The sequence below is a fragment of the Gossypium raimondii genome, chromosome 2 (genome assembly GCF_025698545.1).
Source record: "Gossypium raimondii isolate GPD5lz chromosome 2, ASM2569854v1, whole genome shotgun sequence".
NCBI lineage: Eukaryota > Viridiplantae > Streptophyta > Magnoliopsida > Malvales > Malvaceae > Gossypium > Gossypium raimondii.
In genome coordinates this window covers 34,985,248-35,057,336 of record NC_068566.1, presented here as the reverse complement: position 1 = coordinate 35,057,336, position 72,089 = coordinate 34,985,248, and the positions used below count along the sequence as shown (strand labels likewise).

The 72,089-nt window shown below is 35.6% G+C and overlaps 3 protein-coding genes across 3 annotated transcripts; 1 reads left to right on the top strand and 2 right to left on the bottom strand.

The window, feature by feature from the left end:
* Positions 1-21,434: 21,434 nt before the first annotated feature.
* Positions 21,435-22,478, bottom strand: LOC105789640 (uncharacterized). Its single transcript, XM_012617010.1, has 2 exons — positions 21,998-22,478; positions 21,435-21,790 (listed from the first exon to the last, which is right to left on the bottom strand). The coding sequence occupies exons 1-2, from the start codon at positions 22,476-22,478 to the stop codon at positions 21,435-21,437; spliced, it is 837 nt and encodes a 278-aa protein (XP_012472464.1).
* A 174-nt stretch (positions 22,479-22,652) lies between these two features.
* Positions 22,653-23,920, bottom strand: LOC128034109 (uncharacterized mitochondrial protein AtMg00860-like). The gene is made up of 2 exons (XM_052622858.1): positions 23,746-23,920; positions 22,653-22,882 (listed from the first exon to the last, which is right to left on the bottom strand). Exons 1-2 carry the CDS (start codon positions 23,918-23,920, stop codon positions 22,653-22,655), a joined length of 405 nt encoding a protein of 134 aa, XP_052478818.1.
* Positions 23,921-41,127: 17,207 nt separating this feature from the next.
* On the top strand, positions 41,128-43,842 carry LOC105788510 (uncharacterized). The gene is made up of 5 exons (XM_012615436.2): positions 41,128-41,266; positions 41,373-41,404; positions 41,521-41,762; positions 43,301-43,537; positions 43,638-43,842. The coding sequence occupies exons 1-5, from the start codon at positions 41,214-41,216 to the stop codon at positions 43,644-43,646; spliced, it is 573 nt and encodes a 190-aa protein (XP_012470890.1). The 5' UTR covers positions 41,128-41,213; the 3' UTR covers positions 43,647-43,842.
* Positions 43,843-72,089: the final 28,247 nt, after the last annotated feature.

Sequence of the window (72,089 nt, the reverse complement as noted above, 5' to 3'; positions counted from 1 at the left end):
ATTTCTAAAACGCTGGTTGGTGCTATATCTATTGTTTTGGTGAAATGATGAGTAGTTAAGAGATTCATTCCTGTAAATTTGTGGTGTAGGTGAAGGTGGTGAATGGTGAAGGTTTACTCCGATAGTCTAAATCGCACTAGGGTCTGTTCATGTCATCGTTTCGAAGGCCTCGGGAGTATTTTTACATCAAAATCGTACCAATTATGTACCCAAAACACAAAAAATTGAGCTTCGATAAAAGCCAAAAAACCACACTATCGACGCCACACGGACGTATGCCTAGCCATGTGGTTGGCCATGAGCGAGACACGGCCGTGTGGTTGACGAAGGCATGGCCGTGCACAAGACATGATCTTGTGATGGTGTGAGTGTGGCCATGTGGGCTACACAGGCTACAAGTTGGGTGTGTGGGTCACACGAGCGTGTGGGCCACACAGGCGTTTGGGCCAACATTAGCATGTGGGCACATAATTCTAAAATTTTTCTTAAGGTTGATCCAATCGACTGTAGGCCTACTGTAGGGTTGGTAAGGGCTAACCAAACCCTAACACTGTGAGATTTGATAGTTTGATATTCTGCTCTAAGTATGACACTATTATGCATGTCTGATTGTTCTAATTTATATTTATTTGATATCTGTATATGAGCATATGAACATGTAATTCTGAATATACAAATCTGATTTAGGTGGGATTTGAATATGTTGAGGAAGTGTTCTGTATGGCGATCATCGCCGATATTCTGATAGCTTGGCTACACATTATCTGACATGTGTTGTAATGACATGATATGGTGTGTAGGGTTGGGTGGGTATTTTTGAACCCCACATGGTGTGATGGGACGGTCAGAGTTAGTGTGTAGAGGATGGGGGTAGGATTCTGTACATTTGTTCTGCATATTTGTTTCTATTTTCTGAATCTGACTGTGTATGTGATTTCTGTATGTGTAGCATGTCTACTCACTTCTGTTTGTCTGTTCTGTTCAGGTAATTCATAAACTTAGGCGGATAAGTGCAGCAAAGTCTCGCGGTGACCACTAGTCTATGAACTGACTTTAAATAAATGTTTTATTTATTTAAGGATTAATTCTGAGAGTTTTGTATCAAGTGGATTCTCTGAACTATTTGATTTAATTTTTAGGACTTGGATTTTTCATTTAATACTTTATTTGCGACGAATATCTAAAAAACATAGTTTTTACTAAAGCAAAGGTTTCCAAATTTATGAATGGGATTTTAAGAAAATCACGTTTACTATGACTTCCATTGTAAGTTATGTTATGGCAAACAAACCAATTAAACAACATTTTTGATAATAGATGTAAAACGAATTTGAGTTTTTAAGCTGGGATGATTTATCGAAATGACTCTGTTTTCAAAATCTCTCTTTGTGACCTCTCTGGATTTAGCCGTAACATCTAGGCCAGGTTTTAGGTGTTACATTTAGTGGTATCAGAGCTAGTTTTTAAAACTCGGGTTGTAAATTTTAGGAACCAAAATTGTGTTTCAAAAATAACTAGTTTTCAAATAATTTGGATGATTTTTAGAAAGTATGTGGTACACAAAGTCTCCGGCGCCGATCCTATAAGTATTTATGAACTTAGATAGAATATTCTGAAAACACTTTAGTTAGTACTTTCTAAAACTATACTGAAATAGTTAGAGACTGAACCCTTTGAAAACATTTTTGAAATTTTGATAATTTACGCATAAATATCTGCTAATAAATACTGGAACTGATATATAAAATTTTATAATGTAGATAAAATTTAAAATACATAGTGGAACTCGTGGACGTGGTATTCATGGCCCTGGTATATGCCGTAGGGGGCTCGAGCTGAGTCTTTCTCTCTGGAAAGTATGTCAAATTTAAACACGAGTGAGACACCAATTTCGCCTACTGTTGAGACTGGGTCTCTAAGCCGTTCGGCTAGGGATGACGCATTATCCCAAGAAATGTTACGGGTATTGGAAAGGGTTGCTGGGCCCTATTCTAGATTTAGGGGTCGTGGGTCGGTAACTGAACGACTCCAGTCCAATGGTGCTGAGCTGTTTAGGGGTGTCACTAGAGTCGCCCCTACTGTGGCTGAGTATTGGTTGGAGGCCATCGAGAGGACTATGAATGATATAGACTGTGCTCCCGAGCAGAAACTTAAGGGTGCGGTCTATTTGCTTCGCGACGAGGCGTATCAGTGGTGGTTATTGGTTGAAGAGGGTGCTCAGCGGGATCGTCTGAACTAGGATTTCTTTAAAACTGCTTTTCAGGGGAAATATGTGGTGCGAGCTATGTAGATGTTGTTAGGTGTGAGTTTGTGAATCTCACACAAGGTGATAGATCTGTGGCCTAGTATGAGGTCGAGTTTTTAAGGTTGAGCCGCTACGCTCGAGGCATGGTGGCATCTGAATATGAGAAATACTCCCGCTTTGAGGATGGTTTGAGGGATAATTTGAGGGTACTGATTGCTCCACAAAGGGAGCGAAAGTTCACGGTTCTGGTAGATAAGGCGAAGATCGCCAAAGAGGTTAAGCGTGTAGAGCGCCAGAATAGGGACACAGAGATAGACAAGAATAAGAGGGATTCAGAGCCCTCTATTTTTGTTTACAATCCCAAGAAACAGGCCAGAACTGATGGGCTAATTAGAGTAGGGGTTCCTGTTGCCCCTAATGAGATTCAGCCTTGTGGGGATTGTGGTAGGCACCATCCGGGCGAGTGTTGGAGCAGGTTAAGGGCTTGTTTGAGGTGTGGGTTTTTAGAGCATCAGATTAGAGAGTGTCCACAGCGGGCTGATCAAATGCAAGCTTCAAGACCGGGTTTTGTACAGCTTCATAGGGCAGTTCAGCAGCCACCTAGGGGTTGTGGACTGGCTAGGGGTGGTAATGGTTTGGACCTAGGATAGAGAGCACCGAGTAGAGGTACTAATGAGACTGAAGCGAAGCAACCTGCACTGGTTTATGCTACTCGACGCTGAGAGGATAGAGATACTCCTAATGTTATCATGGGTACGTTCTTTATTTTTGATGTACCTTATACTGCTCTGGTAGACATAGGTTCTACACACTCCTATGTAGCTACTTCTGTTTCTGAAAACCTGGGGATTTCGATTGAGAGCACTTCTAGTGAGATAACTATACTGAGTCTATTGAGACAGCCTGTTCGGGTTAGTAAACTTTATAGAAATGTTCCATTAGAGGTGCAAGGGGATGTATTTTTGACAAGTCTGATGGAGTTACCATTTGGGGAGTTTGACTTGATTCTAGATATGGATTGGTTGGTTGAGGATCGAGTTAGTTTGGATTGCACGACTAAGAGGGTCGTTCTGAGGACTGAGGATGATAAGGAGGTGGTTGTGATCAGTGATCGTCAAGATTATCTGTCCAATGCGATCTTCGCTTTTGTGGCTGAGAAATTGGTTTGGAAAGGGTGTGAGGCGTATATGGCCTACGTAAGTGTTTCTATTTCTAGGGACTCTTCTGTCGGGGATATTAGAACAGTGAGGGAATTTCTGGATTTCTTTTCTGAGGAGTTACCAAGTTTACCTCCGAGTTGAGAAGTTGAGTTCGACATTGAGCTTCTATCAGGTACACCTCTGGTGTCCATCGCTCCCTACAAAATGGCACCGAAGTAACTTACAGAGCTTAAGTCTCGCGGTGACCACTAGTCTATGAAATGACTTTAAATAAAGGTTTTATTTATTTAAGGATTATTTCTGAGAGTTTTGTATCAATTGGATTCTTCGAACTATTTGGTTTAATTTTTGGGACTTGGATTTTTCGTTTAATTCTTTATTTGCGACGGATATCTAAAAACATGGTTTTTACTAAAGTAAGGGTTTTCCAAATTTATGAATGGGATTTTAAGAAAATCAAGTTTACTATGACTTCCGCTGTAAGTTATGTTTTTGCAAAAAAAATCAATTAAACAACATTTTCGACAATAGATATAAAATGAATTTGAGTTATTAAGCTGGGATGATTTATCAAAACGACTCCGTTTTGAAAATCCCACTTTGTGACATCTCTAGATTCGACCATAACCTCTAGGCCGGGTTTGGGGTGTTTCAAATAACAACAACAATCCTCAAACTCATGTGGGAGGCAAGGAGATGTTGTTCCAGTTTGGTGACAACATCACCCCAACAATGGCCACTAAACCAAAAAAAATTTTCCTTTGGGAGAAATGAGAGATCATTTGAGTTATCTGTTTAATTTTATTACGGCCTTTGATCCAAAGGTATTTTATCAGGTTATGTTATGATGGTGTTGTGTTTTTAAAGTTTGCTCATAGATCACAATATTTTCCCTTGAACTAAAGCACCTATATCATGTTCCCTTTTAGCATTCAAACATTATATTTGTTGTTTCAATTGAGAGTTATGTTATTTAACTAATTTAGAGAGTTTTATTTTATCTTTTAAAATTTTTATGCTTGAATCTTATTTACTTCTATGAAAAAATATTAAGTTTATAAGTTAGATTAGATCTTATTTGATAATTTTTAGAATGAGATTTTCAGTAAAAATACATAAAAGCTATCTCTAATGCATGCTATAATTAAATATAGGAATACACTTTATTATTTTTAGAAAGTCAATGAAGGGATTAAAAAAATGAGAGACAATTAGGGAATGGTAAAACTAGAGTTGTTGTGACTTTTTTTAAAAAATTGTTGCATCAAAACTATATATTTGATGTGTGTTTGGTTGGTATTCATATTATTTTTCTATTCAACATATAAATTTGTATTAGTACATTTTAGGAATTCATTTTACAGATTAATATATGTTTTCAATCATATGTTTGTATTATGTTTTTTTCATCATGTTGGAAAGTTTATAAATATATATTCACAACTTGTATAAATATTAAAAATAGGATAAGAAATTGTATATCATTGGACAAGTCTAATTTGTTTTAATTGGGTTAATTTGGATTGATTAATTCATGTTGCAAAACATTTTTTTTCCAATTGGTTTTAAGAGTTGGGATTGGATCATTAGGTGTTTGAATTATTTCAGATTTAGATAAGTATGTTTACCTATTTAGTCATTTCAAGTTCATGTCAATTTAAGTTACGATTGGACGAGTTTGGATTCTCACTTTTTGGGGTAACATCAAGTGAAGTCCTATTTAGATTCAGATTGACCAGGTTGGGTTTCGATTTTAGATTAGAATTTATAAGCATATATGAAATAATATGAATATATGATTAATTTAAAACTTATATAATAAACATTATTAAAATTATAAAATAATTTAAAATAAATTACAAAATTACACATGAGGCTTCATTCAATTTACATTGAAATGTGAATTTTATGCAATTGTAAAGATGAATTCTTCGTTTTAATATATTGTACAAACCACTAGCATTGTGATAGATATAAAACTAATTTACATTTACTTACTACATAAAATAGTTTTATTTATTACAATATACAATTATATTAAAATCAAAGTTACATTTATACAATTAAATCAATATTAAACTTTGTTGTGTATAATTAAACTAAATTACTTTTAATAAACTAATTAAAAATTAAGGGATTAAAATTAAATACTCAATTTTTACTTTAAAATTAAATGTGTTGAATTTGAATTGTAAAAGATGGTTTGGTATTTACCAAAAGTTTAGTCTTGAATATAAATATATTGTTTAATAACTATAAATTTTAAAAATATAAATAACTAAACAAGTTAAATTTTAATTAAAAAGTAGACAAATAAAATATATTTTATAATAATTCCTTGAAAAAACCATAACAAAGTAGCTATTTTAAATTCTTATCATTTTATTTAAAAGATATTATATTGTTCAAGTAAATGTATTCTTTACAAACTTATAAATTTTTTGTTCATGCTTGCAATTAAATAAATTAGTTAAATATTTTTCAACTTTTATTATCAAACCCATAAAAATTAATTTATTTAAAACTTAATTTTGAATTAAAATTTTAGAATCAAATTTTTAGAATGCAAAAACAAGAAGGAAATATATAAATTAAGGGCAAACAAAAGATACGTTAGTTATAGATGTTGTAGATACTCAATTTTCGATATTAATGCTTTATCTTTTCCTTGAAAAAATATTAAATTTCAAGAATTTTGTTACTAAGTGTATCTCTTAGAGAGCAACAACTCTTGTTTAGAATAGTTGTTGCTCAGAACAGTTGTTGTTCAGAAAACAACTATGTCCAGAATAGCTATGTACAAAATAAGGCTTTAGTTATAACAATTGTTATCTAATGTTGTTGTTATTTTAGAATAACTTATGTTAAGAACAACTAAAGTTTAGAACAACTATTATTTAGAATAATGGCATTTCAAGAATACTTATATTTAGAACAACCATTATTTGGAACAACTTGTATCTAGAACAATTGTGTTTTTTCAGAAGAGCTTTTATTCGGAACAAGTTTTACGAAGAAAAGCATCACTACGAAACAACTATTATTCGAAACAATCTCTACATTAAGAACAAATATGGCGAGAACAACTCAGGTTTGGAACAATGAACAATAATCATTATTCAGGAACAACTCATCCAAGAACAACCATCGCCTTGTGTTTCAAGAGATGTTCCGTGAAAAATGTTTCACATGGTATTGCTTCCGTAGAAGAAGTGGGAATAACCCCGGAATATGGCAAGGTTTTTAGGTTGTCTTAACTCTTGGGTTGTTCCAGAGAGCTTGGCTTGGTGGATCAAATATAGAGGTACTTAAGAGTTCTCTTCTTAATATTTTCCTATAATACTAAGTTATTTTCCTCCCTTTCAGAAACATATTGAATTTTTCTTCACTATTCACCATCACCAACAAAACCTTTGATTTTGTCATCTCTTAAGTTTGTGGGTTTTTCAGATTTTTGACTAAACCTCTATTTTTCTTCCATCAAAGGTAAAAATTTGTCTTTCTATTAGTTTTAAATGTTATCTGGTCCTTTAAAATTGAGTTTTTAGCCATTAAATCATAAGTTCTAAATAAAAAGCCTAAAATTGGGTTGTTAATGGTAGATTTTGAGATTTTGAATAAAAATGAGGTTTCAAAGTGTTTTTCCATTAATTTTGATGTGACTAGAAGGTTTCTAAACATTCCTTAAAGTTTCGCTAAAGAATTCCAACATTTTAATGAATTTTCATGAAAATTGCCATTGTATGTCAAAATATCGAATCCATGAATCAGTATAGTTTTGAGTAGCTTGAAGGTTGGAAATTGTTCCTAGATGAATAATTAGATTATTGGAATCTATTATAGGCAATGAGAATGAGTAAAGATTAAGATATTTAAATTTCAAGTTTGCTAGTCAAAATTTCAGTTTCATGAGGAATATAGATTACGCTTGCGTTTTTGGTTGGTTTAGATGAGTCTTTGGCTACTAATTGATTTTGTATATTGTGTAGTTATTATGTGTGAAACATTGGAACCGTTGAAGCCTTCTACGAGCAAGGCGAAAGGCAAGGAAAAGCTAGTTTAAGCTTTAGGCAATTAGGTGAAAGCATGATCGATGAGTGCTTGAAATCATTGTTTATAAACATGATTAATAATGTTAACTGGAAGCATAGGAGTAACCTAAACCCCTATACTAAGTTCTAAGCGTAAGCTTTTTATTTCTCTTGTTTTATTTTGTCAAATTATGTGATTATGTGAAAAATTGTAGATTGATTATTATGATGCGATATTGTGGCATGAGTTATGTGTGATGACTATTGTGAATTTTGTTGCATTGTAGGCATGATATACATGCCAAATCAATGTGATAATGATATGATACTATGCAAATATGCAACAAAAGTGACCGAAATTTCGGTAAGTACATATGTCTTGAATTGTGGAATGTGATATTACTATGACAGGTAATATGTGAGAATCTTGCGTGTGATATATGATGTACTAATTTTAATGAACACATATGTGGTTAGATATGTGATGGCTCAATGAGCATTATTGTGGCACTTAAGGTGCACTAAAATGTGAATTCGATAAGCATGCAATGTGTACAAGTTTATGATGTAAATTGATTAATATAAATAGAAATGATGTGCATTAAATCAATAATTAAAATTTTTTGATTGTGGATATTTTAGCCTTGTGATCTCTTGAAACCGTTGGATATAGTTGGCATGCCATAAGATTGTGAGTACTCACCCTTGTGTTTTGTGATTTGGGTATTGAGGCCCTAGGACAATTTGGAGAGATAAGAGAATTTGAGCCAAGCTCCATTCACCAAGATCTGTTGGTGTGTAAGAGAGTGTTAGTAAAATGCTATGCTTTTGGGATATGTTCGACTGTACGAGTCATTTGGTGTGTTGGAGATATGTGTATCCGATGTGTGGTGATAGAGCTCAGTTTTATGTTTCATAGCCTCAAGTGTCAAATTATTGTTTAAATGTGATCTTATTTATTGTGATAATACAATGTGAGATGGATGCATAAACATGTAAAAAATATGCTAAATGAGTCAATTTAAGTTTCGTGAAAATGTTAGTATGTTATCATAGTAAATTGTGTATGTACTTGTGGTTTGGGTCGTTTTCATTTAACTTGTGAATTCATGTGAATATATTAGCTAGACTTGTGAGTTATTAAAGCATATATACGTTCTTAGTCTTGATGAATTATTGAAAAATGAATTATTTGAATATGAGTTTAGTGTAGTTATACATGAGAGTAAATGCTATTTTTATGATTTAATAAAGCTGGATATGTTTTTTTGACTTGTTTAGAATATTGTTGTGAATGTGTTGTAGCATGCTTTTGTTTAACCTTTGATATTGTGTATACACTATGGTTTTTTCGACATTCACTGAGCTTGATTAAGAGCACCCACTCCTTTTAAAACCTTTGCAGTCTGTTAACATTGCGGTGTGAGCGGTGCGAGGATACCAAGGAAGTGATCCAAGTTAGGCTTTAGTTTTTGTGTAGGTTATATTATTATTATTTGAACTATGGGAATGAGGCAATGTGGTAGACTTTTAGTTGATTGATGTCATGATGTTTTGGATGCTTATATGACTTTATTGCTCTTAGGATTTATGGATATCAAGCCTGACATGTTGATTCTTGCTCGGGCATATTTTGATGTTTGAACTATTATTATAGTCGTTTTGAAAATTATTTGATGTCATAAAAGTTGCATGTTGAATAGAATTAAGTTAGGTTGGAATAATTACTTTAATATGTTGTATTTTTATTGTTTGGAGTAGAGGTATCGATATTTGGGTTTTTAAAATGATACCTCCGTGATATTTTGAAAGTGTAGGAAGTCAGTAACTCAATTTGGTATTAATACCATATCATAAGTATCAATACTCAAGGTAATAAAAGTGATACTTTATGAAAGGTACCGATAATTTTTGAGATTTTGATTTTAAACGAGAAACAGAATGTTGTTTTAGTATCAATTTTCCAAGCAGTATTAATACCAATTGAGAGAAATAACAGTACCTTTGATTTAGTATCGATACCTACGTGAATAATTCAAAATTTTTGTTTAGTGGTCTAAAAGCATGTCTAATTCTAGTTTTAAGTTCACTTGATGAATGTTTAGCATGTTTTAACGAGTATGATGTGTGACGGTGGTTTGGCATCCTAATATTTAGGCTCCACCATTAAGCCAGGTATAGGGTGTAAAAAACTCAAGTACCCATTGTAATTCAGCCCAACTCTAGCAAAGAGTTCGTTGTGTATAGTGATGCGTCCTATACTGGTTTGGGTTATTTTCTAATGTAGGAGGATAAGGTGGTAACATATGCATCTAGACAACTTAAGCAGCATGAGGGTAATTATTCGACACATGACCTTGAGCTTGTCGCGATTGTCTTTGCTCTTAAGATTTGGAGACATTATCTGTACAGTGAGAGGTGTATCCTCTACACTGATCACAAGAGCCTCAAGTATCTCCTTACTCAGAAAGAGTAGAATCTTAGGCAACATCGTTGGATCAAGTTGCTTAAGCACTATGATTGCACGATAAAGTATCATCCTAGTAAGGCCAATATGGTGGTTGATGCTCTTAGTAGAAGATCTATGTCTGAGTAGAGGGCGATGTTTTCTCGCCTAAGTTTATTTGATGATGGTGGGATTCTAGCCAAGTTGCAAGTTAAGCCAACTTGGTTAACTGGGGTTCAGAATAAGTAGCTTCTAGATGAGTCTCTAATTAGTCGAGTTCAGTAGATTGATGGGGGTAAGACTTCAAATTTCAGGTTTAATAGTGATGGTATTTTGTGTTTTTTAGGTCGGATCCGCATGCCTAGTGATGTGGATTTAAGGCAATCTATTCTACGGGAAGCACATAGTAGCCCTTATGTTATGCATCCTAGTGGTAATAAGATGTATTGTGACCTCCAGGAGTTGTATTTTGTCCCATGGTTTGACGTGCTAGCAAGTTAAGGTTGAGCACCAACTTTTTCTGGTTTGTTGCAACCCGTTAAGATTCCATTGTGGAAATGGGAATGCATAACTATGGACTTTGTTATGGGTTACCCTTAACACCTACTAAGAAGAATTCTTTTTGGGTTATTGTATATTGGTTGACTAAGTCTACTCACTTCATTCCAGTCAGGACTGATTACTCTTTTTGGGTTCTGGTACTTATTATCTTAAATCGAGATCCTCGTTTCACTTCTCATTTTTGGAAGAAATTCCATGAGGCTCTGAGTACTTGATTGGACTTCAGTACAATATTTCATCTGCAGACTGATGGTCAGCCGAAAGAGTAATTTAGATTTTAGAGGAAATGCTTAAGAGTTGTGTTATTAACTTCTGAGGTATTGGGAGGAGTTTCTGTCGCTAGCTGAATTTGCTTACAATAATATTTTTTAGTCTATCATTTAGATGGCACCTTACGAGGCATTGTATAGTCAAAAATGTTTTAGTCCGCTTTGTTGGATCGAGTTAGGTGAGAGGAAGGTTTTAGGTCCTGAGTTGGTGGCTGAGACTGTGGATAAGGTTTGTTTGATTCAAGATCGACTTAAAGTCACTCGTGATAGACAAAAGTCTTATACAAACCTTAAGAGGAAGGATATTGAGTTTGAAGTGGGGGACCGTGGTTTCCTTAAGGTATCTTCATAGAAGAAGTTTCTCAGATTTGGTCATAAGGGAAAGTTAAGCCCTCGATTCATCAGGTTGTATCAGATTCTGAGGCGTGTTGGGTTGGTTTCTTATCAATTACAGCTACCTCTAGAGTTGGATCGCATCCATGACGTCTTTCACATGTCCATGTTGAGGCGTTATGGATCTGGTCTTTCTCATGTGGTTCCAGTAGAGGAAATTGAGTTAAGATCGGATTTGTCTTTTGAAAAGGAGTCAGTACAAATTTTGGATCATGAGGTTAAGGTCTTGAGGAGAAACACCATTTCGTTAGTTAAGGTCCTATGGTGGAACCATGGTTCAAAAAGAGGTCACTTAAGAGCTTAAGGACTCGATTAGTCAGCAGTATCCCCTTCAGCGGGGTAGCGACTATTTTTTGGCATTGTGTCTGTAAAATAAGTGTTCAAATGTCATTTAGGGTTTGATTTTTAGTTTATAAGTGTTAATCTTGTGAAATCTTGAGTAATTCGTGTTTGTTAATCGATGCGTTTTGGATGTTGTATGTAGGATCCATAGTGTGTTGTCATGTGATTTAACAGAAATATCACTAGTTGTGTAAACTAACCCGAGAAACTTGACTGAAAATAGGAAAAACTTGAAATAGGGGTTGTTTTCAAAACTGTCAAGCGTCACACGGCTGTGTGGCAGGCCATGTAACAGACCCTGTGCACCACAGGTTCGTGTATATTAACATGATTATGCATATGCATTAGGGTGGGTACTGATATGATGGAGGAAGTGTAATCTGGCAGTTCTACTCCAACTCTGGCAGTTAAATCGTAATTTCGGTCTAGCAGCTCAGCTGCACATTTATGAGTAGCATACCACCATGTAACAGTTTGATTGGATTGATAGACTCATGTAGTCCTAATTGGTGTGATTGTTTGGACGGAGAAGGTGTGTAGCAAATGGGGGTACGATTTACTCTGATATGCTATACGTTCTGAAAATATGAAAATGATATATGTTATGAAAATATGAAAATTTTGATCTGATATTTGCATATGAGAATTCTATAAGTAAATTTTTGCATGTGAGCCAAGTCACACATTGGGCGTCTAACTCACTCGTTGTTTTGTTTCAGTCCAGGTGATCTTCAGACTTAGGGTTGGGCGGCAATTTTGAAGCTCGGTCTAAACATTTTGGTTTAAAGTATTTTTTGGGTCAAATTACGGACTTTTGGACTTTTAATTTTGTTTTGGAACTTTTATTTTTATTTTGGTATTTATTTTGTAAACGTGCTATTTATAATCGGGAATTTTAATCAAGACAACATAATGAACAAGATACTATGGTTTTATAAGAAAAATTTTCAATATGTTTTGGCTATTCAGGATAGCAAAAAAGATATTATACTTATTCTTGCTAGCATACCTATGATCTCTCTGTCATTATTGTCATAAAATTAAAATATTCACCAAATTTATAATAATAAAAAGTACTACACATTATTACATTTCTTAGTTAACAATTTACACTACTTAAATACCAAACACTCTAATATGATAATTATATAACTTCTACATATCACTTATGAATTATAATATGATTTTCTACCTTTTTAATTTTCCAAAATAATATTATTCATCTTTTTTTGAACAAATAATTTTTTTATATATTTGATTACCATCAATAACTAAACATTGCCATGGTGCACATGCATGTATGGTATGTGTGAACATTTGCCTTTTATATACTTATATATACGTTATTTTTATCCGAAATTACCGTTTATAAATTAATATAGAAAATGCATATGATTCTTTTAAATATGGATAAAATATATTATTATTCCTTCAAATTCTTTCGATTTAATGATTTAGCCCTCGTACTTGAAAAGCTAAAAACTCAATCCTTGTTCTTTTTCAATTTAAAAATCCTATCCCCGTCAATATCATTTTTCGTAGTTTTCGTTAAATTTTATAAACTTAACATGATTATTTTCTGTCAATCATATACCACGCCACATGAGGACGGCTTAATCAACCTGCCAAATTGATAAATTTTGATGGAAAATACTTGCGATTTTAATTATTAGACGGATGTTTTTAAATAAAAGAGTTGAAGGACTTAATTATTAACTTGATAAGTACAAAGGCTAAATCTCAAATTTTGTTTGTACAAAGGACTAGCAACATATTTTTTATTTTACCAAATTGATAAATTTTGTATTTCATTATAGTGTTATATTCTATATTCTAAAATTATTGGCTATTATTGTCATTTAATTTGAGAAGATTTTCACTCCCTTCACCTCTATATAAAGCATCCATATTTGGGTAAGTAATACATATGAAAAAGAAAAAAAAAACCATTGAAATCTCCCTCTTTGATTTGCAGGCCATGATAAGGAAGAAGGTTCAGCTTGCTTATATCACCAATGATTCATTAAGGAAAGCCACTTATAAGAAAAGAAATAAGGGTTTGATGAAAAAGATGAGTGAGTTGAGTAACCTTTGTGGGATCAACGCTTGTGCTATCATGTATAGTCCTTATGAATCCCAACTCGAGGTCTGGCCATCCCCCATAGAAGGCCAACAAGTGCTTTCCAAGTCCAGGATGATCCTTGAGATGGAACAAAGAAAGAATATGGTGAACCAAGAGAGTTTCCTCTCCCAAAGTATTGTCAAAGTAGTGGAACAACTCAAGAAGCATTGCAAGGACAACCAAGAAAAAGAGATGACTCTAGTCATGTTCAATAACATTTGTGGTAAATGGGTCATCCATGGTTTCAACTTTAGGGACATAAATGATCTCAATGAAAAAATTAGTAATATTGACAAGAGGATGGATGCATTTGCTATGACACCCCTTTATACTCAAAGGGCGTCGTCATCATCGTCCTCATCCATGGTTGCACTTCCACTGATGACGATGGTAATGCCCAAAGCAATGTCGAGGACAGATACAAAGGATATTGTGCAATCGGATGTGAATAACATGGATCCAATGAAGAGGCAACAATGGATCATGGACTTGATGAACAAAAACAACAACAACAATCCTCAAACTCATGTGGGAGGCGATTGGATGAGGTTCCAGTTTGGTGACGACATCCACCCCAACAATGGCCATTAAACCAATACGTTTTTCCCTTAGGAGAAATGAAAGATCATTTGAGCTAACTGTTTAATTTTATTATGGTCTTTGATCCAAAGGTATTTTATCAGTTTATGTTACGATGGTGTTGTGTTTTTTAACTTTGCTCACAAATCACAGTCTTTCCCTTGAACTAAAGCACCAATATCATGTTCCGTTGTAGCATTCAAACATTATGTTTGTTGTTTGAATTAAGAGTTATGTTATTCGCCTAATTTAGAGAGTTTTTATTTTTATCTTTTAAATTTTTTATGCTTGAATCTTATTTTCTTCAATGAAAAAAATTAATAAGTTCTTAAGTTGGATTAGATCTTACTTGATAATTTGGTTTTGAGAGTTGGGATTGGATTATTAGGTGTTTGAATTATTTCAAATTTAGATAAGTATGGTTACTTATTTTGTCATTTCAAGTTCATGTCAATTTAAGTTACCATTGAATGAGTTTGGATTCTTGACTTTTGGGTTTAAATCAAGTTATACCTATTTAGATTGATTGACCAAGTTGGGTTTTGAGTTTAGATTAGAATTTATAAGCATATATAAAATAATATGAATACATGAATAATTTAAAACATATATAAAAAATATTAAAATTATAACGTAATTTAAAATAAATTACACATGAGCCTTCATTCAATGTACATTGATATGTGAATTTTATGGAATTGTAAATATGGATTTTCATTTTAATATATTGCACAAACCACTAGCATCGTGATAGATGTAAAATTAATTTACATTTACTTACAACATAAAAATAGTCTTATTTATCACAATATAAAATTAAATTAAAATCAAAGTTACATTTACACAATTAAATCAATATTAAACTTTGTTGTGTATAATTGAACTAAGTTGTTTTAATAAACTAATTGAAAAAAAATTAAGGGATTAAAAATTAAATACTTATTTTTTACTATATAATTCAATACTTAATTATAAAAGATGGTTTAATAAATATAAATTTTAAAAATAAAAATAACTAAACAAGTTAAATTTTAATTAAAATTAGAAAAATAAAATATATTTTTGATAATAATTCTTTAGAAAAAAACCATAATAAAACAGTTAATTTAAATTATTATCTTTTTATTTAAAAGATAATATATTGTTAAGATAAAACAATAAATTAATTGTTCAAGAAATGTACTCTTTACAAAGTGATATGTAATTTATAATTTTTGGTTCATGCTTGCAATTAAATAAATTAGTTAAATATTTTCAACTTTTATTATGAAACCCATAAAATTTTAAATTATTTAAACTTAAGTCCTAATTGAAATTTTGGAATCAATTTTTTACAATGCAAAAACAAGAAGGAAATAAATAAATTAAGGAAAACAAAAAGATATGTTAGCTATAGATGTTGTAGATACTCAATTTTGGTTACTAATGTTTTATCTTCTCTTTGAAGTAAAAAAATTATATTTCAGGAATTTTGTTACCAAGCGTATCTCTTTCGGAGCAACAACTCTTGTTCAGAATAGTTGTTGCTCAGAGAATAACTATGTCCATAATAGCTATGTTCAAAATAGGGCTTTAGTTAGAACAATTGTCATTAAGTGTTGTTATTTGAGAACAAATCCTATTGAGAATAACCAAAGTTCAGAACAACTATTATTTAGAATAATGGCGTTGCAAGAATACTTTTGTTTAGAAAAACCATTGTCTGGAACAACTTGTATCTAGAACAATTGTGTTTTTCCGGAACCAAGAAAAGCATCACTATAGAATCACTCGTTTCCAAATTAGGCACATTTCCCATAGTGAAGGACTCAATTTGAGCCACCCGACGACAACCACCAAACCTTTGCGTACCATGACCAAGTGAACCGCCTGAACTTATTTTACTTATCTACAGTTCAGAAGTCTAAGGTTTAGCTTAGGTTATTAAAAATCCTAGGTCTAATTTTTAGCAAAAGTGCATAGTTATCTTAAAGCAAGAATGTTTTATTTTATAATTTCTTAAGTTTATCAGTATAACTAAAGTAGCTAAAGTGTAAGTAACAAGAGTATAAGTAACTTACTTGGATCAACATCGGAGACTCGGATTCTTTTCTTTATAAGTTCAAGTATCAAAGTTAAATCAGAATTCCAAAATCCAAATTAAAACAATTTTGAACCCAAAAATCACAGCTCGAGTTTTGAACCTAGGCTCTTATACCACTAAATATAACACTCCAAACTCGGCCTAGATGTTATGATCGAATCTAGAGAAATTACATTAGTTTGTTTAAAAACCCAGAATTTGAAATCTAGCTATAGAAATCATGTAATTCAAAAATACTACTTTTCACAATACGCTCACATGTTATTGAGAAAATCACATGTGAATAACTTATTTATTTTACGAAAAAACACTTAATTTGACATTTAATTTGCAACGGAAATTTCAAAGTTTATATCATGTTTTCAATAAGTGAAAACGTATAATTTTGTCGATTAAGCATATTCAAAAACTTTCGTTTTTAAGCTTTGTAAAACTCATATCAAATTTGTAGCGGAAAAACCATAGCTCACTAATTTTGAAAATCAATCGTTTATTTAAATTGGAAGAAATTGTGCATAAAAGAACTAAATAACAAAATCCAAAATTAAACCCGAAACTTTATCCAAAAATTCAAAAGTCCGAAAAAGTTCAATTATTAATAAATCAAGCCATCTTATGCGAGAAAACCAGTCCAAGTTTCCAGACGTTGCCCACTCCTAATTCTGTTGATTACCTAAAAAGTCAGATAATTGGGTGAGCTTACAAGCTCAGTGTGTAACTCAACCCAAACAAACAAAATAAAATCAAATACAGTACTAGTTACAGAAATAGGTGAAATTTAGATACAAATACAATCTTAGTTTCAGATACGGATACAATTTTATACACAGAACCCGATGCAGATACAATTACAAATGCAAATGCTGAAATAGAAACATATCCTAGCCCCATCCGCTACACATCATCTTTGTCCCACCAATCACACGAAATAAGGTAATGAGTACCCATCCAACCCCACACACCTATAAGTGAGCGTATGTCACTTTTTAGAATAGCGTAGTCAAGCTGTTAGAATCAAACAGTCTGGACAAGCCACCGAATTAGATATGTGGTTATACCACGAATTAAGTCATCCCGGGTTGCCTGGCATGTAACACCCTATACTTGCCCCGATAGCCAAGCTTGAGTAACAGGAAGCTACACCAACATCACACCATCACACGTTACGCCACGCCTCATTAGCATACGAACATCATCACAATTAATCAATTATAGGAGCTTTAAGTTTAAAATACCCTATGCGATGTTTAAATTATTAAACATAAATTAAAAGACCTTATTAAAAGTTAGAAGCATGCTTAAAGACCATTTAACAAAAATTGCCAAACAAATTACGTAGGTATCGATACACACTCTCAGGTATAGATATTTCTCATTCTGGTATCAATATCGTTTAGAAAATCAGTACCTTTTTAGTATTTTGTTTCTCTGCAAAAATTAAAACCTAGTAATTTATCGATACAATTCAAAAAGTATCTATATTTTTACCCTGAATATTGATACGTGAGAATTGGTATCGATACCAAATTAATCTATTGACTTCCTGCACATACGAATTAATGTGGAGGTATTGATACTAAATACCCGATTATCGATACCTCTGCAAAAAAATACTAAAATTCACAGCAAAACAAGGCATTTAACACAACCATACATATATCAATTCAACATGCATCCATAACCTCAAAATTCAACATAAAAAATATCTCAATTTGTAGCTCAAAGCATCATCAATATTTCCAAATCAAGATAACCCAATAACATAATATCAAATCCGAAAATCTAATAGCATATCAACTTTTTAAGACATAATAGAAATCAACCAAAAATGTCTACCACATTGCCTTATTCCCACAATTTAAAGAATAATAAGAGTTCACCTACCCAATCACTAAGCCTAACTTGGATCACTTCATTGGAATTTTTGCACCGCTCACACCGTAACGCTAACTATCTGTAAGGTTTAAGAATAATGGGTGAGCTTAAACAAGCTTAGTGAATGATCAGAAAAAACCACCAAATAAACGATCAAAGCATTGTTACTTATATAATTTGCTACAATGACATACTAAATACTCATACAATGTCTACCAATTCATCTAGCTCTACAATCACATATTTAAGCATACATCACATTTTATTAATTCACATTTGATGATAATTTGGCACTTGGGGCTATAAAACATAAAAGTAGGCTTTATCACCACACATCAGATACACGGATCTCCATCACACTATTGACTCAATGAGTCGAACATATCCCAAAAGTGTAGCATTTAGCTAACATTATTAAACACCCCAACATATCCCGATGAATGAAGCCAAGCTCGCATTCCCTTATCTCTCCAAATCTGTCTTGGGCCTTAATGCCCCAAAAACAAATGTAACACCCTTAACCTAGCCTAGATGTTATTGCCAAATCTGGGTGTGTTACGAAGAAGGGTTAAATTATATCTTTTAAGTTAAAACACATCGTTTTATTAGTTTACCAATCGGAGTCTTAATATCCGAAAAACATTGAGTTTATAATCTTATTTGAAACCATTTTAAGTTATCAAGAATTTGCAGTGGAAGTTTGAAAATCGTTTTATTTGGAACCAAGCTCGTGTTTCCAAAAACCATTTGTTAAAACTATTTTTTAACATTGGGAAAAGAAAGCAAAGCAAAATCCAAATCCAAAAGTTAAAACCATACAGTTCTGAGAGTCCCAAAAATTACAAACTTTCAAGAAAAACCAGATTTTAAAATAAAATCGATATTACTAAAAAAGGGTTCTCTGTCGAGTGGTCATCGCTGAGCCTCCGTCACACCAACCCGCCTAAGTTTGTAGATTACCTGAACATAGTAGACAAACAAATGTGAGTTTTCGTAAACTCAATGTGTAACCCAACAGAAATATTCATAGAACATACACAAAATTTCATATACAGTTAGATACAAATTCGGACCTAAGTCCGTAACAGATACAGATATCAGAATCAGATAAACAAAACAGATATTCAAAATCCTACCCCCATCCTCTACACACCATCTTCGACCATCCCATCACACCACGTGGGGTTAAAAACACCCACTCATCCCAACACACCATATAGTGTCGATGCAGAACATAACTAAATAATATTCAGTTAAGTTGCCAGAATATAGGTGAAAGGTCGCCTTACAGATCACTTCTTCAACATATGCAGATCCCACCCCAAACACAGATCCAGAATACAGAACTAACAGAATTAACATGCTTAACATGCTCGTACACAGATAACATATATACTCAAACAGAACAGTCAGACATACCTGTCAGTGTCCTACTCAGATTAGACTATCAAAATATCAGATCTCATGAATTAGGGCTTGGTTAGGCCTTAACAACCATATGGTAGGCCCACAATCGATCGCAACGACTCGTGTGACCCTAGGGAAAATTTTAGAATCCTGGCCCACATGTCTGTGTGGGCCCATACGCCCAGATTGGCCTTGCCTGTGTAGCCCACATTCCTAATCTGGCTAGCCCATGTGGGCCACACGGCCACACTTACATCGTCACAAGGCCACACCTCGCGCACGACCACATCTACGACATTCAAACGGTTGGGCACACGCTTGTGTGGCATCGACAATGCCTTTTTTGGCTTTTGTTGAACATCAAATTTTCGTGTTTAGGGTACACACCTGGTACATTTTTTATGCTACTACAATCCAAAGCCCACCAGAACCTAAAAATCGACATCACATGCTCCCTAAAATTAGTTTTAATCCATAATAAACTGAACCAATGAAACCGACAACAGTAAAATTCAAGTGTTCGATACTTACCCAACTTCTCGAACAAACCTGACTACGATTCTGCAAGAGGAGAATTTTGTTCCTCACGATTTGCTGCCAACAGCCCAAAACCATATTATCGAAAAGAAAAGGATAGAATCAATTTAAAACAGCTAAAGAAGAAAATAAATAATTCCCTAGCCTACACAAAAATTCACCCATTACATTTTCCAAGCCGCACAACAACACCGAAGGATAGGAATATCGAGATTGAATAACAAAATTGTAACAGAAAATTGAGAGCAAGGAAAAAGAAATTTGTCAATTGACAGGAAATATGCAAAGAAAGGGAAAACTAACGTAAGAATTTTCTAGGGAAGAGGGAGAGAAAAGAGAAAAACAAACAAATTAAAATTAAAATTAAAATAGATTCATATCGTACTAAATCTCAACCACCTCAAAATTCTAACCCCACCCAAACTCTCTCAAATAACAGGAGCAAAAATTAACACTCACACGCTCGCACAAGGATTCGAACACAGGACCTCCGAGACACTAACTCTTTACCACTCGAACCAGTAGGCTCATTCTGATATAAGTTTACCACCAATATTTCATAAGCCCACCCCAACAGGGATAAGGCTAGGACAAAAAAAAAGAATTTGCTAAAAGTGGGACTTACCCAAGACCTCATACACACACCCAAATCACTTAACCACTAAAGTAGATACATGTTTTATTGCAAGATTTACAGAAATAGAAATAAATTATTCAAGGCGTTACAACTCTACCACCCTAAAAGAAATTTCAGCCTCGAAATTTACCTGACCCGAACAGATGAGGATACTGCTGACGCATCGAGTCCTCAGGTTCCCATGTGGCTTCCTATGTGCCATGATTCTGCTATAGAACCTTAACCAATGGTATGGAATTCCTCTTCCGAACCTTAATATCTGCATCCAAAATTTGAACCGGGTCCTCATCAAACGTCAAGGCCGATCTAACCTCGATCTCCTCAATAGAGACAACGTGAGATGGATCAGACCGATACCGACTCAACATCGAGATGTGAAACACATCATGGATACGGTCCAATGAACCTAGGGCTTAACTTGTCCTTACGACCCAACAGTAAAACTTTCTCCCACAGAGATACCTTAAGGAATACGAAGTCACCCACAACATACTCGATATCCCTTATTTTCAGATCCGCATAAGATATTTTTATATCAGAAGCCGCCTTTAGACTATCCCGAATCAGTCTAACCTTATCTTCAGTATCGAAAACCAACTCAAGACCCAAAACCCGACGCTCACCCAACTCAATCCAACATAGCTAAGTACGACACTTATGACCATACAGAGCCTTGTAAGTTGCCATTTGGATGCTAGACTGGAAACTATTATTGTAGTCGAACTCAGCTAACGACAAAAAATCCTCTCAACTATCTCGGAAGTCAATCACACAGCTTTGAAGCATATTCTTTAGTATTTGAATCACCCTATCGGATTGACCATTGGTCTGAGGATGGAACACAATACTGAAGTCCAATCTCAAACCCAAAGCTTCATGAAGTTTCTTCCAGAACCGAGAAGTGAAGCGAGGATCCCTATAAGAGATTATCGAAACTGAAACCCTATGCAGTCTTACAATCTTAGAAATGTAGAGCTTCGCTAACTTTTGCAGAAAGTAGTCCGTCCGAACTGGAATAAAATGGGCAGACTTGGTCAATCGATCCACAATAACCCAAATAGAATCCTTCTTTGTGGGTGCCAAAGGCAACCCACTAAAGAAGTCTATCGTCACTCGTTCTCATTTCCATAAGGGAATCTTAACAGGTTGAACCAAACCCGAAGGAAACTGGTGCTCGGCCTTAACTTGCTGGCACGTCAGACAACGGGCAATAAAATTCGTTACCTCTCATTTCAAACTCGGCCACCAGTACAGCTCACGAAGCTCCCTATACATTTTATTACCATCGGGATGCATAGCATAAGGGCTACTATGCGCTTCCCTCAGAATCGACTGTCTCAGATAAGAATCACTCGATACACAAACTCGTCTTCGGAAACACAAAACTCCATCATTACTCTGTCCAAAATCAGAAGTACTGCCACTTTCAACCTGACGAAACCGCAGACCTAGAGACTCATCCCTTAAATGCTTTTCCCGAATCTGCCCAATCCAATGGAGCTTAACTTGAAACTCAGCTAACAGATCTCCATCATCAAACAAATTGAGATAAGGGAACATCGCCCTCAAATTATTCATTGCTCTACAACTGAGAGCATTAGCCACCACATTGGCTTTATCGGGATGATACTCTATTGTACAGTCACAATCCTTGAGGAACACAATCCAATGATGCTGCCTAAGATTCAACTCCTTTTGAGTAAGGAGGTACCTGAGCCTCTTGTGATATGTGTACATAATACACCTCTTACCATACAGATAGTGCCTCCACATCTTTAACGTAAACACCATAGCTGCTAACTTGAGATTGTGTGTCGGATAATTTCCCTCGTGTGACTTAAGCTATCGGGACGCATAAGCCACAACCTTGCCGTCTTGCATAATAACACATCCCAAATTAACGTACGATGCATCACTATACAGCACAAACTCCTTACCAGATTCAGGTTGTATCAGAATAGGAGCCTAAGTCAAAACAAACTTGAACTTCTCAAAGCTCGACTGTTGCGCTTCAGTCCAGACGAAAGGAACAGTCTTATGTAGAAGCTTAGTCAGAGGAGCTACAATCAATGAGAACCCCTCAACAAACCTTCGATAATAACCCGCAAGACCCAAAAAACTGCAGATCTCAGAGACGTTCCTAGGTTGTTTCCAATCAAGCACAGCCTCAATTTTTCTAGGATCAACTCGGATCCCTTAAGTAGAAACCACAGCCCCAGAAATGTTACCTCTCGCAATCAGAATTCACATTTAATCAACCTAGCATAGAGTTGTTTCTCTTGGAGTATCTAAAGCACTACTCTAAGATGCTCATCATGCTCATCTTCAATCTTAAAGTACACCAGAATATTGTCGATGAAGACTATCACGAACTGATCCAGATACGACTGAAAAAATTGGTTCATTAGATCCATGAATGTAGTTAGAGCATTTGTCAATCCAAAGGGCATAACTAGGAACTCGGAGCTTCTGTAACTCTAAGTTGATGATACCCAGAATAGAAATCTATTTTTGAGAATATCGTATCCCCACGAAACTGATCAAACAAATCATCAGTCCTCGGAAATGGGTATTTATTCTTCATAGTCAGTTTATTCAAATCTCAGTAGTCGATGCACATCCTCATGGTAACATCATTTTTCTTCACAAACAGAACCGGTGCCCCCTACAAAGACCAGTGCAGGCTACCTCATTTTAGTCTGATTAGCACCTCTACCCGTGCTCAGTGTACTTGGCCCATACCATTACCACCCCTAGGCAGTCCACGGCCCTTAGGTAGCTGTTATATTTCCTTTTAAGGCTAAACAAAACCCAGTCTCGAAGCTTGCATCTAATTAGGATGATCTAGACACTCTTTAATTCGGCGCTCCAATGACCCACACCACAAACAAGCCCCTAATCTCTTTCAACACTCCCCCGGATGACGCCTACCACAATCATCACAAGGCTAAATCCCAATAGGAGCAACAAGGTCCCACTCCAACAAGCCCATCATGTCTGACCCATTTTTTAGGCCTCTGAATAGAACTAGAGGGCTCCGAATCCCTCTTATTCTTACCTCTCTCATGGTCTCTATTCTGGCGCTCTGCGCACTTAACCTCCTCAGCGATCTTCGCCTTATCCACAAGAACTACAAACTCTCGCTCCCTCTGTGGAGCAATCAATACCCTCAGACCATCCCTCAAGCTGTCCTCAAAATAGATACATTTCTTATACTCGAAACTCGGCCTCATACTCGGCCACAGATTTATCACCTTACGTAAGATTCATGAACTCACTCCTACGAGCATAGACATAGCTTGCCCCACATACTTTCCCTAGAAGGCAGTCTTAAAATAATCCCAATTCAGATGATCCGGTTGAGTACCCTCCTCAGCTGACAACCACCACTGATATGCCTTATCGCGAAACAAAGAAACTGCAACATTCAATTTCTGCTTAAGAGTTCAGTCGATATCATTCATTATTCCCTCAGTGTCCTCTAACCAGCACTCAGCCATAGTAGGGGTGACTCCAGTGATGCCCCTAAACAACTTAACTCCATTGGACTGGAGTTATTTAATTACTGACCCACGACCTCTAGATTCAGAATGGAGTCCAACGACCCTCTCTAAAACCCTTAACATAGCTTGGGACAGTGTGTCGTCCCTAGTCGATCGGCTTTGAGACCTAGTCTCAATAGTAGGTGAAATCAGTGTCTTACTCGTGTCCAAATTTGGCATACTGCCTAAAGAGAAAGACTCAACTCGAGCCCTCTACAGTGCCCACCGTGCCCACGAATACCACGGCCACAAGTTCCACAAGTGCTCATCGTATTTTCATGTTTATCTACATTATAAAATTTTATGCATCTGTTTCAGTTTTATTAGTAGATATTTTATGCTTAAATTATCAGAAGTTCAAAAGTATTTCAGAGGTTTTAGTCGCTAACTAACTTAGTACAATTTCAAAAAGTACTAACTACAATATGTTCTAAATTCAGAGATACTTACAAGATCGGCACCGGAGACTCGGTGAACCACATAATTACTCAAAATTATCCAAATTATTTGAAAACCAATTCTTTTTCAAAACACAATTTTGGAACCCAAAATTCACGGCCTGAGTTTTGCAACTTGGCTTTGACACCAATAAATGTAACACCCCTGACCTGGCTTAGACGTTATCGCCGAATCTGGGTATGTTACACAGAAGGGTTAAATTATATCTTTTAAGTTAAAATCTATCGTTTTATTAGTTTACCAATCAAAGTCTTAATATCCAAAAAAATTGAGTTTATAATATTATTTGAAACCAAGCTCATGTTTCCAAAAAGCATTTGTTAATACTGCAGAAAAGAAAGCAAAACAAAATCTGAATCCAAAAGTTAAAACCCTATAGTCCTAAGAGTCCCAAAAAGTACAAACTGTCAAGAAAAACTAGATTTTAAAATAAAATTGATATTACTAAAAAAATTTCTCTGTCGAGTGGTCACCGCTGAGCCTTCGTCGTACTGACCCGCCTAAGTCTGTGAATTACCTAAACAGAACAGACAAACAGATGTGAGTTTTCATAAAATCAGTGCGTAACCCAACAAAAATAGTCATGCAACATAAACAGAATTTCATATATACTCAAATACATTTTCAGACCTAAATTCATAACAAATACAGATATCAGAATTAGATAAACAAAACAAATATTTAAAATGCTACCCTCGTCCTCTACACACCATCTTCGACCATCGCATCACACCATGTAGGGTTAAAAACACCCACTTATCCTAACACACCATATAGTGTCGATGCGACACATAATAGAATAATATGCAATCAAGCTGCCAGAATATAGGCGAAAGGTCACCGTACAGATCACTTCCTCCACATATCCAGATCCCACCCCATACACAGATACATAATAAAGAATTAACAGAATTAACATGCTTAACATGCTCATATATAGATAACATATATACTCAAATAGAACAGTCAGACATACCTATCAGTGCCTACTTAGATTAGACTATCAGAATATCAGATCTCATGAATTAGGGTTTGGTTGGCCCTTACCGACCCTACTGTAGGCCCACAGTAGACCGAAACAACTCGTGCGACCCTAGGGAAAATTTTAGAATCCTGGGTTAGCCCTTCCCGTGTCGTCCATACGACCTAGCCCAAAACCCACACGGCCAATCTGGCCTAGCCCATGTGGCCCACACGACCACACTCACACCGTCGCACAGAAGTGTCTCGCGTACGGTCGTGTCTCGTGCATGGCCACACTTACAACATTCACACAGCCAGCCACACGGTCAAGCACATGCCCGTGTGGCATCAACAGTGCCCTTTTTTTTACTTTCATCGAACCTCAATTTTTTGTGTTTGGGGTACACACCTTGTACGGTTTTGATACTACTGTAAACTCAACCTGACCAGAACCTAAAAACTGACATCGCATGCTTTCTAAAATTAGTTTTAATCCATAACTAAATCAAACCAATAAAACCGACAACAGTAAAATTCAAGTGTTCGATACTTACCCAACTTCTCAAACAAACCCGACTACGATTCTGCAAGAGGAAAATTCCATTCCTCACGATTCATAACCAACAGCCCAAAACCACATTTCCAAAAAAGGAAGGATAGAATTGATTTAGAATAGCTAAAGAAGAAAAAAATGATTCCGTAGCCTACACGAAAAATCACCCCTTACACTTGCCAAATCGTACAAAAACACCGAAGGAGTGGAATACCGAGATTGAATAACAAAATTGTGATAGAAAATAGAAGGCAAGGAAAAAGGAATTTTTCAATTGACAGGAAATATGCTTCGAAAGGGAAAACTAACGTCAGAATTTTCTTGGGAAGAGATTGAGAAAAGAGAAAAATAAAAAAAATTAAAATTAAAATAGGTTCTATCCTAATAAATCTCAACCCTCATTATCCCACTAAGTAACCCACTAACTCTCAACTTGTAACGCCCTAAAAATTTAAGAGTTTAGTTGTGAGAATCTACAATAATTAACTTTTGTATCTGTGGTTCTGTGCTCTGCTCTTGTGTTTAAGGTTTGGAGTTTAAGTTGCATTGCTAAAAGTTTTGTTATTTTTAAAAATATACCTTTACCCATGTGTTAGGTGGTTAAGTGCAATTCTAGGTAAATCAGTGTTAAGAATGAGCCTGTTGGTTCACTGGTTAAGCATTTGTCTGTATTCTATCTGGTTCCAAATTCAAATCTTATCGTATAGTTAGGAAATATATTTTTTTTTCAAATTTTGAAATGGGTGGTGGTTAATTTAAAACATTCAAAGGAAATGTTATCGTTCTTTCTTTTTCTAAAACTTTTAAGTTCTTTATTTTTGTTGTTCTTCTTCTTTTTATTTTCTTCTTTTCTGCAATTGATTTTATGTGAATTTGAAAGTCTTGTTGCCTGTAAGGTCGATACTGTGTAAGTTCCATTGTGATTTTCTTTCGTTTGCAATTTCCATTTTGTTAGCATTTTTTTGTCGAAACCGAATTTTGCTCGTTTACTTGACATTCTGTTAAACACCCGATTGGTTACTTTGTTTAGGCAAGGATATTACAAGAGATGTTAACCTGTCATGTTAGTCTGATTTCTCCTATTTCCTGCTAGGTGAGTGTACGAATTGAGTTGGAATTGCTTCGAATCTTTTGACATAATATTTACGGTGCATTGATTTTGCTAAATATTGAAATTGATGGTGTGATTGGTTGTTGAATGATTAGTTACATTCCGAGTAGTTTACGTGTTGTTTCCTTGTCAGAATGAAATCAGGTGCGTATAGAAAACTTTAATTTTGCAAGTTCCGGATCGCCAGAAATGGTGGTTGTCGACGCCACATGGCCAGGTACATAAGTGTGTGACTAGGCCGTGTGGGCCATACGAGTGTGTGGTAGGCCATGTGAACAGCCGTGTACCTCATTGTTGACTGAATTGGGGCCACACAGGTAACCACAAGGGCGTGTGTCTAGGTCGTGTGTCGCCATGCTAGTATAGGGTTCACACTGGCAACAAACATGGGCGTGTGTCTGGACCATGTAACTCACTATTTGTAGCACAAAAGCCACATGGACAGGGAAATGAGCGTGTACCCAGGCCGTGTGTGTCACACGGGTAAAGACATGAGCGTGTGTCCAGGCCATGTAACTCATTGTTTATGCTTAAAAGCCACACGACCAAGGCACACAGGCGTGTGACCAGGGCGTGTGTCTGGTTATCGGGCCTGAAAACTATCTTTTGAGGTCGAGAATGTTACTTAACCTTGATATTGGTTTCCTCAACCTACGAATAATTGAATTTGATTATGTAAGAATTGTCTGATACACTTGGACTGATCCGTGAGTAACAATATTATATGTGCACTGTGATCTATTTTGGAACTATCTTAGTTAATTGTATAATGAGTTAGAATGGCTGATCATATGTTACGGGTATTAGTTTTCTACATTGGCATGTGTTGGGAGGTTGTGAAGAAGAAAGGATTTTGTACTGAAATCGTGGCTATGCCACAATGTGTATTACTCTGATTCTGGCGCTTGTCGCATATTAATCTAGCAGCTAAACTGCGTTTCTGTGAAAGTGTCAATGAACACTCTAAAGGTGTGCAGGGATGGATGGGCATTAAATATCAATAGTGGTGTGTTGGAATGACCGAAGATGGTGTATGGCGGACGTAAATAGGAATATTGCATCTGAACCATATTTGAACTGAAATTGTATATATGTACATATGTGTAACATATTTGCTCTGAATCTGGACTGAACATGCTTCTATGTCAAATCGAATCTTTGACATGGAATTTCTTTATAACCAATCATTGTTGAATTGCATTCCTTTTACACACTGAGTTTAGAACTCACCCTTTTATTGATTGGATTTCAGGTGGTTCCCAATCTTGATCGGGTCAGTGTCGCAGAAGCTCAGTCAAACTATTATCTTTTCTTTTAAGCATTACTATTAAGTACTTATGTTCTATGGTGTTATGGAATTTTTGAAGGTTATATGTTTTAAATTATTTTTGTGATGAATGTTACGTAATGAATGGTTCAATTCGACTGTGTTATGATAGTATGAATTTTAGTACAGATGACGTGATTCTCTAAACATAGTCTGCACGTCTAGGTCGGGTTTAGGGTGTTATATTTAGTGGTATCAGAGCTAGGTTCATCAACAATCGGGCTGTGTTTGGGCTCATAATGTGTGAGAAAAGTAGCTTAGTGATAATTAGTATCTGAACTAATATAGAAACACTGAAACTCTAGTGGACGACTAAGCCTTCGATGATGTCCCTGTAAGTATTTATGTTCTGTTATAAAGATTATAACCCTTAAACTATTGTGGGTAAAATGTTTGATGTGGACTGGTGAAATCATCCAGTTGGATGTCTGAACTGATCTATGTATACTGATATTGTAGCTAGATTGCCAGAATAAGTTCACATGGTAGTCGTGGACGTGGCATACGGAGGGCGTCGAGGATGCCGAGGAGCTCGAATTGAGTCATCCTCTTTGGGTAGTATGCCCAATCTAGAGACCAACGAGACTGTTGGTACTTCCATTGCTGAGACGAAGTCCCAAATTTCGACGACTAGGGACGACGCACTGTGAGAGGGTCGCTGGTGTTAGAACACCGGCAGCCCTACGGCGTAGCGGAAAAATAAAACATTCGGCGATCCTAACCATGGATCCATGTGTGAGGAACGAATCGGGGTGAAACAAAGGTTTCGAAATTACCAAATCTTTATTCTGAGTAGACAGCGACACCTCGGCAATGAGTAATCTGACCTATTATTGAACCAAGCCGCAATCTATCGTAATTCTAGCCTCTACATAATCCACCCAGCTGATAATGAACGGAAGGAATCCCCAAAACCGTTTTGCAAAAGACTTTGGTTTGATGGCTGCTAGACCCACCAAGCAAAGAAAAAACGGGATTTTATATCTATTTTTTAGGGTTTCTAGAAATTAAATAAATATAATAATGTTTTTAAACCGAAAATTATAATTACATTAATTATAATAATGATTTGATAAACTATATATTTATTTGAATTTATATCTGAACCAAATTCATGTTCTCGATATCGCACAACAACCTTGTACATATAATGTATTCGATATTTGATTACCCAATTAAATTAATTCTATAATTAATTTAATTCAAGCGACAACCAAACACAATACCAACTATATTTTATTCCGTTCATTTCAACTATAGGGTGTGACCCTGTAGGTTCTTGTAACGTTAGCAGTAATACTAGAACGATTCCAATGTTACAAACAATGAGTGGCACCTAGCAATGCATAATTGCTACCTAAGTCACAAGAAATCATGATTCGACTTAATTTTTTTATGATTAACCTTTTATGCAATAATCCTTAAATCTTTTATCTCTAGATTGGACACAAGTCATGGAATAGTCACACTTGCATAGTTCATTCCATGTTCCTTGATATCTTAAGTAGACTATGATATACAAATAAGTATGACATCTCATATCAGCTTATTTGAGCATGGCCATGCATTTCTAGTCTCACTCAATCAAGTGGCCTAAGATATTACTCCCATTATGTAGGAGGGACTTATCCTATATCGATCAACCATATCCCTCTACACAGATCGTGGTATATCCAACATCGACCTTTATAGAACAACCGATTCTGATTATGCACGTTTGATCAGATCAAAATATACATCTCACGATGTTAGGATTATGACGATCTCAAGTCTGAGGATCATATACATATTATGAGTAATGTTGTGACAATTACATAATAATCCAAAAAACATACCCATAACGGGTCAGTCCAATATGTTGTTCTCTAACATACATATTCATGCATCGATTTTGACATTCTATATCACTGACAACTCTTTATCATCAATCAACTATGTGTTAGTCTTAATGCATTATTGTTGTCCTAGCCAACAGTAATACTTGACTAAGGACCATTTAAGAATAATCATATTATTCTCAGGACATTATTATAAAATAGTTTATTTATACAAAGAGAAAATAAACTGAAATAATAATGGTAACGCCTTATAGTAATAAACATGATAAATCAAGTATGTTATTACAACCATCTCATGATTGATCTTTGGGCATACTCTAACAGCTGGGACCTATTCAGGATTTGGATGTCAAGGGTCGATTACTGAACGACTCCGGTCAAATGGTGTTGAACTGTTTAGGGGCATTATAAGAGTCGCTCCTACTATTGCTGAATATTGGCTCGAGGCTACCGAGCGTATTATGACAGACCTTAACTGTACTCCTACTCAAAAATTGATGGGTGTTTTGTCCCTACTCCAGAACGAAGCTTGTCAGTGGTGGTTAACTGTTGAGCAAGGTGCTCAACCTGAACAAGTGAACTGGGACTATTTCAAGAATGCCTTCTAGGGTAAATATGCATGGTGTTACAACAGACCTTAACTGTACTCCTACTCGAAAATTGAGGGCTGTTGTGTCCCTATTCTAAAACAAAGCTTATCAGTGGTGGTTAACTGTTGAGCAAGGTGCTCAACCTGAACAAGTGAACTGGGACTATTTTAAAAACGCCTTCCAGGGTAAATATACGGGGTGTTATGACAGACCTTAACTGTATTCCTACTAAGAAATTGAGGGGTGTTGTGTCCCCACTCCAGAGCGAAGCTTATCAGTGGTGGTTAACTGCTGAGCAAGGTGCCCAACCTGAACAAGTGATCTGGGACTATTTTAAGAATGCCTTCCAGGGTAAATATACGGGGGTGAGTTATGTTGAGACTCGCCGACGTGAGTTTACGAGCCTAGTTCAGGACGAATGGTCCGTCACTGAGTATGAGGCTAAGTCTCTATGACTGAGTAGGTATGCAGAGACACTGGTAGCATGAGGTTCAAGGAAGGACTAAGATATGATCTGTGAGTTCTGATAGCTCCTCAGAGGGAGCGGGTTTTTGTGGTTCTAGTGGACAAGGCAAAAATAGTAGAAGAACTGAAGCGCACTGAGCGTGAGCGGTGTGACTGTGAGAAGGATCAGAATAAGGTTAAGAGGGATTCAGGTTCCTCTGATACTGCTAAACGCCTTAAGAAGTGGGCAAGATTCGATAGGCCCCCGAGGACTGAGGCATCAGTTGTAGTGACTGAGATCGAGCTGTGCAGTGATTGCGGGAAGCACCACCCAGATGAGTGCTAGAGGAAATTAGAAGCGTTCCTCCATTGCGGTTCGATGGAGCATCGTGTTAGGGATTGCCCCTGTCAACCTGATTCAGTGCCAGTTACGGCACAGACTCCGGCTCTAAATTTTGTTCGACCTCCAAGAGAGGTTCAGCAACCATTCAGAGGTCGTGGTACTAGTAGGGGTGGCAATGGATCAAGGAGAGGATAGAGAGCACCGGGTAGAGGTGTAGGTTAGGCTAAGGCTCGTCAGTTGGTACTAGTTTATGCGGCGAGACGCTGCAAGGAGATCAATGATGCTGATGTCATTGTAGGTACCTTCTTTATTCATTTTGTTCTGTATTATGCTCTCATTGATATTGGCTCTACTCACTCGTACATAGCTAGTGTTCTGTAAATTTGGGTTTAACAGCTGAGAATACTGCCAAAGAGTTTTTCGTGATTAGTCCTTTAGGTTAATCAATTTAGGTTGATAGAGTATACAGACGAGTACCCCTAGAGCTTGGGTTTGGTTTTTCTAATTCATCGAATGGAATTACCCTTTAATGAGATTGATTTAATTCAGGGAATGAATTGGCTCATTGAGTATCGGGTCAGTCTAGACTGTGCAACCAAGAGGGTTACTCTGAGATCAACGGAGAATGATAAGGTGGTTATGATTGGTGAGCATCGAAATTACCTCTCTAATGTAATCTCTGCTCTTGTAACAGATAAGTTAGTCCAAAAGGGGTGCGAGGCATACATTACTTACGTATCTGACACTGCTCACGAAAAGTTTTTACTGGGAGATATCCGTACCGTTAGGGAATTCCCAGACGTCTTTCCCAAGGAATTTCCCGAAGTACCCCTGAATAGAGAGGTGGAGTTTGGAATTGATTTGTTACCAAGTACAACTCCAGTGTCCATTGCGCCTTATCGCATGGCACCAAAAAAGCTGACCGAATTAAAGGCGCAACTTCAGGAACTCCTCGATAGAGGATTTATTTGACCGAGTCTGTCTCTATGGGGGGCACCGGTATTGATTGTTAAGAAGAAGGATGGTTCGATTAGAATGTGCATTGATTATAGGCAGTTAAACAAGTTGACAATCAGGAATAAGTATCCGTTACCGAGGATTGACGAATTATTCGACCAATTTCGAGGAGCGTCCGTCTTTTCTAAAATTGACCTACGCTCTGGTTACCATCAACTCAATGTCAAAGAGACTGATGTGTTCAAAACTGCCTTCAAGACTCGTTATGGACATTACGAGTTTCTGGTAACGCCTTTTGGATTAACCAATGCCTCAGTAGCGTTTATGGATTTAATGAATCGGGTATTTCAACCGTACTTGGATCATTTTTTACTGGTTTTCATCGATAATATCTTGATCTACTCTAAAACTGAAACTGAACATGATGATCATCTTCGTATTCTACTTCAGATACTTCGAGAAAAACAGTTGTACGCCAAGTTCAGCAAGTGTGAGTTTTGATTGCAGGAAGTTGCCTTTTTGAGTCATGTGGTGACAGCAGAGAGGATCCGAGTTGATCCCAAGAAAATCGAAGTTGTTGTTGAGTGGAAACAGCCAAAAAATTTATCTTAGCTTCGTAGCTTCTTGGGTAGAGCATATTCAAGCTAAGCAATTAAGTGATGAGTCCTTAGTCTAGCGTATGCAGCATGTTGACTCGAATGAGAATTCTGATTTTAGCTTGAACAGCGATAATGTGTTGTGCTTCAAAAGTTGGATTTGTGTACCAAATGACAAGGAATTAAGGCATTCGATCCTGCAAGAGGCACATAATAGCCCTTATGCTATGCATCCTGGTGGGAACAAGATGTACCGGGATCTTCGAGAGTTTTACTGGTGGCCCAGATTGAAACGAGAGATAGTCACTTTTGTATCCCATTGTTTGACGTGTCAAAAATTTAAGGCCAAACATCAGTTGCCCTCCGGATTGCTTCAGCCCATCAAGATTCCACAATGGAAGTGGGAGTGAGTAATAATGGATTTTGTTACAGGGTTGCCTTTAACTCCTACTAAAAAGGACTCAGTTTGGGTCATAGTATTCAGATGGCACCCTACGACGCTTTATATGGTCGTAAGTGTTGTACTCCGTTATGCTGGACTGAGTTAAGTGAACATCGGATAGTGGGTCCTGAATTGGTCTCTAAAACTGAGAACACTGTGAAAGTGATTCGTGATCATCTGAAAGTAGCCTCTAACCGAAAGAAGTCTTATGCGGATTTAAAAAGAAAGGATATTGAGTTTTCGGTTGGTGACCAAGTGTTTCTAAAAGTATCAGCTTGGAATAAGGTTCTCCGATTTGGGCGCAAAGGTAAGCTAAGTCTGAGGTTCACTGGACCTTACCATATTCTGAAGTGCGTTGGGCCTATTGCGTATCAGTTGGAGTTACCCTCAGAATTAGAATAAATTTATGATGTATTTCATGTCTCGATGCTGAGACGATATCGGTCGGATCTATCATATATTGCTACTATTGACGAGATTGAATTGTAACTAGATTTAACATTTGAAGAGGAACCTGTCCAAATCTTGGAACATGATGTTAAGATGTGGAGGAAGAAAATGATTCCTCTAGTGAAAGTCCTATGGCGGAACCACAGTACTGAGGAAGACACGTGGGAAACGAAAGAATCAATCCAACAACTATATCCATATCTGTTGACTCAGTTAAAATTTTGAGGCTGAAATTTTCTTAGGGGGAGAGAGTTGTAACGCCCTCAAAATTTAAGAGTTTAATTATGAGAATCTGCAGTAATTAACTTATGTATCTATGGTTCTATGCTCTGCTTCTGTGCTTAAGGTCTGGAGTTTGAGTTGCATTACTAAAAGTTTTGTTATTTTTAAAAATATACCCTTACCCACGTGTTAGGTGGTTAAGTGCAATTTTGGGTAAATCGGTGTCAAGAATAAGCCTATTGGTTCACTGGTTAAGCATCTGTCTGTATTCTGTCTGGTTCCGAGTTCGAATCCCATCGTATAGGTTAGGAAATATATAATTTTTTGCAAATGCCGGAAGGGGTGATGGTTAATTTAAAACCTTCAAAGGAAATGTTATCTTTCTTTTCTTTTCTAAAAACTTTTAAGTTCTTTGTTTTTTTGTTCTTCTTCTTTTTATTTTCTTCTTTTCTACTATTGATTTTATGTAAATTGGGAAGTCTTGTTGCATGTAAGGTCGATATTGTGTAAGTTCCATTGTGATTTTCTTTCGTTTGCGATTTCTGTTGTGTTAGCACATTTCTGTCGAAACGGGATTTTGCTTGTTTACTTGATGTTCTGTTAAACACCCGACTAGTTACTTTGTTTAGGCAAGGATATTGCAAGAGATGTTAATGCACTGTGTTAGTTTGATTTCTCCTGTTTCGTGCAAGGTGAGTATACGAATTGAGTTGGAATTGCGTCGAATCTTTTGACATAATCTTAACGGTGGTTTAATTTTGCTAAATATTGAAATTGATGGTGTGATTGGTTGTTGAATGATTCATTAGGTTCCGGGTAGTCTTAGTGTTGTTTCCCAGTCAAAACTAAATCAGGTGCATACCGAAAACTTTAAGTTCACAAGTTTTAGATCGCCAAAAATGGCGGTTGTCGATGCCACACGGCCAGGCACACGGATGTGTTACTAGGCCATGTGGGCCACACGAGCCTGTGAAAGGTCATGTGAACGGCCATGTAAATCACAGTTTACTGAATTGGGGCCACACAAGCAACCACACGGGCATGTGTCTAGGCCATGTGTGGCCATGCTAGTGCAGGGTTCACACGGGCAACGAACACGGGCGTGTGTCTAGGTCGTTTAACTCGCTATTTGTGGCACAAAAGCCATACGGGCAGGGACATAAGTGTGTACCCAGGCCATGTATGTCACACGGGCAAGGACATGGGCGTGTGTCCAGGTCTTGTAACTCGCTGGCCAAGGCACACGGGCATGTGACCAGGCCATGTGGCAGGTTATTGGGCCTAAAAACTATCTTTTGAAGCCGAGAATGTTACTTAACCTTGATATTGGTTTCCTCAACGTACGAATAATCGAATTTGGTTATGTGAGAATTGTCTGATACACTTGGACTGATCCATGAGTAACAATATTATATGTGCACTGTGATATCTACTCTATTTTGGAACTATCTTAATTAATTGTATAATGAGTTAGAATGACTGATCATATGTTACAGGTATTTGTGTTCTACATTGGCATGTGTTGGGAGGTTGTGAAGAAGGAAGGAGTTTGTACTAAAATCGTGGCTACGCCACAATGAGTATTACTCTAGTTTTAACGCTTGTCACATATTAATCTAGCAGCTAAGCTGCGTTTCTGTGAAAGTGTCAATGAACACTCTAAAGGTGTGTAGGGATGGACGGGCATTAAATATCCATAGTGGTATGTTGGAATGGCCGAAGACGGTGTGTAGCGGACGTAAATAGGAATATTGCATCTGAACCATATTTGAACTGAAATTGTATATATGTACATATGTGTAACATCTCTGCTCTGAATCTAGACTGAACATACTTCTATGTCAAATTGAATCTTTGAAGTGGAATTTCTATATAACCAATCATTGTTGAATTACATTCTTTTTATACACTGAGTTCACAACTCACCCTTTTATTTATTGGATTTTAGATGGTTCGCAATCTTGATCGGGTCAATGTCGCAAAAGCTCGGTCAAACTATTATCTTTTCTTTTAAGCATTACTATTAGGGATTTATGTTCTATGATGTTATGGAATTTATGAATGTTATATGTTTTAAATTATTGTTGTGACGAATGTTACGTAATGAGTGGTTCAATTCGACTGTGTTATGATAGTATAATTTTAGTGCGGATGACATGACTCTCCAAACTTGGTCTAGACGTCTAGGCCGGGTTTAGGGTGTTACACAACCACATCATAATTCTAACTCCACCCAAACTCTCTCAGATAACCAAAGCAAAAATTAACACTTATGCTTAAGCAAGGATTCGAACATAGGACCTCCAACACACTAACTCTTTACCACTAGAACCAGCAGGCTAATTTTGATATAAGTTTACCAGCAATATTTCATAGGCCCACCCCAACAAGTATAAGACTAAGACCAAAAATAACAGAATTTTCTAAAAGTGGGACTTGAACCCAAGACCTCATATACACACCCTAATCACTTAACCATTGAAGCATATACATGTTTTATGTCAAGATTTACAAAAATAGAAATAAATTATTCAAGGCGTTACAACACAACACAAGGGTGAGTACTCACAAAACCTATGGCACGCCAACTATATCCAACGGTCTCGAAGATCACAAGGCCAAAATATCTGCAATTATACACACATTTTACTTATCGTTTTCTGTTCACTTTCACTGCATATTCACATAATAAGCACAACATCACCACTGTCATTTGGCATGTGTAACATACCCAAAATTAAAACATTCAAAATATTCGTTACAAACATATATCACATGTCACATTATGAATCGTGTCTACAAGCAATGATTCCAAACACTCACCATTCGCGCTTTTCCCTAAATGTCGAAAGCCTAAATTAGCTTTTCCTTCCCTTTTGCCTTGGTCGAAGAAGGTCCTAACAATTCCAAAGCTTCACCAAAGTAAATCACACCAGAAACACAATTAATACTCAGCCATAGACACACCCAAAGCAACCAAAAATGCAGGCTTAAGCTAGTTTCTTTTGGAAATGAAATTTTGACTAGCTTAGCCAAAACGCTAAAATCTCATCACCTGCTCGTTCTTATCGCATAAAACTGATTCTAATCATCAAATTATATTTCCAAGAATATTTCACAACCTTTAAACTACTCAAAACTACACAGGTTCATGGTTCTAAAAATTCTACATACAATGGCCATTTTTTACAAAAACTCAATAAAACTTTAGAATTCATTAACAAAACTTTAGGAAAATTTTAGAAACCTTCTAATCACATCAAAAAAAAGTTGAAAAACACTTTAAAACATTATTTTCATTCAAAATCCTGAATTTTACCATTAACGCCCCAAATCTCAACATTTATTCAAAACTTTTGATTCAATAGATAAAAACTCAATTTAAAAAGCTAGATATCATCAAAAACAAATAGGAAAAAGAAACATTACCTTCGTTGAGAGAAAAAAAATGTTTTGTTAAAAATACGGAAACCCACAAGTTTGAACAATAGCAAAATTAATGGTGTCTTTAGTGTTCCTCTTTGAATTTGGGAGGGATTTGGTGTTTAAAATTTGATGGAAATCAAATTATTAGAGTTTGGAATATCAAAATAGATGAATGGGGTTTGGAAAAATCAAGGAACGACAACAAGAGGTGAGGGGAAAATAGTTTTCATGAGTTTACTACAGGTAGGGGGAAAGAAATACGTCAATTTTAAAATTTTGTATATTTACCCTTATGGTACTCCTAATTTTAACCCATTTTTCAAAATAGTCCATATTTTAAAATTAAAGGTCTTTTCTACTTCATTTTCAAAAATTGATTTAACTTTCAAAAAGCCATAGATAAAGACATTTCCGGTTTACCAAGCTTCGAATTTCTGAACACATTTTGAGCTAAAATCTCTAAATTATCCTCAAAGCTATTAGGCCCAATTTTGGGGTGTGACACAGCAACGATGACCCATCACCGCAGGTTGCTCGGCAATGATGGCTTACTAATATTAGTATGCAGTTAAACTGCTAGAATACTTTCTCCATCACATCAATATCACACCCCAATGCACATGTCAGAACATATTACAAGCTCAGATGCACATAAATGAATCATGCTTAAATAGATTCTCAAATTACAGACCAGAAACAAAAATTATACCATAAACATGCTCTCAAATGTTACACATATAATACCAGTATTTAATATCATATTTTTAGAAATCACATGAACAAAGGCAGAATATCAAATTTCGTATTCATAATACATACATGACATATTTCAGAACCTATGAAATGATTAATTTTGAATCGCACTTCAAATATGACCCTAACAAAATTTTACAAAAAATGGGCCCATAAGCTTGTGTGGCCCCCACGACCTAACTACCCCAACCTATATGGCCCACACGGACTGACACACAGCCTAATACACGTCTGTGTGGCCCACACAGCCTAACTAACCCAGTCTATGTTACCCACAAGGCCTGGCAAACGTTGGTTATTTTTTATTTTATTTTTTAGTTATTTTTGTTCGTTGGTTATGTACTAAATTTTTATTTCATGTTGTTTCATTTATGATTTTTATACATTAGTGCAGCTTTTCAAAGGCAGGATAAAAGACCAATCTTATTAGTGTGGACTGGGAGGACGATTGTCGTAGCATTACATAGGAGTACTATGCCATACCAAACTGGGTGGTGAGGTGTTAAATTATCAAAGGTTGACCAGGTAGAAAAGTCCAAATGAGAGGATCCTTGAGCAGTTTAACCTAATATTTTTTTGGGAGCCTTATGAAGTAAGCCTATATTGTAGGGCTAGGTCATTTTATCTTTCCCTCCCAAGATTTTATTTCTTTCTTTTCTTCTCGCCACGTCATAAACTTCCCTAACACGTTTCATCCTCCTTGGAATTGTTAACATTAACCCCCTTATTTTTCTCTCCCCAACTATTCACATTTTACGTATCTCATAAGGCTTTCTCACCTTTATGATTTCTTTATCTTCAACCTCTACTCCATTTTCTTTATTCTTTCTTAATGGCTCTAGTCAAGAATGCTTCTAAAACCGCGGAATCATCGCACATTGGCGTATCTCAACCAAAGACATTCATCAACTCTGTTGTGGTTACGAGGTACTCAAATAATATTTTAAAACGTCCCTTTTTGTTTTGAGTAAGGATTCTTATTTAAGGACGAACCCTATATGGGGTATGACGAGTCTATATTGTCGATAGTAGAGCAGCATGGGTGGAGCATTTTTTGTTTGCACCCGGATGATATTTTAGGCAGAGTAGTTAGGGAGTTCTATGCCCATGTGAACTCCTTTGATTCTCCTTTCATCTATGTGTGAGGCACTTCTGTACCATTTGATGAGGACCATATAAATGCCCAGTTTGGCCTTAGAAAGGTACAAGATGAACATACCGAGTTTGTGGATAACATCACAAATGAGGGTTTGACACAAGTTTTGAAGGATTTATGTGTTGAGGGCACACAATGGATTGTCTCTAGTCAGGAATGCTACACTGTTGAAAAGGCTTCACTAAAATCGATTGGGAAAGTGTGGTATCATTTCTTGAAAAGTCGACTTATGCCATCCATGCACAATACCACTGTTTCCAATGAAAGGATATTGTTGTTGCATTCTATTATTAAAGGAAGAACGATTAATGTGGGAAGGATTATTTTTCAAGAAGTCCATCGTTGTGTTGAGAAGGATGCTGGAGGTTTAAATTTTCCTTCCCTCATTACTACATTATGCAAGACTGCTAATGTTCCTCTTACTGATGCTGAGGATATTACCCCTAATAAGGGTGGACTAATAAGGGCAATTTTTGTCAAGCTTCAGGGTATTGATACTGCCTCGACAACTCAACAAAGTCAGGCTTCTATTGCCATGCGCGTTCCCACAGCAACACCTTGGAACAATGGAAATATACAAGTGTATACAACCGCAACAAGTAATAAAGTGATGAATCCTCTTCTCCCAAACATTCTCCTTAGTGAAAAAATCTTTAAAAAAAATAGACAAATAATTTAAATTTTATAAAATTACAAAAAAAACTAAAATATATATAATTCAAAGAGTTGAAAAACTATTTAAAATCACAAAAAAACCAAGAAAAATATAAAACTAAAAAATTCATAAAAGGGAAATATTAATAGTTTAGAAAGTTCCAAATTTGCAATATATATAATTTCAAAAATTATTAAAATTTCAATAATTATTAAAATTTTATAAAAACACAATAATTTTATAAATATTTAGATATTTTTCAAAAAATTAATTATTTGAATTATATATGTTTCGAATTTTTTAATCTTTAAATTTTCTAAATTTGTAAATATTTTTCAATTTTTATGAAAAATATTTTAATATTTTTGCTGTTGACATGATAGTTGATTAGCTAATGTCTATACCACGTGTAACAAGGTGATCTTATTTAATGGTGTTACAAAATCAATCCTAAATATAAGCTGTGGAAGCCTAATTCGGTAACAATTTGCATTAAAAAAATGTGAAGTACCATTTTGAAAATTGAAGTAAAATTCAGGTACAAAAATTAGAATTTCCCTTTTATTATTCTTTTACCGGATTAACCGGTTTTAAAAGCTGATTCTAAAGGTGAGCCGATGGTAAGCTCTGTAGAACCGTTTTGTCGAATTTTCCCAAGAGAAACAATCCCTAGTTCTCTAATAACCCTTGATTTTGAACATGTTTAAAAATACCTTTCAATCTGGGTTTCTCTCAATCTTATACAGCCTAGGGTATTTTTTTTATATTCTTTCAGTTTCTTTTTACGATATACTCAATTTTCTCTTTTTGGGTATTTTTATTTGTTCTTTTCTTTACATTTTTTTGGCTTTTTTACAGGAGCAAACCTCTGCAAATCTGGGATAAAGAAGGTCAGTATAATCATATATAAACGGAGCCTCTTTTTTTTGTCACCATTAAATTGCATTTCTTTAGATGATTTTGTTTGGTAATTTTACATATTCAACTTGTTGGGATTGATTTACAGTTGAAAATGGGCATGTTAAACGACCCCATGATGATGACATTCAATCGAATGTGCTGGAAATAATTGGATCAAATATTCAATCAACTTTTATCACTTGCCCAGCTGACCCTGCTGCAACGCTGGGTATTAAGCTTCCGTTCTTGGTTATGATTGTTAAAAACTTGAAGAAATATTTCTCTTTTGAGATCCAAGTTCTCGATGATAAGAACGTCCGGCGTCGTTTTCGTGCTTCTAACTTTCAAGTATGTAAGTCTGTTAATTTTTCTAATACTACAAATATTTTTAGATTATATAATTTTGATTGTATTTAGATAGTTGAATTAGAAAATATGCTATATGTTGCAACACTATTAGTTGATGTGGTCATACTTTAGTGGTTTAAATCCATGAATTTTAAGACTCACCCATGGTTTAGTAGGTTGCATTATTGAGATTTATCTAATGATAGTTATATGCCACGATTTAGAGTGCGGTTTATTGAGTCTAATTTGATGGGGAAGTATTATGTTGTCATTCTATTGATATTTTCCTGGTTTTATCGATTATAAGATATCAATATATGTTCTCTTATTGTTAGCTATGCATTAGGAAATCGATAAAGGTGGTCAATAGAGAGTTGGGTCCGAAGTGCTCTCTTTCTATTGATATGCCTATGGATTGGAGAATTTTCATGTTTAGGTCGTCACCACTGTTGTCATATTTTGTATGAATTATATGAGATTGAAATGTGGCCACTTTCCATCAATATGAATTTGGTCAGGAAATATATGATAACGAACAAAGAGTCTGGTTGGAAGCCATCATAATGTGCCCTCTTTCTATCATTTGGACAGGTATAGAAGTTGTTGAGGTGAAAAAAGAGTCATGTTAATATACTGTCGATGTGTTGTGTGCCCTTTTACTAGTTTTCGAGTTGGAAATTACATACCTTTTTGTTCATCTTGGGGGAATCTCTGATGGTAGTGAAGGATGGATGGGTCATGGATGGACACTATTGCACTTACCAAAACAAGGCTGTTTTTTTTTTTTTTCTTCCGTAGAGTGTAGATTCCCAGATAACTAAATAGATATTTGGTTGATGACGCCAGACAACAAAAGCACCTTAAGCCATTTCTGGTGAGGCAGATTTGATTAGGCACACACTTTGTACACCTAGGCAGCTTTAAGGAAGAAAGTAGATTGTATCGAACTCTCTGCTTCTTAATAATTGAGTATTCAACAATAGACATGGGATTGTAAGGAAATTAGGCATATTTACCAACAAAAAATTGCATTTTGGGAGGAGGGGGGGTTCGACTTCTTCCGAAGAAGTCTTCGAAGTGTCGTCTATCAGACAGTCAACTGGTCCCCCAACAATTGAAGGTATTGTCCCTTGGGGTTTTTGTCTGCCGTACTCTGCTGAGAGCCAGCATGTCGTGAGAAGCTGCCCTAAGGGCTTGGTTCACAGAGCCAGTAGCGCCTTTACCATATGTGGGCGTATAGTCACCCACCAAGGGGGCGTTAGCATCTCACCCTTGGTGGGGTTTGAACCCCTGAGTAGATGGTACCACTTGAGCTACTTTGTTGATAAAATGGACTATTGTCTACAGTTTGCTGTTATAATTATATATTTTGAAGCTTATATTATACATATATACATACAAAAACAAAAATATGCCTGAAACCTGACATGCACACCCAATCCTTAGTTACGTGGTTTCTATGGATATGCACTGAAATACGAGTATTATAGACTGTTATTGCTAATTACCTGGTGTCTCAATTTTATTTGAATTTCCAGGCTGTCACTCGAGTAAAGCCATATATATGCACCATGCCACTGAGATTGGATGAGGGTTGGAATCAAATTCAGTTGAATCTGGCTGATTATACTCGAAGGGCCTATGGCACGAACTATGTCGAGACTCTACGTGTTCAGGTACATGCAAATTGCCGCCTAAGGAGGATATATTTCTCTGATCGCTTGTACTCCGAAGAGGAACTCCCACCAGAATTCAAACTATACCTTCCAATGCAGGTAAGAATAACATTTCATTTTGTCGACTTCAAAGTTTAGGCTCATTTGCTTGTTATCGGAAACTTTAGTACTAATGACTATTCCTTTCTTGTATTTGCAGAAAGTATGAAAACATCATTTGGAACATCTGAAGCCATAATTTCCAACTTGTCTGTGCTTCATGGTCTCAAAATGTGTTGCCATTCAGCAGTTTAATCATGTATGTACGGTTGCTATAATAGTATTAGATTAGCCATTAGCTGATTTTACATTGAAGAACTGCTTGGCTTTGCACTTCATAATGGTGGTGAGATCTTTACTTTTAATTACCTGAGCCAGAGGGTCTAGTCACAGCTTGGAATTTTTTGAAGTCTTTCGGTTGACCTGGAAAGCCACTTTTTTGAAAAAGTAATGCAAATTTTTAAAAAGTATTTTATCTTAATATATTTTTATAATTAAATTTAAATTAAAATAGTAATTCAGGCTGACAAAACCAAATTGAATGAACACTAAGCGTTTCAACTCTTTTTTCAATCATGAAATGTACAGATGATCTTTCGGACAAACAACGAACTTAAACAAAGAGACAACAAAAGCAACCAAAAGAAAGGACCCACCGTTACATCAAGCGAAACAACCAAAGTATAATTAGGTAAAGACCTCCTAAACATGGTTTCTATGACCAAACGATATTGACCCATGGGTAGCATTCTAATAAATCCTGCATCCTTCTGAGCCAAAGGTCAAGCGGTTTAACAAAATCGGTCCGGATTTTGTATTGCAGCTTAATTTTGGGTTGATGTTATTGTCCAAGCCCTTTTATCCAAATCAAATTGAATGATACAAAAATCTATTTGAAAGGAATAATCCCAATAAAATAATAGATTAATCATTTTAATCTACTAATTCATTTAACTCTATTAGTTTCTAATGTAACCTGCGTTGTAAGTTATTTTAGATGTTTAATATTTAATTAGTTTTTAAAATGTTAATTTTTTTATCTGCAATAATTAGGTAAAATAATGTCTTATTTGAATAATTAATATAATTAAAATATGTTAATTTATCTATTCAGAATTTCTAAATCATAATTAAAATTTTTCTAACATATTCAACATACAATATAGTTATATTTTATGTAATTAATGCAAAGTAACATTGTTTAAAATAATAACTAATTAATATAATGAAATCTAATATTAATTAAGTGATAATAAACTCTATTTTACATCATTCAAAATTACCATAATTTCTACTAAATTATAATTATTTTTAAACGTATAATTATCACGACTTCTATTTTACTTCAAATTTTATTAACCAATAATTCTAAATTAAATATTATAATTATTTTTAAATATTAATTTAATACTATGATGAAAAATAAAAGATATTTTTCAAAAGTTTTTCCAAACTCATGCTTTTATATATTATTATAAATTATAGATAGATAGGTAGATAGATTATTATTTATGTTATTATTGATTGATATGGCCAATTACCTACTATGATGAAAATAGCAAAGCAACACAACACTTAACCGCTACCTAGTATCACGAACCGCATATCAAAGGTCTTGATGAATGCACACAAAACGTCCTATGGAGGTTAATCTATTAAATGTGGTTCATTTAACCCTTTTAAACTAGCTCGATTCGTGGAACATATGGAAAAATTTATCTACTTGAAGCCTAGTGGCTTAATGAAACACTCCAGTAGAATTAGAGTTACCGTGGTGAATATTTTGTAATCCTAAAGGATAAGATTGTATAATGTTTAAACCCCTTAGGACTTCCATATTGTAGATAGGCTTTGATCTTTACCGTCAATATAATTTAAATTGTACCGTTGGATTTGGAGGAGTTCAACAATAAATAGAGGTATTCTCCTCATTTGTAATCATTCCATTAAGAGTTATTGAATATATTTGAGCATTTACTCAAACATCTTGTATGCATTGCTTTCTTGTGGTTTTTTTTATTCTTTTGTTGCGTCTTTGCTTTAAGTTTGCATTCACTTTATTCTAGTGCCTTAAAGAATTTCCTGTGAATTCTCATCTTTCGAGAATTAGACTAACTTAGGTGGATTTGAAGCTAAGTTTTTGCCTAAGGTTGTGCGATTTGCAAAACTAAAGTTTTAGCCTTGTGATAGTTGGATCATAACTAAGGATCAATGCCACCAAGAAAGATGGTAAAAGAAGTAGAGGAGCAGGTTTAGCCAAGGGAGACCTGTGGGAGAGGCAGGAAAGCAGTAAATCAAGGGATATGTTGTCGGCTTTGGAAGGTCGAGTGACCAATCTCGAGAAATCCATGGGTGGTAAAAAGAAAACACTTAAGGTGGTTAAGGGACGTATCACAGAGCTGAACTCGAAAAAGAGCAGCTTAAGGAATATGTGGTGAAGGCTCTCGGTTCAATGTCGAAGCGATGTAAAGGGTGTTCAATTCTAATGTGAATAAGATAACAGTGAGAGATAATGTTTTCAATGCCATGTTGACGACTTTGGATGAACATATTGAGGAGCTCAAGAGGGAGCTCGTTATCTACAAAGCTACTTTAGGTAATGGGTGTTAGTTGTAGCACCCAATCCTAAGGTGAATGTCCTCAAGCCGAATGAGTTTAAGGGGACAAGGTTCGAAAAAGATGTAGACAACTTCTTATGAGGAATGGAGCAATACTTCTATGCCAAAGGCATCATGAATGATGCTGTAACACCCCTAACCCGACCTAGTCGTCAAGTCCGAACTACAAGATGCTACATTCATTGTCAGAGCAACTATAGTTAATTATACAGTAAATAATCATTCACAAATTCAATTCAATTCAATGTCAACCACATTCAATTTATACTTAAACAATCATTTTTTATTGAGCTTACGAAAGCTCTTTTGTCAACCCAAGCACGAATTAGGACCAAATTGCAAGATTTTAAAAGTTCCAAGATCGACGTCATGACGTCATCACTTTCTGTAACACTCTTAACCTGTATCCATCAGTGGAATAGGGTTACGGAGCATTATCGTACAAACAGAACATTAGAACATTCATTTCATACATCATTGCAAACATAATCTAATTACATCCAATCACATACATAATTTCCCTTAATTAAGCCATCGAGGCCTTAGAAATACCTTAGAAAAATTCTAGGACTAAATTGGAAAATTTTGGAAAGTTTAAGAAAAAGTTAAAAAATTTAGACTGTAAGGGTCACACGGCCGTGTGGCCATGCCTTGTGTGACTCACATGGCTGAGACACACGTCTATGTCTCAGGTAGTGTAACAATCGAAATAGGGACACACGGCCGTGTCCCAGCCTGTGTCTTTACTCATGTAACTCTCTGAGTTGGGTCACACAACCAAGTGACACGCCCGTGTGCCAGGCCGTGTAACACTCGAAATAGCCACACACGCCCATGTGCCAAGCTGTGTAATAGCTTGACTTGCATGCATTAAAACCTACAGGGAACATACAACTGATAGCACTAGAAAGAACATAGGTTTTTCCCCTTACTTATTGGTTAAATTTGTCCCATTTAGTTATCCTTAGCATATATTTTAGCATTTTCAATTTACTAAATTGCATTTTATCCTTAATTTTGCTATCTTATTGCATTAATGTCGCTGCATGAGTTAATTCCAGATTGCGTCCAGAATTGTCGCCACATCTAACAGCTGTCCGGATAAGAACTAAAATTGCGTGAGTTGTCTAGTTTGGTATAACCAACCCGTACGTACAATGATAGAATAATTCTAAGAAAAGGACACCTGTACTGTTTGAGGAGGACATAAAATGTGGACGTGAGAAGAAAATGGGAGTTTTTCTTCCGGATCATCATCTTCATCATCTTACCTTGAAGCTTGCGGCCATGGCAGCTTAAGCCTCTCACGAGTGAGCCAACGTGAAAACCAGATGCAAACTAGCTTCTGACGAGGAGACCTAAGTGCGTGACAAAAAGGAATAGAGGGATTCAGTCGAGTTGTCTAGGAATAGAATTATCCACTCGATTCTTTCTTATTTCTTTCTAAATGCTGGTGATTATTTTTTGTTTGTATGGAAGTACACATGAATTCTTGGTGAAATGTTATCTTATTCAATCTTGCTTTTATTGTTTAATCTTAGGGTTTGAATGTTTTTTAACACTGAAGTGTTATTGCAGTCACTGACACTGAAAAGTGAAGTGATAGTTTGAGCCAACAAGTATTACAACGGAAGTTGAGTGAGGATTAGAGGAATTTAGTCCACTTGTTCTTAATAGTGCCGTATTGCCATCATCGGAAGGTCGGGTTAGTATGCATGTTTAAGTCTCAGATTAAATAGAGGAGTGACACTAGGTAAGATATACATTGAATTTTATTGTTTCGACAATCACCTATCTTTTTATACCTTGTGAGCACTTAGTATTCTGCTGAAGATTCATGTTAGAGATCCTAGTTTATCATAATCATATTTTATTTTATTTTTTTCAAGTTATTGCATCGACAACTATTCTCACAATTTATCTCGTTTCTATCTAGTTGTTGCACCGACATTAATAGACAAAAGACTACCATCCCTGTAGGATCGATACCCGATAGACTCACATATGTCTACTGTGCTTGCATCGACAGTGTATGCTTGTACATTATTGTTATGACGGTGAACAACCGATCAAGTTTTTGGCGTTGTTTCCGGGGATGGCGTTTGTTTGATGTTTACTTTTGTTTTTGTTTGCTTTTTTTACTTTATTTTCCTTATATAATATTTAGTATTCACTAACTGGTTTTTCTTTGTTGCTATTTCTTTAACTTAAATTTAGGTGTTTTATAACCCAAAGCAAATCAGATTTTCTTACCAGTTTTGATCCAAAAATTGAAAGGACTGTTCAGAGTAGATTTTGAGAACAAAGAAATATGGCGCTACCAGGGAACAATGCAGCCATATTCCCAATGCAACAACAAAATATTAATAACCCATTGTTGTCGCAAGATGCTCCCATACAAAATAAGACTATAAGAGATTTTGTTGTACCTATTTTGGATGATTTACAACCAGAAGTTGTTAGGCCAGCAATCCAAGCTTGGAATTTTGAACTCAAGCCAGTAATGTTTCAAATGTTGAATTCTAATGGACAATAAGCTGGACTGCCACATGAAGATGCGAAAGAACATCTTCAATCCTTTTTATTAATCTGTGCTTCCTTTAGTCAACAAGGCGTTCCTGATGATGCCTTGAAGATGCAATTATTTCCTTATTCTTTATAAGGAAGAGTAGAGGTGATCATGTGCCGGACGGCCCGGCCCGGCCCGATGGCCCGCCCAAAGTATAGGAGGATTCGAGTAAAAATATAGGCCCAGAATATGGATTTGGGCAAAAAACGATGCCCGTTTAGAAAACGGGCCGGGCCTCGGGCAAAATTTTTTTAGCCCTGGTCTCAGCCCGAATATAATAAATATATATTTTTTTAAAAAAATTATCATTTCCTTAATTCCTTCCCCTCCCTATTTCCCATTTCTGGTTTTCTATTTCCTTAACCCGTAAAAATCCCTAAGCCCTTCCCTCCCTCTTTTTTTACCCAATTCCAAAATCCACCTCCATCGATCCACCATTCCACCTCCGGTCCTTCACGGCTCCACCCATTTCCAGAATCAGCTCTTACAAATACTCTAGTAGGGGGTATTCCTTTAACAAGAAAGAAAGAAAATCGACAGCACTGAAGCTTGATCAAGAAGGGTACCTTTGCAACTGTATAAAGATCTGGCACTGTCTTCTCGAAATCGAAAGGTAAAGGAAGAGGAAAAAAGAAGAGGTTAGAGCGGTGCTTTTACGTCTTCTACCTTTGAATTTTAAGCTGAGTTTGCTGCTGTTAACAATGTTAAGTTGTTAACCCTAGTTTATGTCGAAGTAATTTTTTACTTTTTGCTTTTTTATTTTTGGATTGATGAACTGGTTGATCTCTGTTATACGTCTAAGATGTTAACCCTTCTCATTTTCCTCTCATATTATTTTCTATCTCAATACTCAATATTGTCGATTATCATTGCTAATTGCCGAGACTATGTTAACTGGTACCAAGTGAGTGACATATACAGGTTTATGTCGATTATCCTGCATTCCCTCAAAAAATTAGTGAGAATTTCTAAACAAACTAATGCTTTAATGCCATTGTATAGAACCCATATTTTGTTACTTTTGTATGTTCCCTGCTTAAATGATTGATTATTTCATATTCAACTGTAATGTATTCATTTAACGAGTTATTATTGATTTAATATTAATATATTTTTCAATCTGTTTAAATATCGTTGGACGTAAATATTTTAAGTGAAAATAGAAACATGGAGAGAAATACATATTACATTAGCATTTTCTTGTTTGACTTGGTTGATCTTAATCCATTATAATTATGTCCTCTGAAATGTTAAAAAGAGTGTTGAAACAAAAGATTTGTTTGCTTTAGAGAAAAACCTTTCTATTTTTCATATATGTAGATGGTTTTCCAGAAGAAAAAGGATGGAAATCATGGTGTATCTTTAAGATTTTTTTTAGACCCTTTTTTGTGATTTTATGATTGGGGACTCCTTTGGTTAACAAGATCTTTGATTTGCGATGTTTCACATTGATAAAAATAAAATAGGGGATTTCAATGTTTAAAAAGGTCAAAAGTTGAGGGATGCAATGTGTTTGGCCCATGATTTTATCTCACATTACTTGACTGTTGATTCTCACACCACCTTATTAACACGGTTTATAAAGGAACACATTTGACTTTACAGTTACTTTTCTCATTTCCATTTTCAAGTCAGCTTGCTTTCATGACTGCTTCTTTGTTTGATTTGATTCCTTACCATTCCATACTCCTTTTTTTTTCTTTTCATCCTCACTGATGATTGATTAGGATAGCATTAGTTATACCCTCAATTACTTCAAAATTTCAATGCTGATGGATTAATACTGACTTCTAACTTGGTTTTATCTCAGATATATTGCTTAAAATCTTAAAACCCTTTCTGCAACTTGTTAGCTATACATCCCAACACTTTGCGCAGGTAAGAAATATGTAATTCCAACTCAGTATAACACTATCATTGACTGTCTTTGTAATTTGTTCATTTAATCTCATCTTTTTTTGTTTTTGCTTTATTTTATTGCAGAAACAAGCGACATTGAAATCAATTTGGCTTACATTGGCTTACCTTAGCTTCCTTTCTCGTAAGCTTTCATTTACATTTTCTTTTTAGAATTTAATTTAATTTAATTTGATTTTCTTTTCTTTTCTTTTACTTTGTACAACATTTTCTTTTATTATGATGCAGTTTGAATTTCATTCAAGGTAAAGAAGCCTATCTATGTATTCTTAGCAGATGAATGATCATAGAAACATTTGTTTTCTGATTAAAATTGATTAATTTATTTTTTATAGAGAATATACTTTGCACTTAATTGCAGTTTGGATGAAATTGGCCCTAAAAAGGAGCTGTTAAAATAATCATGTTCAAGCCGTTGTTTGCTTGGATGATTGGATGTGAGCTAAGGGATTTTCAACAGGTAATTATTATTCTCATTTTATTATTGTAATTTTATATTAATTTTTCATCAATTTGATTATCTAATTATTTATTCTTATTTCATGTTAGAAATTGGTTGCAAAAAGGACGATGAGGATGATGTTTCTTCGGTTGCTTTTTAGGATATTTCCTTTCTAATTGTTGAAAATTTAATTTAGCTTACAACTTATATTTTGTTATGAAATTAAATATGTTAATGTATGGAACTATGGATATTTTGGTTGGTTGATTATATTTTGTAAGTTTTTTTATACAATTTTGGTGTTTGCTAAAAAAAAGGGTCGGGCCGGGCCGGGCTCAGTATTTTCTCCCTGGATCGGGCCTAGACAAAATTTCAGGCTCATATTTCAGACCGGGCCGGGCCCGGGCCTAAGAAGCAGGCCGAAATTTTTTCTGGGCCCGGCCCAGCCTATGAGCACCTCTAGGGAAGAGCCCGTACTTGGTTTTTTGGGCTACCTACCAGATTAATTACTTCTTGGGATGCACTAGCAACACTATTTGTTTTGCGATTTAACCCACCGACAATGAATGCTCGTCTTTGAAATGATATTATTATTTATCATCAGTTGGATGATGAAAATCTTCACACCATATGGGAACGTTATAAATCTTTACTTCGACGTTGTCCCATGCACGTCATTCAACCAGAAACACAAATTGAGATTTTTTATAATTGGTTGAATTCACATACAAGGAATCTTGCTGACGCATCAGCCAATGGACCTCTGTTAGTTTGTACTTATAAAGATGTTGTAAGAATTCTCGAGAGAATTGCTCAAAATGATTATCAATACCCTATCTCTAGAGCTGCACAAGAAAAAACTACTCTAGAAGTTATTGAATTGGATGTAATAACCGCACTAAATGCTCAAGTTTCTTCTCTCACAAACATGATTAAAAATATGCAAGGGACTAGTGACATTGCACCTATACAAGTCACTCATCAAGTTGACATTCCTACTTTTTGTTGTGAAATTTGTAGTGACAACCATAGCTATGAAGATTGACCACAACATGCAAAGAATACATGTTATATTAGTAACATCCTCAACAATTATTATGGTAACTCTTACAACAACTCTGCACGCAACCAACAGTTTTAGGAAACTTAGAATGGTGGACAAAATGCTGTGACATTCAGATATGGGAATACATCTACTCAGGGCAATTATAATCCCAGACAAGGGAATTACAATCAACAACAACAAAACTACAATCAGCACACTCAGATGCATCCACAACAAGGCTAGACGCATCCACACCAAAATCTGATGCAGCCACAACACTCTTCAATACCACACCAGCATGTTGAAGGACATTGACAATAACCGTGCACTCAAACTTTTACTTCTAACCCGTTAGCAACTCTTAAGGCGTTAATGTGGGAGCATATTACTTGCATGGAAGCTATCCCACAAGGGAATTCATATTCCATTCGAGCATTGGATGCACAATTAGGACAACTTACTTCAAATCTGAATACTCGACCACCATGCTCATTACCTAGTGACACGAAAAGTCCTAGTCCTATGGGGAAAGAACATTGTTAGGCTATCACTCTTAGGAGTGGTAAACAAACTGGCGAACCATTTATCGGCTCTACTGTAGCACCTTAAGATATGGATGGAGTGATCACCGGTGAGAAGGTTGAATCTGAACAGTTTGTCAATGCATTAGACAAAGAAGTTCCACGAATTGTCACTCATATGCCTAATTTCCGACCTTCAAAACTGTTGTCACAATCAAAGGTGTCGGCGCAAGCAAATATATCTCTACCTTTACCCTTCCCACAAAGACTTAGGAAGAATAAGCAGGACAAGTAGTATCAGTAATTCTTGGACACACTGAAGCAACTGCAGACCAACATTTCTTTAGTGGACGCTCTGGCACAAATTTCGAGTTATGGGAAATTTATGAAAGATCTCTTATCCAAGACGAAGAAGCTCACTGATATTGAAACTATTACATTCACAGAAGGCTGTAGTGCTATTTTGATAAACAAGTTGCCCTCTAAATTGAAAGATTCTAAGAGCTTTACCATCCCATGTTCAATTGGCAATCATTATTTGGGCGAGGTTTTATGTGACTTTGGAGCTAGCATTAACCTAATGCCACTATCTACTTTCAGAAAGTTGGAAATTTGTCACATGAATTCTATTACAGTGACATTACAACTAGTCAATTGATCCTTAGCTCAACCTGAAGGGAAAATAAAAGACATCTTAGTTCGTGTGGATAAATTCATTTTTTCGGTTGATTTTATCATACTTAACTGTGAAGCAGACAAGGAGGTTCTCATTATATTGGAAAGACCATTTTTGGCCACTAGCCAAACTCTTATTGATGTTTATAAAGGTGAACTAACCATGCGACTTAATGATGAGCAAGTCACCTTCAGTGTTTTTGAATCTATTCAATATAAGGACAAAGAAGAATGCCATACTATCGATGTGCTAGATGATCTAATTGAGGAAGAATTCAATGACCAAAGCACAGTTCTTTCTAAAGAGATTGTAGTGACATCTGATGTCAAATCCTTAGACGATTGTGACAACATGGTTAAAGCTAATAATCTTGAACTCAAGCATGGATGGCAGATTGAGGAAGCTCCTACTCTGGAATTGAGACCACTACCTCCTCATCTTAAATATATCTTTCCAGGTAATCACAATACTCTCCCGGTTATTGTCTCTGTAACACTAGATGTAACTTAAGAAGAGAAATTGGTCCATATTCTCAAGCAACATAAATGAGCTATTGCTTGGAGTATTGCCGATATTCATGGTATTAGTCCTTTTTGCACGCACAAGATCAAGTTGGAAGATGACGGCAAGCAATCTATTGAACAACAAAGCAGATTAAACGAAAAGATGAAGGAAGTTGTCAAAAGGGAAACCATAAAATGGCTTAATGCTGTAATTATTTACCCGATTTCTGATAGTAATTGGGTAAGTCCAGTGCAATGGGTACCTAAAAAGAATGGCATCACTATGGTTCGCAATGATATGGACGAATTAATTCTTACACGTATTCCCATAGGATGCGAGTTTGCATGGATTATATCAAATTGAATGCGGCTACAAAGAAGGATCACTTCCTACTTCCTTTCATCGACCAAATGCTAGACCGACTTGCTGTAAAGGCCTATTATTGCTTTTAAGACGACTATTCTGGGTACAATAAAATTGCTATTGCACCAAAGGATCAGGAGAAAACAACTCTCACTTGCCCCTTCGGTACTTTCATTTTCCGCCGTATTCCTTTCGGTCTGTTCAACACACCAACCACATTTCAAATGTGTATAATGCCAATATTCTTAGATATGATTGAAGACTCTTTAGAGGTGTGTATGGATGATTTCTCAGTCTATGAGAATGATTTTGATCATTGTGCTGACAATTTGGATAAAGTACTGAAGCGATGTGAGGACACACATCTTGTCCTGAATTCGAAAAAATGTCATTTCATAGCAACTGAAGGCATTGTGTTATGACACCGCATCTCTAGTTAAGGCATTCAAGTAGAAAAAGTTAAGGTGGAAATCATTGAAAAATTACCTCCACCAACAACGTGAGGGGTATTCGCAGTTTTCTTGGACATGCGGGGTTTTACCGAAGGTTTATTAGAGATATTTCAAAAATTGCAAAGCCCTTATGCCCATTGCTAGAACAGAATCGAAATTTCATCTTTGACGATGCATGTTTGGACGCCTTTATTTAGTTAAAAAAGTAGCTAGTGAATGCACCCATTGTTGTTGCACCAAATTGGTCTCAACCTTTTTAAGTTATGTGCGATACAAGTGACTTTGCTATCTGTCCGGTTCTAGGAAAACAAAAGGGAAAAATATTTCATGCCATCTATTACGCTAGCAAAACTCTTACGAAGGCTCAACTCAATTATACCACCATAGAGAAAGAACTGTTGGTTGTAGTCTTTGCTTTCGACAAGTTTCGTTCCTATCTTGTCGGCGCAAAGGTTACTGTATTCACTGATCATTCAGTGTTGAGATATCTCTTTGCGAAAAAGGATGCCAAACCAAGATTGATATGCTAGATATTACTGTTGCAAGAATTTGACATCGAGATAAAAGACCGTAAGGGTTTAGAAGATCAAGTTTCAGACCATCTGTCTTGATTGGAAGTTGGTAGCGAAGACGGAAACATACTTCAAATTGTCGACTCATTTCCAGATGAGAAGTTATTTGTTGTAGATGTAACTCTTTGGTATGTGGATTTTGTTAATTATCTAGTGTGTGGAAAACCCACATTGGGTGTCACAGGCCAGAAAATAGAAAGATTTCTTCATGACATGGTGAAGTATCATTGGCACGAGCCGTATTTATTCAAGGTATGCAATGACAACATTATTTGATGTTGTGTTCCAAAAGAGGAGATACTTTCAATCTTGAAGCATTATCATGATGCTCTTTATGGAGGTAATTTCAGTGGAATAAGAACTGCTGCTAAAGTTCTCCAATCAGGATTCTACTGGCCAACATTATTCAAATATTGCCACAATTTTGTAAATCAATGCGATAGGTGTCAGCGCACCGGTTCTATATCCCGACGTAATAAAAAGTTGCAGCAACCAACTATGGAGGTTGAATTATTCGATGTCTGGGGTATGGATTTTATGGCACCATTTTCGAGTTCATTTGGAAATCTTTATATATTAGTAGTTGTTGACTACGTCTTGAAGTGGGTTGAAGTTGTTGCAGTTCCAAAGGATGATGCAATGGCAGTGCTAAAAAATTTTCACAAGCATAAACTCACCCGCTTTGGCACACCAAAGGCATTGAGTAGTGATCAGGGTACACACTTTCATTGCAACCAAGGATAACTGCACTGAAGAGATATAGAGTTAAGCATAGAATGGCTACTACTTATCATCCACAAACCAATGGACAAGCAGAAGTATCGAATCGACAAATTAAGAACATTCTTGAGAAGGTTGTAAACCCTTCGAGGAAAGATCGGTCTTTCCGATTGGATGACGCTCTATGGGCATTGCGGACAACATACAAAACTCCATTAGGGATGTCGTCGTATCAATTGGTTTTTAGAAAAGCATGTCACTTGCCAGTTGAACTGGAACACAAAGCAATATGGGCAATTAAGCAAGTGAACATGGACTATGAAGCGGCTGGAAAGAAAAGACTGTTGGATACTAATGAACTAGAGGAGATTAGGAGAAATTCTTATGAAAACGCTACAATTTACAAGGAAAAGACCAAACAGTGGCATGACAAGATTATTTTACAGCGATAATTTATCGCAGGTCAACAAGTTTTAATATTCAATTCTCAACTCTATTGCACCCAAGTAAATTGCATTCACGTTGGTCTGAACCTTTTGAAGTTGTCAACGTATTTCCTCATGGTGCAGTCACAATTCAAGATTTACGTGATGGACACCAATTCTAAGTAAATGGACAGAGGCTGAAACCCTATTTTAGCAACAGTGATCAAAAGCAGGCAGAAACCATTAAATTGGTCGAAAAGATTTAATTTTTAATTAGTGCTTCGTGATTTTAGTTTATTTTATTTATGTTTTTTTAAAGTTTATTTCCCTTCCTTTTTACAGAATAATTAGGTACCATTGTTGATGCATTGAAATCTTATTGTCAACACATTCTATAAGTCTGTAATACCATTCATAACTCAACAGAATTTAGGGAAATTCAGATTCCATCATTGGATCAAAAATCACTCAGTCGTTTGATCCTTCTGAGCGGGCACAATTTCTATTGGACACAACTATTCCCGCCAGCCTTATATCTCTCCACAAAACAACATGCCTCTCTATCTTCCTCTTTCACTCACTATAAATCCTCTCCCACTATATCGACTATAACACATTCAAGCAACCACTTTTCTTTCTTTTCTCTTTTCAAGATCATATATTTTTAACTTTAAATCATTCTCCATCAACAAAAGATGGTCAAAACAAGAGGCTCGATCAAGAAAGCCGCCAAATCTGCTGGAGAACATATGTCCTCTGCTACCACAATCTATGAATCAGAATCCTCCAGGCCAGTGAAGATAAAGGAGCCAGTAATCTTTTTGATTAAAAAGGTAAAGGAAATATTTCACAACAACATGTTGAAGCAAAACTTCCATCCTGAACAGGGCATTTCCCTTTCGCCACAACAAGACTTGGGTAAAAAAGTCTCTAAAAACATTTCAAAGTTAAAGTGGGAAACTTTTTGCACCCATTCTGGAAGCTACTCTCCTTCATTAGTACGTGATTTTTATGCTAATATCTACGATCATGAGTTAGAATTCATTTTCGTTTGAGAAGATTTAATAGCATGGGACGTTGGAAAAATCAATGAGTTCTACAATACCAAGGTCGATGTTGACGAACACTCCGAGTTCATTGATGACATCACAAATGAAAAACGAGACTTGTTGGTGAGAGACTTGTGTGTCAAGGAAGCAGTGTGGACGGGTTCCCATCAAAAGAATTATACAATGCATCATCGCTTCCTGACGCTACAAGGAAAAATTTGGTTTCATTTTGTCAACTGCAGACTAAAACCCTCTACTCAAAGTACCATAGTCACCCTCGACAGAATGTGTATGATACATTATATCATCAAGGGAAAAAAATTTGATGTAGGCACAATACTTCACCAAGAAATTGCTGACTGCGCCGCAAAGTAGACTGGGACCGTGGTTTTCCCATCACTGTTGATGTTATTGTGCCAGCAAAGAAGAACCGTGGCCCATGCTAGTGAGGAAGTCTTGAAAAATAAGGGCACAATCAATGAAGCCTCTGTAGAAAGAATGACTCGTGGCAAGGACACGCCAATACTAAAGGAGGCAGAAACTAGCATGACAAGAAAGGGCAAAGCCACAGCCGATAATAAAAGAACAAACCTAAATGCAGAGCCATTGTTATGGCGCAAACTGAAAGATGTCGAAAAAATGGTCAACTCTATCAACAATAGGCAAATCAGGCTTGTCGCTATAGTAGAGGATATGGAGAAATCCCAGAATTTGTTTTATGCTTATACCAGAGTCTGGAATAGTTCTATTGTAGCCACATTAGGCCAACTAAGCCCATCCCTACTACCAGATTTCCCAGTGTTTCCACCAATCATTCTAAATTATAACCTCTCTTCCTCGAATGATGACTTAGAAGACCGAGACAGATCGATGGCATCCCCACACAATGTAGAGGTCTCTAATAATGAAAAAAAGAGGAATCTAGGGACATTGAAGAATGCATGTGAAAGACTGATAATTTGTTTGAGGATGGTATTTTTGCTGATCAAGAGGACACTGCTGTTGAGAAAGAAGTTGTTGGTGTAGAAGAGGAAGTTGTTGGTGAAGAAGAAGAAGTAGTTGAAAATGAGAAAGAAAAAGAAGAAGAAGATTTTGTTGAGAAGACTGTCACCGCACCCGAGTCTGTAGGTTTAAATATTGATCATCTGGAGTGAGCTAGAGCGAGACCGGCAAAGTTGCTGAGGTAACCAGTGAGGATCAATGCAATTCATTAGAAATAGTGGTCTACACTGGACCACTCCGGATGGCCTTTCCTACACAGGAAGCAGCCGATGATGCCGGGGTAGAGCCAGGAACTGAGGAGCAACCCGAGGATTGTGTAAAGCCCAAATAAAAGAAAAGGGAAGGATAAGAAATGAAAGAATGAGGAGAAAGAAACATCGTGCAGCCACATCGACAGCTGAGGATAACTAAGTTAGTTTCTTTTAAGCTATAGTTGTAGTATTCATGCATTGCATGTAGCTTTAGGTTTTATTTTGATAAGTATATATTGCCATTACATTTTTATTGTCATTACATTTTCATGTTAGTGCATTGGGGACAATGCAAACTTTAAGTTTGGGGGAATGCACATAGGGCTTGGAAATGCACCTACATTTAAAAAAAATAGAAATGAAGCATGCAAGGTTTAATTATAGTTAATGAAAATTGTTCAAAAATTTTTGTTACATTCGATGCTTAATTCTTAAATCATGTAAATTATCAATGAATGAGTTGGATAAATTTGACAGAAGGTTGTAGCTTCAATTCTTTGATGAATGGATTAGGTTGCATTAGTAATGGATGACTGCTATCATTCCTTAAATCTTGAATAAATCTACATTTTACAGCTACTTATATATGTATATATAGTTATAAATTAGAGACACTCCAAAGTGGGTGTAGTATGGAATGTTAAAGAGGGAACACTCAAATACTAGCGTTAGAAAAATCAATCTGGCCAAAGGCTGTTGCTGCATGAGTGTGCATCGGCGCAATTACATAGGGGTTTGTTGCACTCCATCATTACTTCTTAGGAACAAGGGTACAGTAATGCAACGATATCCCTTATTCCGAAAAAATATATAATATATAAATAATTAATATTGTATAATAAATGTCATAATGGTAGATAGAACTTAGGGTTTGAAACATGATGCTAGCATTGATGAATTTGCAACCTTATTCATTCATACTTATGAATTGTCGATGCAATATTCTTTCATCTAAGTGTGATTCATCCATTGGGAATTTAGAGGGTTCAAGTTGCTAGAATGATCATTTGCCTTAGTAAAAATTTCTTTAACCTTACTAGTTTTTGTTTTACTTGAGGACAAGTAAAAACTCAACTTTGGGGGTGTGATAGTACTAGAAAGAACATAGGTTTTTCCCCTTACTTATTAGTTAAATTGTTCTCATTTAGTTATCCTTAGCATATATTTTAGCATTTTCAGTTTAGTAAATTGCATTTTATAACTTAGTGAATCCTAGCCTATTTTATCCTTAATTTTGTTATCTTATTGCATTAATGTTGCTGCATGAGTTAATTCCAGATTGCGTCCAGAATTGTCACTGCACCTAACAACTATCCGAATAAGAACTAAAATTGCGTGAGCTGTCCAGTCTGGTATAACCAACCTGCACGTAAAATGACAAAATAATTCTAAGGAAAGGACACCTGTATTGTTGGAGGAGGACATAAAAGGTGGGCATGAGAAGAAAATGAGAGCTTTTTTTTTCGAATCACCATCTTCATCATCTTACATTGAAGCTTGCGACCATGGTAGCTTAAGCCTCTCATAGGTGAGCTAACGTGCAAACCAGATGCATATTAGCTTCTGACGAGGAGACCTAAGTGCGAGACAAGAGGAAATAGAGAGATTCAGTCGAGTTGTCTAGGAATAGACTTCCCCACTCTATTCTTCCTTATTTCTTTCTAAATGCTGATGATTACTCTCTGTTTTCTGTTTGTATGGAAGTACACATGAATTCTTGGTGAAATGTTATCTTATTCAATCTTGCTTTTATTGTTTAATCTTAGGGTTTGAATGTTTTTTAACACGGAAGTGTTATTGTAGTCACTAACACTGGAAAGTGCAGTGACAGTTTGAGCCAACAAGCATTACAACAGAAGTTGAGTGAGGATTAGAGGAATTTTGTCCACTTGTTCTTAATAGTGTCGTATTGCCATCATCGGAAGGTGGGGTTAGTATGCATGTTTAAGTCTCAGATTAAATAGAAGAGTGATGATGGGTAAGATATACATTGACTTTTATTTCTTCAACAATCACCGATCTTTTTACACCTTACGAGCACTTAGTATTCTGCTGAAGATTCATGTTGGGGATCCCAGTTTATCCTTATCATATTTTATTTTATTTTTTTTCAAGTTATTGCATCGACAACTATTCTCACAATTTATCTCGTTTTCATCTAGTTGTTGCACCAACATTAATAGACAAAAGACTACCATCCCTATAGGATCGATATCCAACAAACTCACATCTATCTACTATACTTGTATCGACAGTGTATGCTTGCACATTATTGTTGTGACGTTAAACAGTCAATCAACAGTCGTGTCGTCTAGCCGTGTGTCACACACGGCTAAGTCACACGCCTGTGTCTTAGGCCGTGTGGACATAAAATTGGCCAAATTCAAGCCATTTCCAACACCAACTCATGCAACCACCTAAAAGCATTTTGTGCACATGATCAAGGCATCATAACATGACCAAAACCAACATGAAATGACAAATTAAATAGTCTAAAACAATTCAATGAATATGCCATGTAAGGCACCTCAAAAGCAAACTTACAAACTTACCTAAACATATGCATACTTGACCATATTTCATTCATGCACATCAAGCTCAATACCTTTTCAAAACATACCCTACCTTGACTATATTAAAACTAACCCATCACATACCATATTGGCCATTAAAACATGCATGAAACCATTTCTACATTAACACATACTAATAAGGCATCAAAAGTGCTAAGATGACACAAACCAACCAACATCACATTGTGCCAAAACAACTTATACATGCCAAAATTATCAACCAACATTCAACTAACATTAAACACAAGTCCACCTATACATGTCATTATAACATTGGCCAAAACATCAAAAACTATCGATATAATCGTTGGATAGTGTGATAGATCTTCTATGAGCTTCCAAATCGATCGAGCTTCCGATTATCTATAAGACATAGGAAAGAAAACTATGTAAGCACATAATGTTTAGTAAGTTCGTAAAACTTGAACATAACTTACCATTTCAATACATAACATTAAGATTAAGCATAACATATCTAACCACAAGCTTGGCACAAGCCTAAGCACCATCAACAACACATGTTAGTTCATTCAAACATAATTCATTTGAATTAACATAAGGTAAGCTATTTGTACATGAACATAGTTCTTTTGAATGTATCATTTTCATGAATATAAACATACTTCTATTGAAGCTTTCCATTTCAATCCTTTTCATAATTTCATGATATAGTTCATTTGAACACTTATCGTTCCTTTCCTTTTCTTGCCCGTTGAACCATTTAGAATATCAGCATATACTCGGGAAAGCTCACACAAAGCATGCTAAACATATAACCATGACCTTTCCTTTACATCGTTACTCACACGAGCTATAAATGAGCCTACTCACATGAGCTATGGGTTGGAACATAAGCTACACTATGTTGCTCACATGAGCTGTGGAGTATCTGCAACAAATGTAGGACCTCAGCCATTGGTAGGACATTCAAGACCAGCACCCAAAACATAGAAACCCTAATGACATGTCATTTGTATCCTACGAATTCCTAAGGTTCAAATAAGGTTCGATAATCGTCATGGCATTATTGGATATTCATCATTCAATTATATGACAATTAACATAATAACACATACTCGAAAATAACATTAGAAATGATACTTATTCATACAAACTTACCTCGACTATTTGAGAGGAAAAACAAAGTCGACTAATCCGAGGCTTTAGCTTTTCCCCTATCTAAGTCCGCACGTGGTCTATCTTGATCTAAATAGAAAAATTCAATTCATTTAATACTTATATTATCCAATTCAATCCATATTTAATATTTTTGAAAAATTACAATTTTGCCACTAATATTTTAACTTTTTACAATTTAGTCCTTAAGCTCATAAATTGAAACTTAAGCATTTTGATCCTCATCTCATGCTAGCTAAATTCACTAGGAACCTATATCAACCCATACAAACTATCATTTCACAAATTTACCGTGGATTTTTATTACTTTTACAAATAAGTCCCTAAATGACAATTTCATCAAAAATCACTTTACAAACTTGTTTATTTATCAACAAGGACTCATAATCTTCCATTAAACATCAAGAATCAAGAAAGAACATTCATGGCAAAACCCTAATTCTTTAACAGTTTTGTACATTAATCCTCAGGCTAGCCAGGTTAAGCTATAACGATCTCGAAAACATAAAAATCATTAAAAACAACAACAAAAATCATATCATGCAAGTGAGACTAATTTGGTCGAACCCTAGGAAGCTCCCATGGTGAATTCGGTTGAAGAAGACAATATGAAGATGATACTTTCTTTTGTTTTATGTTTTATTTACTATTTTGCCCTTTAAAAATCATCAAAATTACATTAATACCTTATCCATAAATGTCCACTAACCATTTAATTGGTCTATTTACTTAGATTAGAATTTCATAACTATTAACCACCTTTAACTAATAGAACTCTATTTTTTGTACTTTTTACGATTTAGTCCTTTTCACATAATTAAGCATCCAAATGTCAAATTTTCTTAATGAAATTTTTATACGACCTTAGTAACATAGGAATTAAAATAATAATAAAATAACAATTTACTCATCAAATTTGTGGTCTCGAAACCACTATTCCGATTTCACTAAAAACGGGTTGTTACACTTCTACGTTTTGACATCACTAAAATAGTAAGTCACATCACGACCTCGTGTTGTTTGATGTCGTGATATCACTTACTATCGGTCAACGTTGCAATGAGGAAGGTTGGTCGTTGAGACATAGCCCCTGTTTTTGGCAAAAAAGAACCATTTGGTCATAATTCTAGACATGCACATCTACCAATTTGATTCAAGCCATAGCATACCATCATCATCAAGGGAAATTCATGCCATTTCATGCCAACAAATAACCAAACCAATTTCAACTAGATCCAAATCTATAATGGCCTTAATCTACTAAAAAAACCATGACATTTCATGCATTCCATTACAAACTTCACCTATGCCAAATCTATCAAAAACATGTCTTTTAACTTCAATTACATACACTTATGTACATATACACATCCATAGCTTATATATCTTGAGCATGAATTTCAACAATCAAGATTAGATCATATTTCTCAACCATTCAACATCTAAGCCCATTTTGACCCTAAACTTCCATTTAATTATCAACCATATTTAGCCAACAAATATCTCAAGCATGAAAATAAAACCTACCATTTCAAATAGGCATCAACCATTGCCAAATCATGTATTACTAATTCACATACCAAGTCCAACATTCTAACTCATCATATACCATATTCATCATAGATTTTTAACTCATCAAGACTTTTATTCATTAAGGTATATACCAAGATACTTATATACATGTCACAACCCTTGACTCAAAATGATCGTATAACTACCGATTTGGTGATAATGTGAGCTTTGAAATGATCCGACTTGATAAGTTCTGCAAGGTGACAATCTATAAGGAAAAGGGAAAACAAACAAGGTAAGCATATATAATGCTTAGTAAGTTCATAGGTATTAAACAAAACTTACATTATTCTTACCAATATTTCTAAGTTAATTTAACTTGGCACACATTTGGCTAGACATGGTAATCAAAACACCAACAATGTAAGGATTTACTTAAAATCAACAACATATGATATTACAAGTACTTAACATGCAAATTTATGTCACATTAGGTAATAATCTCAAATTCATACTCAATCAAGGGATATGACATTCACACATATATATAAGGCAATACTCCAATCAATTTTTCTTACACAATTCATTCAATAACTTACCATTTGAATGTAAAGTTCATTTCATCCTATTTCAATTTTTCAGTTTCATATAAACTGATTCACCCGATGAATCCTAGTAAACAGACTCAAATACTCAGGTATCTACTATAATAACCCTAACCCGTATCCGTCGCTGAAATAAGGTTACAGAGTATTACCGGAGTTTACAGTTCAAACGAATAGAATTTCAAACATTTCATAACATATCAATAAACACATTAAAACCAATTCAAAATATACATATTGTCCCTTATACGAGACCAAAATACGTGACAGAAACAAGTCAGGACTAAATTGGAAACTCAAATAATATTTTAGAAAATAGTAAAATTATTCAACTTTGCAGGGGTCACACGGTCGTGTGGTCAAGCCGTGTGACTCACACAGCCAAGAGACACGCCCGTGTCTTAGGTCGTGTGGACATTTGAAATAGGGACACATGGTCGTATCCCAACCTGTGTCCGTGCCCGTGTAACTCACTGACCTGGGCCACATGGCCAAGCCACACGCCCATGTGCTAGGCCGTGTACCCTTTGAAGTAACCTTACACGCCCGTGTGCTAAACAGTATGCTAGGTTGTGTAATAGCCTAACTTAAAAACCTTTAAAAGTTACAGAGGACACACGACCGTGTCACCTGGCCGTGTGTCATACATGGCTGAGACACACGCCCGTGTCTCTGCCCTTGTGGACAAAAATAGGCCATTTTACAAGCCCTTTTTTCACCCAAATAGGCATAAACCTACACCCAACATTGTGCATAACAACAAGCCATAATAAGGCACCCAAAACAAGCATAATCAAGCCTTAAATATATGGTATATTCACACACAACCAATATGCCCTTAGGCACCTCAAATGACAATTTTATAAACATGTCTAACCATGTGTTCAATATAATCAAATGATCAACTAACATATGTACATATTTGCATCAAAACTTACCATGTAACTCACTTACCAAAACACACCAAATGGTACCAATTAATCACTTAATCACTAGCATCAGTTTACATATATGCCTTCCACAACAAAGCACCAATTCACAACAAATTATATGGCATATTTAATATGCACATTCAACTACCTTTCTATCTTACATCAGTCAACCATATCAAGTCACATATCAACCATCACAAGGCTACTTATATACACATCAAAATATACCATTTTACCAACACAAGGCCAAAATGCAAACCAACCAAATGGTCATTTCCAACAACCAAAACACATATAAGCCAACATTAGCCAAAATAACCTATACATGCCATTATAACCAAAATTAAACCAACCGAAAGTACCAAAACAACCAATGGATAGTGTGATATAGCTCCGACAAGCTTCCAACCCAAATGAGCTGTGGGGCAGTATGTAGCTACACAATGCTGCTCACACGAGCTGTGGAGTATCCGCAACACATACCAGACCTCAGCTATCGGTAGAACTTTTAGAACCAGGACCCAAATCATGTAACCCTAATGACATGTCATTTGTATCCTACGAATTACTAAGGTTCAAACAGGACTCAGTAGTCATCGTACACCATCGAATATATGATCGATATTTATACATGGCAATTATACAAACACATATATATATATAATTCAATTAAAACATATAAATACACAATTTAATTACACAAACTTACCTCGACGAGTTTACGTATATACGGAGGCGATTAATTTGAGATTTTCCCTTTGCCCCGATCTAACTCTGTACGAGATTTGTCTTCATCTATACAGATAAATTTAACTCAATTTAATATATTTCTCATTCAATTTAGTCTAACACATACTTTTGGAAAAATTACCACTTTTCCCCTATACTTTTAATTTCTTTGCAATTTAGTCCCTAGGCTCGGAAAATAAAATTTATGCAATTTTACCCATACCCAAGCCTAGCCAATTTTTATAAATGCTTATAACAGTCCACATATTTCATAAATTCACAAATTTTACCATGAATTTATCACATTTTTTAATTTAACCACTAATTGACAATTTCACCAAAAATCCCTTTACAAAAGTTGTTTATCTAACAACAACCATTCATTTTCTATCATCAAACTTCAAAAATCACATATGTTAATCAATGGTAAAACCCTAATAGTTTAAAATTTTTACAAATTAGTCCCCGGGCTAGCTAGATTAAGCTACAATGATCCCGAAAACATAGAAATAATCAAAAACAGAATAAAAATCACTTACCAATTGAGCTTACAAGCTTGGCCGAATGTCAAGCTTTAAAAATTTCTATTTCTTCTTCTACATTCGGTTGTGGTTGAGAAAGAAAGATGGAATTTTATTTGTTTTATTTATTTTAATATTAATTACCTTTTTACTAATTTAACCTTTAATAACTTTTAAAACTACACAAATGTCAAGCCAACATCTTCCACTAACCCATTTATGGTCTAATTACAATATAAGGACTTCCACTTTAAATTTATATAGCTATTTAATACCATTATCTATTAGAACTCAACTTTTGCACTTTACGCGATTTAGTCCTTTTTATCAAATTAAGCATGTAAATGGTAAAATTTCTTAACGAAATTTTTATACGGTAATACCATCATGCCGTAGACCATAAAATAAAAAATAAATTTTTTGACTTTGGATTTGTGGTCCTGAAACCACTGTTCCAATTTTACTAAAAACGGGTTGTTACATTTACATCAGACTAGTTGCTCGTCGAAGTTGAAAATATACATGTTAGGTTACTCCTTTGGGCTAAAACTTTATAATGGCACATCATATTACTCGTTTGAGCTAAACATGTGACACATATATCTAGGAATTCACAACAAATGTTGGACCTCATAACATCTGTAATCAATCTCGTACAAGCGCACACAAGACCCTATTGGCATGCAAACTGTATCCTAACCTTTACTAAGTTCACACAGGCATCTTTGACACATATAAACATCATTTTTCAATTTAGTCCAACTCTACTTTGATTGTACCAATTCACAACCAAACACACATATATATAAACAATTCAAATACATAACAACCTAAGTAAATAAATATCATATGAACTTACTTGATCAAAACACCAAACAAGTTGGTTCTTTAAGGACTAATCAATAATTTTAGCTTTTCCTCGATTACCTCCGGTTTGATCCAATTCTTGATCAATCAAGGGTCGAATGCTTTGAGCTTTAAAAATGGTTTTTCCTTAAGTTTTTCAACTTTGGATGATAAGGAAGAAGAAAGTAATGACAAAACTCCACTAATTCTTCTTTTATACCATTTTTAAAAGTTAATTAACTTAGTTTAATTAAGCTAATTATGTTTTAACTAGCTTAATTAACCATTAATTAGGAATTAGTAGAATCTTCCATCATCTTTCACTATTTCCTATTACAAAATGGATTAATTACCTTTTTGGACCTTTGGCTAATTACAATTTAAGTCTCTAAGTCTTTGGCCAATTAAAAACCTATAACAATTGGACTTTTACGATTTAGTCCTTACACCTAAATTAACTATTTAGTCGACAAAATTTATGGGCCAAACATTATTTTTTATACCAACTTCGTAAATATACATATTTAATATTTACAGACCCAATTTACGGAAATAAGGTTCTGAACTCCCATTTTCTAGTACCATTAAAAATTAAGTTGTTACAAATGCTACTAAGGTAAATACTACTGCTATGTATTTTACAAATGTCGCTCTTTTATGGTGTTGTCATAAATCCATAGATGAGAAACGAGGTGGGTCGCAATTGGAACTTAAAAGGAGTTTCAGACCGAATTCAAGGGGCAATTATACCCAGAGTATGCTAAGAATGAGGCTCGGGCTAAGTTGCACCAACTTATTCAACAAGGCACAGTTAGAGAGTATGTAAAGGAGTACAGTAAACTAATGCTATAAATTTCTGATTTGGGTGAGAATGAGGTATTTTTCTCCTTTATGGATAGGTTGAAGCCTTAGGTTAAGCAAGAGTTGCAACGTCGAAGGGTCAAAGAACTTACCAAAGCCATGCCTATAACAAAGTCCTTAATTGAGCTTGTTTCGAGGAAAGACAAGTTTAAGTCTTCCAAAACCAATGAGGAGGGCAATGGTGGGGGAGGTGAAAAAGGATAGGTTAAAAATGCTAATGGTGGAATTTGTGGTAATGAGAAACCATATAATGGGAACTTGAAGTCCAACAACAAACTAGAAGAGCCAATGAAGTGCTTCTTATGTTGCGGCTCACATAGGATGCGAGACTGTCTAGAGCGATCTAAGTTGTCTACGATCAGTAAAGAAGATGAAATAGAGCTTGATGAGGAAAGGGTATTAAGGCTTGGTTCATTGATACTCAATTCTGCAAAAGTGAAGAGAGGTCACAAGCATAAATGATTGATATTTGTGGACATCAACATCGCAAGTCAAAGAATGAATGCTCTTGTTGATACGGAGGCATCAAACTTGTTCATGTCGAAAAAATTTGCGAGTAAACTTAGTCTCTCAGTTAGCAAATCGACTAAGAAGATTAAGACTATTAATTCTAAATAGGTTCCAACTGTAGGAGTAAGACAAGAAGTTGAGCTATAGATCGGTTAGTGGAAAAACAAGGAAGACTTCGAGGTAATTCATTTAAATGATTACGACTTTATTCTTGGCTTGAATTTCCTTGAAAATATTAATGTTTTTTTGGTTCTCTTTGATGATTAGATATGTATCTTAGACATTTGTCAACGACAATGGGTTGTGCTGGTGACTTGTAGTAAGAAAGGTGGAAAAAGGTATTATCGACAATCTAACTAGTTGAGGATGTTTATTGTGGTAAGAACGTTGACTTGGTAGATCTGAGTGTTAAGGAGACCTCTTTGGAAATATTAAAGGGGTAAAAAATCGATATGAAGCCTGTTGAGTTATCAATGGGGCTACCACCTATGAGAGAGGTGGGTTGTGCATCGAACTTTGTAGGAAAAGTGGTGATGCAAACTTAAGAGTCAAAATGAGTAAATGTTATGACCAAGGTATATCTCAAACACTTTCCTAGTGTTTTTCATTATGAATTACCATTGACTTGGCAAAGACATAGGACACTTTCAAAGTTCTGAAGCAGGAAAGCCGATGGGCTTACAGTCTAAAATTAGCGGCAATACTCAAGGTTAACATAATGTTCAATGCGGGTGTGCCAAAATCTTTTTGTGTGGATCAAAGAGATCTTGATTGAGGAAAGTCACAATGGGGTAAGTAAGAGCAGTGGGTTCTTGCGAATGAGAGGTACAAAAAAGAGAAACAATTTGAGTTAGACGAAAACAAAGAGATAAGTCGAGGCAAATGTTTCGAGGGGCGAAACTACTTAACAAAGAGAATGGTTGGGAATTAGCGAAGGCATCATAACAGTTCCGAGACGAGTTAGACTAGTGTCATTTTGAGGACACAACAAGGGCATTGTGAGATGAGTGGGGGAAAATGTCACGAGCCACGAATCGAAGCTTACGATGAATTCACACAAAACGTCCCATGAAGGTCAACTGATTAAATGAGGCTCATTTGACTCACTTAAACTGGCTCGATTTGTAGAATATATAGAGAAACTCATCTACTTGAAGCCTTGGTGACCTAGTGAAACACTATAGTAAAACTAGAGTTACCATGGTGAATATTTTGTAATTTCAAAGATAAGATTGTATACTGTTTATGATAGAGGGTTGCACGCGGACCAAGATCGAGCTTGTCAAGTCACGAGAAAGTCCTACGAAAACTATAGACACTTGGGGCTGAAACGAAAACAGAAAAATAACTTTAGCAGCAAAAGATATATGAAGAAACACCCCAAAACGAGAAAGAATCAGCCAAGAGTCAAAACATGTATTAATAGAGTTTCTTGGAAGCAAAGAAAACAAAATTTAATTTCAGAAAGACTCCAAAGCTGAATCTGACAAGAAAAACACAAAACAGAAAATTAAACTCAAAAGACCAAGAAAACCAAATTGAAGTAGAAGTAGGATACTTGGGCGGCAAGCAAGATTGAAAACTATGAATAAAGGACATTTCTTGATGCCAAAGAATGTTGCAAAACAGATTTTTGAAGCTTGGAATGGCTGAAAACGCAACAAGAACAATTAAACCAAGTTAATCAATAATTCGGCACAAACAAAAAAATAATTAAAGAAGAACAATCAGCAAGAAAGATAAAGAAAGTCCTAAGAAGCCTTGAAATCAAGAAAGATTTCACAACTCCCTTCAAACGACTCCAATCTACCCTCCAATGTAAAAACACGGCAAGAAGAAGGTTGAAGATGGCTCCCACAATAAAAAAGACTGTTAAATTACTTCTAAAGAAAACTCAAGAAAGAATTCTTGGAGAAACTCAAAGAAAATTTTCATTCAACAAAAAAAAATCTGAATTCAATGATTTCTTAAGGGTGGCCAGCCAAGCCATATATATAGGCCTTCTAACTACTTTCCTAACCCTACTAGGAAAACTTAAAAAAAAACCCTAATTGTTGGCTTTAAAGGGGAATTTCGTCCAAAGCCTTTAAATGGGCCTCTTGGACTAAATTCTTACATAGAAATTTATTCATAAAGTCTAAAAATTAAAACTAAGTATTTAAATAATTAAAATTTTACAAATTGGGCCACTTTGACAATTTGGCCTGATTTTCAACTAAGTCTAATTTAAACTTCTTGGTTGGGCTTGGAATATCTTATTCGGTCGTATCTTCAAGAACTTGGGCTCGTAATCCGTTCTCTCCCAAAATTGGTTCGTTGATGCTCGTAACTGAGATCCAATGTGCGTTAGCTGCAAGATTCAGTTTCTTGGACCAAGATTTCCAAGATTTGAAATCTTGATTTTCTTGATTCTTGAAATCACTCAAAACAGCAAAATTGGACCAAGATTCAGTTTCTTGATTTTCTTGAAAACAAGAAAGTGAATCTTGATTTTCTTTTTCCTTTGTATACGCATCTAAGGCCTTACTAATGAAGTCTTGAACGGTTCAATTTAGTTTCATACGCATTTGCCTGGCCCTTGACCTCGTTATTGGGCCTTGTGGTAATTTGAGCCCACCACGTTCTTGAGCTTGAGTTGGGCCTTTGTGACTCCTATCAGTTTAAATCCCTTAAGACTATCATCTTGTAGATAAGCTTTGATTTTAATATGTAATTTAAACTATACCATTGGATTTGGGGAGCTCAATTATAAATAAATCTCTTACTTCTTTTTTGTAATCATTTCATTTAGAGTTATTGAATATATTTGAGAGCATTTTCTCAAACACATTGTGTGCATTACTTTCTTCTGGCTTTTCAATTCTTTCATTACTTCTTTGCTTTGAGTTTGCTTTCGCTTTATTTCGGGGCGTTTGAGAATTAACTTTGTGAAATATCATCTTTCGAGAGTTAGACTGACTTAGGCAGATTTGAAACTAAGATTCTGTCTAAGGCCGCGTGGTTTACAAGACTAAAGTTCTAGCCCCGTGACTAGAGGTGCGGTCAAGTCGGGCCAAGTCGAGTCCATACAAGGTATCTAGACTAATTTTCCAAGCTCAGGCCAGGCTGGACCCGAAAAATGGGCTTATTTTTTGCCCAAGCCCATCCCAATTTAAGAAAGGTAAGCCCGAGCTCGACTCGACCCACCCATATTTAATTTTTTTAGATTAGTTTTTATTTAAAAGTAAAATTTTAAAATATATAATATACTAAATGTACTG

What these genes read in the sequence shown, in the direction of transcription:
- LOC105789640 (XM_012617010.1), bottom strand. Translation starts at nt 22,478, where the DNA reads ATGGTGTTTACGTTAAAGATGTGGAGGCACTATCTGTATGGTAAGAGG. An exon ending in GATTCTGAGGGAAGCGCATA is followed by an intron (nt 21,791 to 21,997) that starts GTAGCCCTTATG and finishes GAGTGACGATAG; the next exon opens with ACTTCTTTAGTGGGTTGCCT.
- LOC128034109 (XM_052622858.1), bottom strand. Translation starts at nt 23,920, where the DNA reads ATGAGGCCGAGTTTCGAGTATAAGAAATGTATCTATTTTGAGGACAGC. An exon ending in GAATAGAGACCATGAGAGAG is followed by an intron (nt 22,883 to 23,745) that starts GTAAGAATAAGA and finishes TTTCTACTTAAG; the next exon opens with GGATCCGAGTTGATCCTAGA.
- LOC105788510 (XM_012615436.2), top strand. Translation starts at nt 41,214, where the DNA reads ATGTTTAAAAATACCTTTCAATCTGGGTTTCTCTCAATCTTATACAGC. An exon ending in GCAAATCTGGGATAAAGAAG is followed by an intron (nt 41,405 to 41,520) that starts GTCAGTATAATC and finishes ATTGATTTACAG; the next exon opens with TTGAAAATGGGCATGTTAAA. An exon ending in TTCGTGCTTCTAACTTTCAA is followed by an intron (nt 41,763 to 43,300) that starts GTATGTAAGTCT and finishes TTGAATTTCCAG; the next exon opens with GCTGTCACTCGAGTAAAGCC.